This window comes from Loxodonta africana, chromosome 5 (genome assembly GCF_030014295.1).
Source record: "Loxodonta africana isolate mLoxAfr1 chromosome 5, mLoxAfr1.hap2, whole genome shotgun sequence".
NCBI lineage: Eukaryota > Metazoa > Chordata > Mammalia > Proboscidea > Elephantidae > Loxodonta > Loxodonta africana.
In genome coordinates, this window is record NC_087346.1 from 74,807,694 (window position 1) to 74,879,782 (window position 72,089).

At 37.8% G+C, this 72,089-nt stretch overlaps 1 protein-coding gene across 1 annotated transcript; it reads left to right on the forward strand.

The window, feature by feature from the left end:
* The first annotated feature begins 35,593 nt into the window (after positions 1–35,593).
* On the forward strand, positions 35,594–37,445 carry GK2 (glycerol kinase 2). Its single transcript, XM_003414129.3, has one exon. It carries the CDS (start codon positions 35,594–35,596, stop codon positions 37,253–37,255), a length of 1,662 nt encoding a protein of 553 aa, XP_003414177.1. The 3' UTR covers positions 37,256–37,445.
* The last annotated feature ends 34,644 nt before the right edge of the window (positions 37,446–72,089 follow it).

A 72,089-nucleotide genomic window follows, 5' to 3' on the forward strand; every position in this document is an offset into this window, starting at 1 on the left:
GGTAGTATAAGTCTTCTTTGTTATTTTTCAAAACATTTTAGCTATTCTTCCTAGTCTGCCTTAGTCTGGAAACTCTGCTGAAACCTGCCCACCATGGAAGACCCTGCCAGTATGTGACAAACCAGTGGCATAGCTTCCAGCATTATAGCAATATGCAAGCCACCACAGTATGAAAAAATGACAAATGGGTGGTGGGAAAAAAAAAAAAAAAAAATTTCCCATAACAAGGAATACAGAGGTAGGCCATTTCTGAAGTTAGTTAATTCAGTGCCTGCTGACTTAAACAAGGACCAGGAGTTTCCTCTTTTTCTCCTCTACCATTTGGATTTCACAGGCTAATGCTCTTCATCATCACAAGGTGGCTATAGAAGTTTTTAACACACACCCAGACATGACAACAAAATTACGCTTGATTCTGATTTGCCAGAACTGTGTCATACGGTCATGCTTAATCCACTCATTGGTAAAGAATGTGGGACAGCAGTAATTTATCTAACCAGTAGTGATTTACCCCCTAGGGCTAGAGATTGGGAAGTCTCCTCAAATGTTCATAGCCTCAAGACAGGAGAAGGATATCTGAACAAAATTAGGATTCTATCAACATAGAACAATAAATGTTAAATAGGGGAACATCGTGTCTGCTATACAATGTGCATTATTGTACATTGTCTTCTGCCTTTTCTCCTTGTGAGATGTAAGCTTCTTGAGGGCAGTAACTTAAAACTACAGCACAATAAAAACTACAGCACGATAGTCCATAAAAAAAAAAAAATAGTTAATGCTTAATGAGCACAAACTCCTGCATTAAACTCCACGTTCTGCCACTGATTAGCTGTATTTCCTTAGGCAAATTACCTAATTTATCTGTGTTCCAGTTTTCATATCTATAAAATGGGAATAATTAAACCCTTATAATTTTGTTTTGAGGATTAAATGAGATAATCCACATGCAGCTCTCTTAGAATACTGTCTCACAAAGAGTGAGTCCATTGTAAATGTTAGTGGTTATGGCTGCTAATATTTTTATTGTTAGCTGATTTGCCTAATTCTTCTCCCAGCTTATAGGTGTAGCAACATCTGAGACCATCCTGGGGATACTTATCTCAGAAGTCTTAAAAAGGTACATAGGTACAGCTTTTTAAAGAATTGCCAAAGGTATAGCTTAACAGTACAGTAGTAACAGCCTTAGATCTTTTTTCATTATGTCTAACTTTCTTAATGGTGACTAAATAACTCTTCAAAAGCTCTCTTTCAGTACCTCACACTGAAAAAGATGAGAGTTATTATTTGATTATTACAATTTATGGTTCCTTATTCTTTCATTTCTGAAATGAAATCATTTCTTCGATACATTAATTGCAACAGAGCTAGGCATTTTGCTAGAGGTCTAGCATTAGACCTGGCTGGATAATACATATTTTCTCCTGGAAGTCACATAGACTCATGGAGGTACCATTTAATTGGGGATTAAATAATAGTCATTCTAACAGAGTAAACACTAATGTCAAATGTAAAAACATTGGAAAGGAATGACGAACATCTGAAAAGGTGCCAAAACCAAAAATTCTGCCTTGAGTAAAAAAGAACCAGTGAATTTGTAAACACAGAAGTTGTCAACATTACTCCATACTGCTTTGTAAATTGTAAAACGCCTGTGATGAAGCTGTGCCAAAAGCAAGCATTTCAAAGTAACAGTTTACATTGTGTCTCTCCATGCATTGACTGTATTTACTGTATCTTGCAAGTAAGTATCCCAGAAATACCAGTGGGTTAGCTTCTCCCAGCTGTACATCTCCCTACGTGAACATGGCTTATATTTCTTGTCAAGGTACTTCAAGAAGCACAGTATAGAAAAATGACTAAGAGGATTCAGTAACAACACATCTGCTAATTGTGTTGAAAATGAGGAATTTCCAACAGGGTTCACATTTTTTCTAGAGAAAAAGAAGTAATTTGGAGTCTCTCATTCTCTTTCTCACTCATTCTGTGTGTGTGCATCTCTCTTTTTTTTTTAAGACAGAACTTCACACATTTACTTGTTTTATGGAAGCGTTATAGTTCCTTCTATCAGATTTATTTAATGTAGGTAATTGCAAATGAGATGAAAAGCTCATGTTGCACGTTTCCGTATGGGCTTTAATCTCTTAATGTTTAATCATTAATGTTCATGGTGGAAAGAAGACTGGAATGGGGTGTCTAAGGTCTGACTCTCAGTGCCATTCTGCAGAAAAAAACAAAAAACCAAACCCATTGCCGTCGAGTCGAGTCCGACTCATAGCAAACCTATATGACAGAATAGAACTGCTTCATACGGTTTCCAAGGAGCACCTGGTGGATTTGAACTACTGACCTTTTGGTTAGCAGCCAAACTCTTAACCACTACACCACCAGGGTTTCCATTCTGCAGAATGAACTTGGAAAAGTCACTAAGACTTCTCTAAGCCTTTGTTAATTCATTTTTGTGATGAGAATAATAATGCCTCTCCTGGTATGTTTATAGAGTTATCAGGAGTTTCAGCTACAAAGCACAGGTATGTGAAAAGTAAGAAATATAGACGCAGAAAATATTTTATTCCCAGCATCTGGAAGCATGTTTTGCACTTAGACCAAAGAGTGGGACATAGTGACCCCTCGATACTTGTCAAGTGAATGATTACCCTCGACTACATGATTCACTACTAATATTTGAGAAAAGAAGAGTGAAATTACCCCTGTGTTGCACTCTTTGATGATATATGCTTTGGCAAAGTCAGTGAAACAGTGGGACAATTATTCAAGTAATGCAGGCCTAAAAATGAATAATCCTTCTAAAAAAGGGACTTTCTCTCTTTGAATCAATTTTCTGAATGAATTTAGTTTGAAATCACTTGACCATCTACTTTTTCAGCAACTACCAGATCAATATAACTGAAACCCAGACAATGAGAAATTGTGTCAGACAAGTTCAGGCCAGAATTAAATCTCCTCCAATGGGCTGTCGAGTCAGTTAACAAGCAGGAGTGTGTAGGAAGGAGCAAGACTAGGATCGGTCATTCCAGTGTCAGACAGACAGAGATGAAAATGGGGCTATAAAACCCCATCAGGCCACAGATAGTGGGGAAAGAGGAATTTGGTTGAGAACCTTGAGCAAAAATTCCAAAAGGCAGTAAAAGGCAGATAGAGTATCTGCCGAGCAGGATTGGCATCCAGGGGTGGTTTAGTGATAGGCTCTGCTAGATGAAAGCACCCAAGCAGACAGTCTTATCCAGTTGGATAAAACTGGTAAGTGGTAACCAGACATTCTAACCAGGAAATAGAGCTCTTTCAAGAACTAGGATGACACAGGAGCGAGTGATTGAAGAAGTGGGAGTATGCAGCAAGTAAGCCATTCAATACAATACAAACCTTTAATTGAAATGTATATGAGAATATGTAATACAGTGAGACCTGTGAAAGCCAGAACTCAATGTGGCTGTCTTGTTTTTCTAGGTCTCACAAGTTTTCCGCCTTTGATAGGGTGCAGTCTTACTACTTTTCTATCATTCTTTTTAGAGGGAAATACTTGAATTTTCCTTCTCTGACAGGTTTCTGCCTTACACAGGTTCTGACTCTCGCAGGTTTTACCGTACAAAGAAAAGAGCCCTGATGGCTCAGTGGTTAAAGTGCCCAGCCGCTAAACAAGAGGTCATTGATTCGAATTCACCAGCCGTTCCTTGAGAGAAAGATGTGGCAATCTGCTTCTGTAAAGATTACATCCCTGGAAACCCTATGGAGCAGTTTTACTCTGAAGTGTCACTGTGGGTTAGAATAGACTCGACAGTACACAACAATAACAGTACAAAGAAGGGTGTGTTTCTTAATTTTCTTAATCTCTGAACAATGAGAAGACAAAAATTACATCACTTTCATAGATGCTATTTATAGATACTATACAAAAGAATTCCAAGTATTAATTTTTTATTCAATAAATGTTTGTTGTTCTTATTAGTTGTTATAGAGTCAATTCTGACTTGTGACGACCCCATGTGTACAGTGTAGAATTGCACTCCGTAAGTTTTTAAAGGGTGTGACCTTTCGAAAGCAGATTGCCATTCTTTTCTTCTGAGGTGCCTCTGGGTGGGTTTGAACATCCAATCTTTATCTCTCCAGTGTACAAAAATACTATGAGGGATACTACGCAAGACACAAAAATGATCCCTTCAGTCAGGGAGATGAAGATCCATTAGGAGAAATAAAGCACGCACCAAATGTTTGCAATGAAAGTTGGTGTATTATAAGAGCCATGTGAGTGATACAATAAAGCTTATAACTTATTGGTCAGGTTGGAGTTTCCCAGCCTTGTCTGACCATAAAATTCTCCTAGATTTTTGTTAAATTCTCAGGCACCATGCCAAACCACCGAATCAGAATCCCTGGAAGAGGAATCAGAAATCTGCATGTTACTCAGCTGCCAGAACCATAATAATTCTTCTGACTAGTCAAGTTTGGGAAACACCAGTGTAGTGGAAACATGAAACAACCTGGACTGTAGTCTTGATTCTGTCCCTGGCTGACCTGGTGACCCAGGGCACAGCCCTATCCCTAAGATTACAGGACCAAGGGCAAAAGTACAAATGGAGGTACATACATATGTCTAAATATTAAGAACCATAAATCAAATTAACAAATCGTTAAATAAAATAATTTATCCCACTCCACCCTGATAAATATACCACTATGACACCCTAGAAGTCTAGGTTCAAATTTAGAATTTTCACACTCCTCAGAGTCTGAGAGGCATGGAGAAAATTGGCCTGTGGACCCCAGCCCATAGCCCCTTCTCTTCTACCCCTAGTTCCTGTCCAAAATGTAGGTGGCCTTAAGTCACATTTATAAACCCCCGGTTCATGTCCAAGTTCAGTCCATGCCCATGAAAACAGCTGTCCCTTGGCCACACCTGGCATAGGAGCCCATATACTAGCTGTTCTCTTTACCCCGCAGAGGATAGAGACTGAGGAGGTCTGAGCAGGTCTTGAGAGTGAGCTCAGAGCAATATATGCAAAAAATTCCAGAGTCCCTAGAACAGAAGGGGAGATGACACAGGCTCCTTTTGGCCTGGTGGGCTCCCCACCACTGCAGAAGAGTACAGCCAGATGAGAGCCAGACTGGCGCCTTGGAGTGGGGCTGTAACAAGGGCAACCTGTTCTCCAGGTCTAAGACGGTATCATTATGGTCAGGAGGTTAATCAGTTTGACCCTTGGGTTCTTTACCTTAAAGTGGGGGCTAATAAAGCCTCTTCATAGGACGGTTTGTGAGCCTAACATGTATTTTTGAAAACACAATCTAAAGCAGTATTCATATATTAGTTGCTGTTGCTATCACGGTCTACGAACAGAGGAAAGAGGGAATATTTTTTGTTAGAGAGATGAGTAAAATTCTTCTACAGAAGTTGGCAAGTAATCTAGATTTGAAAAATGGGAAAGATACTAAGAACCCAAAATGTGAACTGAGCCTGGAATAGTTAAAATTTCAGGTCAAATGTGTGGCAGGCACAAGGGCATGGAGATGGGAAATTACTGTGCATTCCATAAACAGGGAGTGGTCCAGACTGCCTGTAGTGGAGAGTTTTTGCTCAGGGTAGTGAGATTTATGATGGGAATGGTAGACTGGACCCAGACTGGAGTGAAGGAGTGATAGCCTGTTGGTAGGGAGAGTACTGAACATCAATCTTAGAAATATTATCAAGACACGGCTGAATTAGAACAGCCTTTATATTTTCAGTTTCTGATTTAATACACACACACATACATAAAGTTACTTATTTTAAATACCACTATAAACATCCTTGGAAGTAGTGGTGTTTCAGTGGTAGAATTCTTGCCTTCCATGTCAGAGACCCGGGTTGGATTCCCAGCCGATGCACCTCATGCATAGCCACCTGTCTGTCTGCGGAGGTTTTCGTGCTGCTACGATGCAGACCAGCTTTCAGTAGATCTTCTGAAATAAGCTGGACTAATAAGAAAAGCCTGGTGATCTCCTTCTGAAAATCAGCCAAGAAAAACCCTATGGATCCCAGCAGTCAGATCCCCAGCCAGTCATGGGGATGGTACAGGACTGTGTAATTCTGTTATACAAGGAGTCTCTGTGAGTCAAGGCCAACCTGTTGGCAGCTAACAACAATAAACTTCCTTGACAGTTTGCAAAGAGGGATTTCCCAACAACGGGAACAATGACAAATGTGTTGCCATATATATATTCTTTATCTTTTTCTTTTCCTGCTTTGTGAAGATTTGGACCCTAGATTCAACTCTGTATACTAAATGTGTAAATTATTTCACAACTCTGAGCCTCAATTTCCTCTTCCATAAAATGGAGATATTCATGCCTACATTATATATGCCACGGAGGTTATTATTATTGATGTTTATTTTTTATTTGGGCACTTTTCTCCTTCTGTCACCTTCCTACCTCCTTATTGAAAATGGCATTTATATTTTGTTTTGTTTTGTATTTTTTCTGTTGTTTTTGTTTTCAAATTCTTGGAAAAAAATGCAGAGATGAAAGCATAATATTTTTGTAAAGATATGTGAATGAACACTGGGCAAGAGGTTGTGGACTAGGAGAAAATTTGTGAAGGCAAAGAAATTCCACCAGAGATATGATTGGTCAAACCGTGGGCCTGGAATTGGGTATTATGGGCCATATTTGCACGGAAGTTTTACTTGTAATGTGATTATAAATTGTAACTCTTAACTCTAATTGCTATAAAGTCAAAATACTTAGGTTAGTGCTTTGAATATCTCGCACAATTTGCAGTGTGGAGGGAATTGCTATCTCATACTAGCTCTTTGAACCCTCTTCCCTGCTATTCTGCAGTTATCAGTTTCTACTTTAGCCTGTTCTGTCTGATAAACTAGGTAACTCTGTCTGCCATGTGTCTCCTACTTGTCCAGCACCCTTGAGAGGCAAATGTGTGTCTTCTCCTGGCAAGTACTTGGCACTTTACATTATTAATAGTACTTACCTAATACTTTGGGAATGGATTAACTCTTGAATAATTCTCTCTACAAAAGGAAAGTAAAAAGGATATTAGGTGTTAACTATTTTCTAGACACTTTGTTATATGATACAATGGAAAGTATGATGGCTAAATCAGAGAGGCAGCGCAGAGAAGAAGGGAGCCAAATCTAAACTGGGGACGTGTACTGGGAGAGGTACCCCCTTGGCTGGTGCTAACTGGTGAAGAAGAACTTGCTTAAGTAGAGAGCTGAAGGAAAGGTGAGACAAGATGTTATAGACAGGGATGGTTAATGTTATGTGTCATTTTAGCTACGCCATGATTCTCAGTGGTTTGGCAGATATTATGTAACTATCCCCCATTTTGCGATCTGATGTGAGCAGCCAATCAGTTGGATGGGGAGTTTCTTTGGGGATGTGGCCTGCATCTAACATACATGGATGTTCTGGCAAAGTTCACTCTCTCTCGATCCTGTATCCGGCTAATTATCCTCTGACTTTTGGTTCTTGGGATATAAGCCAGCAGTCTCCCACCTGACCTGCAGATTTTGGATTTGCCAGCTCCCACAACCCTGTGAGCCAACAGCCTGCCATCTGACCTGTAGATTTTGGGTTTGACAGCCCCTTCAACCATGTGAGTCAGAAGAAGCCTCCAACCTGTTGCCTGACTCACAGATTTGGGACTTGCCAGCCTCCACAATTGAGCGAGCCATGTTTTCCGAATAAATCTCTCTCTCTCTGTTTCTGGCTATGTTCCTTTAGAGAGCCCAGCCTAAGACATCTGGTACTGGGAGTGGGGTTTATTAGGTACGTAACAGATTCAACTTGGGATCAAGATCAGGAAGCATGTAGGCAAAGTCTGGAAGGCTCCCCCGAAGTGGAGAGTGCATCTATTCCTTCTTTAGTGTAGGACAGCTCTGTCAGCTCCTCTTGGCTGTGCAAACAAGCAGGCCCATCTCTTTTGTTTGCAAGCCCTCTGAGGACACGCTCCTCTCAGCCCACTTGGGACAGGCTCCTCTCAGCTCCTTCAGGACAGGCTCCTCTCCACCGTGGCCTCTGCCTTGCTCAGGCAAATATGCAAAGTTCTTCAGCTTCACCAATAGTGCCCTGAGGCAGCACGCTCCACCAGGAAGCCTCCTGCCTGAAGATGCTCAGCTGTTTTGCTCCGTGGTCAGTGAGCCTAGGTTTACCAGTGCCCAGAGGCGTTCCACCACACCAGCAAGCGTCCTACCCAAAAGCACTCAGCTCTCTCAGTCCAAGGCTGCCTCTCTCCATAAGTCAGTAAACCCACTGTGCTGCCTCATGCCAGTCTCCTGGTTCTGCTGCTGCTGTTCCTCTGCCACTAGACTCTGCTATTCTTGGTACCACTTCTTGCTGATGCCATGCTGTCTCTTGCTGCCTTCAGTGTTACAGCTCTCTATGTCTCCTAGGTCTAGGAGGGTCTCGGTGCAGCAACCCTGTGTCCAAAGGACACACTCCACTGCTGGTTCTTCTTCTTGATGGTAGTGAGGGAAGGAGAAAGAAGTCTTGCACACCTTTTCCACCATGCAGGCTTTCTCTGAGATAATACACAGGACTAGATTGGATTTAGTTTTTTTTTTTGGTGGCACAATGGTTATGCACTTGACTGCTAACCAAAAGATTGGCGGTTTGAACCCACCAGCCCCTCTCAGAAGAAAGATGTATCAGTGTGCTGCCATAAAGATTACAGCCTTGGAAACCCTATGAGGCAGTTCTACTCTGTCATATCTGGTCACTTTGAGTCTAAATTGACTCTATGGCAATGGGTAGACTGGAGTCATGTGATTATATAGACTGGGGTGGAGTCTTAAAAGGAACTAGAGTACTTCCATTTCTTAATGACTGAAACAGAACAAAACAAAAACAAAAACAACCTATGGGATCTGACCAAGATGCCATCTAGTGGTAAGGAAAGACCTATTCAAGTAAAGTGAGTTTAACAGGAATTGATGGGAATAAATAAGGTTTTCTGTCTGCAACATTATGAGTCCAGCTTGTTCAATAAACTAGTTACACTTACATTATAGCAGAGGAGACATGAATATGGTTAAAAAAAATACAGCACAAAAGCAAAAATAAATAATGCTTCAGGAAGCGGCCAAAGTGAAGATATTCCTAGACTGAGAGTTGGGCGATGGGGTTGCAGTTATGATTCCTTCACTGACCACTGAAGCAGCAGTGTGGAATGTACACAAAGCAAACAGACCACATAGAAAAATGGGTCAAAATAGTGAAGATATTTGTGTCTCATACGAATGCTCACCAAATGGTGACCTCAGCAGAGGAGGATTTTAACAGTTGTTAGATAGGATAATGTGTTCTGTGGATACAGTCATCCTCTTTTCCCAGCCACTGCTGTCATTGACCAATGGGTTCATGAACAAAGTGGCCGTGGTGAGAGGGATGGAGGTTATGCATGTGCTCCTAGGGTTGATCAGCCAGCAACCTGGTGGCAGGTTGATTACATTAGACTACTTCCATCATGGAAAGGGCAGTGTCTTGTTCTTATTGGGACAGCCATTTTCTCTGTGTATGGATTTGACTCCTGTGCACACAATGCTTCTGCCAAAACTACTACCTGTGGACTCACAGAATGCCTTGTCCACCGTCACGGTATCCCACAGAGCATTGCCTCAGATCAAGGGATTTAATTCACAGCAAATGAAATGTAGCAGTGAGCCCATGTTCATGGAATTCACTGGTCTTACCATGTTCCCAATCATCCTAAAGCAGGTGGCTTGATAGAACAATGGAATGGCCTTCTAAAGACACAATTATGGCACCAGTTAGATGGCCATACCTTGCAGGATAGGAGCAACGTTTCTCAGGGGGTTGTATATGCTCTAAACCAGTATCCACCATGTGGTGCTCTTTCTCCCATTGCCAGGATTCATGGGTCCAGTAATTAAGGGGTGGAAGTGGGAGTGGCACCACTCACTATTACCTCTAATGACCCACCCACAAGATTTTTGCTTCCTGTACCCACGACCCTGTGTTCTGCAGGTCTGGAAACCTTAGTTCCAAAGGGAAGACTGTTCCCATCAGGAGACACAACACTGATTCCATTTAACTGGAAGTTAAGAATGCCACTCAGCCACTTTGGGCTTTTCATGCCTCTGGATCAACAGGGAAAGAAGGGAGTTACCATACTGGCTGGTGTAATTGATCCTGACTATCAAGGGGAAATCAGATTGATATTATATAATGGAGGTAAAGAAGAGTATGTCTGGAGTACAGGAGATTCCTTAGGGCATGTCTTAGTACTACCATGACCTGTAATTAAAGTTAATATAAAACTATAGCAACCCAATTCTGACGTGACTACTAATGGTCTAGACCCCTGAGGAATAAAGTTTTGTGTCACCTCACCAGGAAAAGAACTAAGACCAGCTGAGGTGTTTGCTGAGGGCAAAGGGATTACAGAATGGGGGGGGGGGCAGTGAGGGTGAAAGAAGGTAGTTCTAAATACCAGCTATGGGCATGTGACCAGTTGCAGAATCAAGGACAGTAACTGTTATGAGTATTTTTTCTTGATTTTTTATGCATGTCTCTACACAGACATGTATATATAGTAAATATTTTTGTTTTCTTTCCTCCCTTACTTCATTACTCATTATACAATATAAGATGTGAACAGGGCTAGTGCATTTTCAGTTGTACACATGTTAGTTGTATCATGTTAGGTATAAGTATGACTTTATAATTATCTTTATTTAGAGATTACATATGGTCTAAGGAGATGTGTACAGGGGTCAAGATGTCAAAGGGTAGAATATTATGGTTAATGTCATATATCAACTTGGCTAAGTCATGACTCTTAGTGGTTTGGCAGACATTATGTAATCATCCTTCATTTTGTGATCTGATGTGAGCAGCCAATCAGTGTGAGGGAGAGTTACCTTGGGGTGTGGCTTGCATTCAATATATATGGATGTTCTGGCAAAGCTCAATCTGTCTCTCTTGATTCTGAATCCAGCTCTCTTGCTATATATTTATATAAACACTTCACTTGTTTTGCTCCTCTAGAAAACCCAACCTAAGACATAGACCAAGGAGATAGCACGAGCAAAGCTAAAAACGAGAAAGAGCTTGATGACCTATATTTTTGAACCCACAGTTCAGTGTTGCAAGAATAAAAAATATGACTGTAGGGCAGCAGGAAATTAGGCTGGAGAGGAAGACAGTTCCCCCAGCTAAGAGGATGCTATATAGCATGTAAAGGAGCTTAGAGTTTAACATATAGTCAAGGAGTCTTCGAGGGGTCTAAGTAGAAAGGCAGCATAATCAGACAGACAGATAAAGCATAATCACATAGATAGAGCTGGCTATCGTGTGGAATTTGGATTTGAGGGTGACAAGACTGGAGATAGAGAGAATTTCAGTTGGAGGCTATTACTGTAGTGTAGTTTGGAGATGACAGGGGTTAAACCAGGATAGAGAAGAGTTCCAGTAAAAGTTCACTGGACTTGGAGTTTCACTGAGTTTGAGTCAATAATGACTCAGTTTTCAAGTTGAGTGATTATAGGCAAATGATCGTGTCAAAGAATAAAGAAGTGAGAGCAGGTTTATAAAGCAAATTATGAGTTTTTCTGAACAAATTGAACTTAAAATTAGGTAATACTGATATGAACGTACAGTTGACTCTATTATGTTCCAGCTTGGGAGAGGTCTCGGTTGTAGTTATAAGCGCATACAGATATCAGTTCAAATCTCAGGACTGAAGAAGACAGCAAACAACTGAAGAAGGCAGCGAGCAACAACAAGCTGTTGACATTGGGAGGTTTCAATAATACAGTGAGATATGTAAGGGTTTTTTTTTAGAATGATGGTATATAATTTGATATATTTTTATCAGACTTATTTAAGGAAGTTTTATTTTGAAATGAGGAAAACAACTCAAGCATTTAGAGAAAGTGGGAATAAAATTGCTTCTTTGCAAAGTCAATTTTAAATGAACATAACAAGTTATTTTCCAGCTTTACCACATTGCTATTTGAAACATATTGAAATGGAAACTGTTACCTGCTCTTACCAGATGTTCTGCACATATTCAGGATCACTTGATATGTATTAAGTCACTGTGGAAAAGCAACACTGGACCTCAAAGGTATTTCTCTTGCCAATTTTTTTAATTGAAAACAAATTTTGCCTATCATGATTATTACAGTTATTTTCAATTAACTTTCTTAAGGTTTAACAGTCCTTTCTAAAATGCATCTTCAAGACCTCATTTTTGGCAATGAATTCTTAGATATGACACCAAAAGCATGAACAACCAAAGGAAAACTAGATAAATTGGACATCATCAAAATTAAATACTATTGTGTATCAAAGTGTATTATCAAGAAAACAAAAAGGCAAACTACAGAATTGAAGGAAACATTTGCAAATCATTTATCTGCTAAGGGTCTAGTATCCAGAATATACGATAACTCTTAAAACTCAACAACAAAAAGAAAACCAACTCAAATAACAATAGGGCAAAGGACTTGAAGAGACATTTCTCCAACCATTTTGTTTTAAAGCTTATTTTGGGGTATTACTAGATGCTGCTAACCAAATTAAAAAACAAAACAAAACATTGCCATCGAGTTGATTCTGATTCATGATGACTTTATAGGACAGAGTAGAAATGCCCCATAGGGTTTCCAAGGAGCAGCTAATGGATTCGAACTGCCGACTTTTTGGTTAGCAGCCAAGCTCTTAATCACTGAGGCACCAGGGCTCCTAAAAAAAGAAAAAATGCTGCTAAAAAAAAACAAACTCGTTGCAGTCAAGTCGATTCTGACTCATAGCGACCCTATAGGACAGAGTAGAACTGCCCCACAGAGTTTCCAAGAAGCGCCTGGTGAATGTGAACTGCTGACCTTTTGGTTAGCAGCCATAGCACTTAACCACTACGCCACCAGGGTTTTTTAGATGCTGCTACTAAACTATAAATTGGAATCTCTAGTTTTCCTAGGAGCCCTGGTGGTGCAATGGTTAAGCACTCAGCTGCTAACTGAAAGAACCCACCAGGGGTTTTGCAGGGGAAAAGACCTGACAATCTGTGTCCGTAAAGATTACAACTTAGGAAACCCTATGGGGCAGTTCTACTCTGTCCTATAGAATCGCTATGACTCCACCACAGCACACAATAACAATATTGTTTTCCTGATTTGCTCATTCATCAGTAGAAAAGACTTGTAGAAATGCTGCATTAATTGACAGATGACACGGTAACACCAGTTGTTTTGTTAAATAGAAGAATTTCATTCCTAAGTTCGCTGAAGTGTTTTACTAACTTCATTTTATTATATCTTTGTGTCCTCTTTTTTATCTGTATATCCTCTCAGCAGCACTAGACATAGTAGATGGCTTTCTTTTTTTCCAAACCTGGTTAATATTGAAGTCCCCCAAGTTTTAGTCTTTGGGCCTTTTCTGTCCTCTACCTTTTATCATTCTCTAAAAGATCTCATTCAGTTCCATGATTTTGTACTCCACCCACAGCCTCTGACCATCCAAAAGTGCATCTCCATCTCATATCTCTCCTCTGAACTGCATGCATGTATACTTAGTTGCCTAGTTGTCATCTAACTGACATTTAAAATTAAACATACCCAGAATGGAGCTCCCCATACTGGCTTCACCTTTAATTTTCTCTACCTTCCTTGATGGCAACAACTTCTTCCTTCCATTTCCTCAGCCCCAAAATCTTGGAATCATCCTTGATTTCTCCTTTTCCCTCATATTTCACATCCAATACATCAATGTATCCTACTAGCTCTACCTTCAAAAAATATCCGGAATTTGGCCATGTCTTACCACCTTAGCCATTTCCATGCTGGTCTGGGTCACCATCATTCCTTACCTAGATTACTTCGGTAACCTCCTACCAAGACTCCCTGTTTCTAACCTTGCATTCACCCTCTAGAGGTTCTTCTCAAGACAGCAGCCGGGGTGATATGTTTTAAATCAGACTCAAACTCTCTGCTCAAACTTGCCCATGACTTGCCATCACCTTCACTTAGAGCACAAGTTGAAGTCCTTATGATCTAAGGGAGGTACTTTATCTGCCTCCTCCATTACGTCTCTAGGTTTTTCTCCTGCTTCTCTCCCCCTTGTTCACTCCTTTTAATCCCAACTGCCTCCTGATGTTCCTCAAACACTTTACACCCTACTTTTCCAAGGTGTGCACAGAGGTGCCCTGGGGCTCCAGAGCAAGCTCACAAAGGTGCCCTGGGTATTTTTAAATACTAAAGGAAAAATGGTGATAACCGACACTATCAGACACTTCATGAAGTACCACCTTGAAGTAGTTCACAGTTTCAATGTTAGCTTTTGCTATATTCCTTGGATGAGGTCATATCTTTGTGAAACCAGGTTTTGAGAATAAAAAGCCCATGCCACACGAAAATCAATGTGGGATAGGAATTGAGGGTGTCAGTGTCCATCTGATTCCAAATTTTGACAAGCTGTTCAGTCCCTAATAGGCACACACAATCCACTTGTAACTAATTGTGGTTATTTAAGAATGAAGTAAAAATATTAGTTTTCTTTCAATATGTGTGTATTGATTTTTAAATGGCTACTTAATGGAAGCAGCAGTCAAGAAATCAAATGATGTATTGCATTGCACAAATCTGCTGCAAAAGACCTCTTTGAAGTGCTAAAAAGATGTCACCTTGAGGACTAAGGTGCGCCTGACCCAAGCTGTAGTATTTTTCAGTCACCTCATACACATGTGAAAGCTGGACAACCAATAAGGAAGACTGAGGAAGAATTGATGCATTTGAATTACAATGTTGGCAAAGAATATTGAATATACCATGGACTGCCAGAATAATAAATCTGTCTTGGAAAAAGTACAGCCAAAATGCTCTTTAGAAGTGCTCATGGTGCGACTTCATCTCACATACTTTGGACATGTTATCAGGAAGGACCATCATGATTGGTAGAGTTTTAGCAAAAAAGAGGAACACCCTCAATGAGATGGATTGACACAGTGGCTGCAATAATGGGCTCAAACATAGCAATGACCGTGAGGATGGTGCAAGGCCAGGCAGTGTTTCATTCTGTTGTACATAGGGTTGCTATGAGTTGAATACTGACTCTACAGCACCTAAAAACTACAACATAATTATAGTTGTTGGGGCCAAGCTACTTAATAACGAACTGTTAGGTATTTCTTTTGGTCTAGGGACACCATGAAAAAATCACTGAGACACTGAAGGTACCATGAACTTGAAAAGTTTGGGAACATCTGCTCCAGACATTCTCCCACTTCAGGGCATTTACACCCTATTCACTGTACCTGGAAAATTCCTCTTACAGATAACCTGCATTGCTAACTTCATTACCTCCTTTAAGTCTGTGCTCAAATGTCACCTTCACAATGATACTGACTCTGACCACCCTATTTAAAATTGTGACCTACCTCCTTTTTTTTGTGTGTGTGTGTGTGTGTTTTAGGTGAAAGTTTACAGCATAAATTAGCTTCTCATTCAAAAATTTATACACAAATTGTTTTGTGACATTAGTTGCAATCCCTGCAATGTCTCAGCACTCTCCCTCTTTCCCTTTCCACCCTGGGTTCCCCATGACCATTCGTCCAGTTTTTCTCTCCCTTCCTGCCTTCTCATCTTTGCTTTTGGGCAGGTGTTGCCTATTAGGTCTCCTACATTTGATTGAACTACGAAGCACGTTCCTCAAGTGTTACTGTTTGTTTCGTAGGACTGTCTAATCTTTGGCTGAAAAGTGGACTCTGGGAGTGCCTTCGGTTCTAAGTAAGCAGGGTGTCTGGGGGCCATAATTTTGGGGGTTCCTCCAGTCTCTGTCAGACTGGGAAGTCTGGCCTTTTTTTGTGAATTTGAATTTTGTTCTATACTTTTTTCTGGCTCTGCCTGGGACCCTCTATTGTGATCTGTGCGAGAGCAGTCGGTGGTAGTAGCCAGGCATCATCTAGTTTTTCTGTGCTCAGCCTGGTGGAGGCTGTGGTTCATGCGGTCCATAGTCCTTTGAACTGATATTTTCCTTGCATCTTTGGTTTTCTTTGCTCCCAAATGTGATGGAACCAATAGGTGTATTGTAGATGGCTGTTCCAAAGCTTTTAAGACCCCAGACACTACTCACCAAAGTAGGATGTAGAACATTTTCTTTAAGGACTATGCCAATTGATCTAGATGTTCCCCAATACCATGGTCCCCAACCCTCAGCCCCAGTAACTCAGTCCCTCAAGGGGACTGTGTCCAGGAAGCTTTTATGACTTTGCCTTGGTCAAGTCGTATTGAATTTCCCTATATTGTGTGTTATCTTTCCTTTCACCAAAGTTGACACTTGTCTACTATCTAGTCAGTTTTTAATTTCCCCTACCCATCCCTCCCCTTCCTTGTAACCATCAAAGATTGTTTTTCTGTGTATGTGTGTGTAAACCTTTTCTTGAGATTTTATAATAGTGGTCTCATACAATGTTTGTCCTTTTGTGATTGACTCATTTCACTCAGCATAATGTCCTCCAGATTCATCCAACTTGTGAGATGCTTTGCAGAATCATCATTGTTCTTTATTGTTGCATAGAATTCTGTTGTGTGTATGTACCACAATTTGCTTATCCATTCATCTGTTGATGAGCACTTAAGTTGTTTCCAGCTTTTTGCTATTGTGAATAATGCTTCAATGAACACAGTGTGTATATGTCTATTGGTGTCATTGCTGTTGTTAAGTGCTGTCGAGTTAGTTCCAACTCATAGCAATCCTGTGCACAACAGAACGAAATACTGCCTGATCATGCACCATCCTTACAGTCATTGTTATGCTTGAGCCAATTGTTGCAGCCACTGTGTCAATCCATCTCGTTGAGGGTCTTCCTTTTTTCCACTGGCCATGTAAGTCTATTTGTGTGGCAGTGCTTATTTCTCTAAGACTTATTCCTAGGAGTGGAATTGCTGGATCATATGATATTTCTATTTCTAGCTTTTTTAAGGAGGCACCATATTGTTTTCCATATTGGTTGTACCATTTCACATTCCCACCAGGAGTGCTTAAGAGTTCCAATCTCCCCACAACCTCTCCAACATTTGTCATTTTCTTCCTTTTTTTAAAATTTTTTTCAGTAATATCAGGGTAAGGTAGTATGTCATTGTAGTTTTCATTTGCATTTCTCTAATGGGTAATGATCGAGAGCTTTTCCTCTTGTGTCTGTTAGCCACCTGAATGTCGTTTTTGGTGAAGTGTCTGTTCATATCCTTTACCAATTTTTTAAATTGGATTATTTGTCTTTTTTGTTACTGAGGTATTGAAGAATTCCAAACATTTTAGAGATTAGACCTTTGTCCAGTATGTCTAAGCCAAATTTTTTTTCCCAGTCTATAGGTTCTCTTTTTACTGTTTTGGTTCAGTCTTTTGATAAGCATAAGTGTTTAATTTTCATGAGCTCCCAGTTATTTAGTTTATCTCTGGTGTTCGTACATCATTAGTTATGGTTTGCATTCTATTTATGTCATGTATTAGGGCCCCTAGCATTGTCCCTAACTTTTCTTCCATGATTTTTCTCATTTTAGCTTTTTATGTAGGTCTTTGATCCATTTTGAGTTAGTTTTTGTGTATGGTGTGAGGTATGGGTCCTGTTTCATTTTTTTACAGATGGACATCCAGTTTTGCCAGTACCATTTGCTAAAAAGAATGTCTTTCCACATTTAATGGACTTTGGTCCTTTGTCAAAGATCAGCTGACCATAGGTGGGTGGATTTACATCTGGGTTTTCAATTCTGTTCCATTGGTATATGTGTCTGTCACTGTACCAGTACCAGGCTGTTTTGACTACTGTGGCCGTATAGTAGGTTCTGAGATTAGTTAGTGTGAGGCCTCATACTTTGTTCTTTTCCTTCAATAATGCTTTGCTTATCTGGGACCTCTTTCCTTTCAATATAAAGTTTATGATTAGTTTCTGCATCTCAGTAAAGAATGTTGTTGGTATCTGGATTCAGAATTGTGTTATATCTCTAGATCACTTTGAGTAGGACTGACATTTTCAGAATGTTGAGCCTTCCTATTCATGAACATAGTACATTTTTCCATTTATGTACGTCTCTTTTGGTTTCTTACAATAGTGTTTTGTAGTTTTCTTTCTATAGGTCTTTTATGTTCCTGGTTAGATTTATTCCTAAATATTTTATCATTTTAGGGGGTATTATAAATGGTATTGTCTTCCTGGTTTCCTTTTCAAAGTTCTTTTTGTCGGTGTATAGGAATCCAACTTATTTTTGTATGTTGATCTTATGTCTTGCTACTTTGCTGAATCTTTCTATTATTTCCAGCAGTTTTCTTGTGGAATCTTTGGGGTTCTGTATGTATAGGATCATATCACCTGCTAATAGGGGTTATACACCTACTCCTGATCTTACTTACCCAATTCTATTTTCCCCCCTTTATTACACATCACCTCAAACAAACTTAGATTTGTTTTATGTTTATTGTTATTCCCACTGGAATACAAGGGAGAATTTGCCTGTTTTTTTTTTTCTGATATGTCTCAAATTCCTAGGGCATACGTGGCCCATAGTCAGTACTCAATATATATTAGTGGAAGGAATAGATTTATTTTGAGATCTACAAAAGTAGCCATGCAAAATTAAAAAAAGAAAGAAAGAAAAGGCTATTGACTTAGGAGCTTAGAATACTCAAAGTTCAAAATACGAGATGATTTTTGGTATTTAGGTGGGACAAGCGGATATTTCCTTGAATCTCAGGCTAAGGATTCTCATTTACACAACCACTCAATTAAATTCATGTACATCTTCTTTTATTAAAGAACCAAAAAAGAAAGGAAAAAGAAATCCTTGTAATCTCTTAGCTTTGTTATTCAGAACAGTAAAAGATGACGGGAAAATTGGAGGAGAGGTAATACATACAATCATAAGAATTAAGTGGGAAAAATGCAAATATTTTAAGAATTTTCTTAAGTATAATTATTCATTGGATTTATTTATTTAAATAATTATTCAAATAATTTACTTATAACTTACTTATTTAAATAATTTACTTACTACTCGTCAATGATGTGCAAGCTGCTGTATTAAAAACTGTGTGAAATATTAAGATCCCAGCCCCTGTCCTTGAAAAAGTGCATAATGGTGTATATAAACTGTTGCTAATATAGATGGGAAAGTTGTTAGTGCTTTGAGGCTAATATAGACAGACTGTAATGGGGATTAAGAAGAAAGAGGAGGAAAGAATAACTTGGGACACTTCAAGGAGAGTCTAAGCAAGCCTTTAAACAAGACTTAGAATTTAGAAATGCACAGATTGTGGGGTAGGAGGGGGAATGGATCTTCTAGGCAAACAAGAAGAGAAACATTTTAAAAGTAATTAAAAGGCTAAAATAAGTCTAGTTTGATCATTAACTTTAAATATAAATATGTAAATTTGTCTTCATTTATTTGATGGACCAATTTTGAATCACTTTATAATAAATACTCTCTCTCTCTTTCTTTTTTTTTCATCATACTTGTGCCAGTCTCAGGGTTGCTTGCCCTCAAATCCACTTTTTGCCCTTCTTCTGCTCCATAATGCAGGTAGGCTGAACCCAGCAAGCTGCAATTCTCAGGCTCTTGTATCAGCTGGCTTCTGTCTAGGTTTGGCCATTAGGAGGTACTAGAAGAACGGAAGTAAGGAAGGGAGAAACCAGGGTATTGTCTCTTCCCTGTCTGCATTGAGCACCATGTCTGACAACAGCTGGCTCTCCTTTGTTGCTTTAATGTTTCCAGGTCCTCTACACAGCCAGCGTGGTTCTAGCTCCTACCAGGTGATCCCAGCCCTGTCTCTGGAAGTACAACCTCCTCCTTCGTCCCTCCTTACTAGCTTTGTTAGGAGTTTTCTAATCCTTGGGTAGCTGCACCATCTCATTTTGATTTTCAACTCTTCTATCACCCATGAAATCAATTTCTTGCATTAAGTTCCCTCTGTTGTAAATAATTGAGATGGTTTCCATTATCCTGTTAAGATCCTGATCTTGAATGATTCAGTAATTGTTATTTTAATTTCTTAACAGATATTCTATTTCCCAAACTTTCAGTTGTAATTTCTTTCTCATTGAATTCTTCATCTCCCTCAGTTTTTGAAGTTCAATTTGTAAACACAACCCTCTTGAGGATCAACCCTTTGTAAAGTGTAAAGGCAGATTACTTGATGGATCTATTGGTATGTATAATGTTATGAATTGAATTGTGTCCACCCAAAATATGTGTTGGAATCCTAATTCTTATACGTGTGGATGAAGGAGCCCTGGTGGTACAAATGGCATCAAACCCACCCAGTGGCTCCACGGGAGAAAGATCTGGTGATCTGCTTCCATAAAGATCACAGTTAAGAAAACCCTATGGAGCAGTTCTATGCTGTCACATTGGGTCACCATGAGTTGAAATTGACTCTACAGCACCTAACAATAAAAACATGCATGTGGAAGTAATCGCATCTGGGAATAGCATTTTGTTATATTAATGAGGCCATATTAGTGTTAAAAAAAAAATTGCCATCTAGTTGCTTGTGACTCACAGCGACCCTATAGGACAGAATAGAATTGCCCCATAGGGTTTCCAAGGAGCAGATAGTAAGCTTGAACTGCTGACTTTTTGGTTAGCAGGTGAGCTCTTAACCACTGTGCCACCACGGCTCCCATATCAGTGTAGGGTGTGTCTTAAACCAATCACTCTGAGACATTAAAGAAGCTAATTAGGCACAGAAAGAAACAAGCATGAATGGGGGATAAAAGATGCCACATGAAGATCTTCAAGGATCTCTAAGAGGAAAGATTTTCGCCCAGAGCCTTCCACTTGAGTTGGCACCTTGAATTTGGACTTCTGACCTTTTAGACTGTGAGTAAATTTTTGCTTATTAAAACCAACCACTTATGGTGTTTCCGTTACAGCAGATGCTAAGACATACGTGCATTCAAGAAACATGCTGTCTTACTTAGCCATGAACCCATATTCCATATTTGATTTCTTATCATTTGTAACATGTGGATCATTTTCAGCTTAATTCACATAGTAGGTCCATGTATCTCTTTTATTCCCACCATAAAACTGCATAAGAAGATGCAAAACCAGACTACAGGGCTTACACTACAAACCCACAGGGTGCTTAACCAAAAACCAAACCCATTGCTGTCAAGTCGATTCTGATTCATGGCAACCCCATGTGTTACAGAATAGAACTCAACTCCATAGGGTTTTTTTTGACTGTGATCTTTATGGAAGCAGATTGCTAGGCCTTTTATTCACAGAGCTGTTGGGTAGGTTCAAACTGCCCACCTTTTGGTCAGCACCCAGAGCAAACCGTTTGCACCACCCAGGGACCTGGAGGGTGCCTAATGGCATATGTAATCAGCCTTGAACTAGGATAATCAACTAAGGAATAATAGTTTTCACACAGAGATAAGCATTCTCCTCTTCTTTCCATACTCATCATGAAGCTCCTACGGATTTTATAAGCAGTTTTCTTGGCTTGATGGTGTCTTTGGGTAGCACAAATAGTTAAGCACTCATGGCAATTCAAAGCCAACCAGAGGCACTTCAGAAGAAAGGCCTGGTGATCTGCTTCCAAAAGATGGCTATTGAAAACCCTATTGTGAGAAGTTCTCCTCCAGGACACATGCGGTTGCCATGAGTAAGAACTGACTCAACAGCAACTCTTTTTTTTTCTTCTCTTTTAAAAACTGTATGCCTTGGTGATGCTAAAGAAAAGAGTGCCATTATTTATCTAATTTTTCAGTTTTTCTAAAGTATATTTTCTATATCCTAATTTAATCATAATTACATATATGTGTGTGTGTGTTTGTATACGTATATATAATTGTGGATAATCAGCTTAAACACACACAAGAGAGGTGTAATGGAAAGAAGAAAAAAAATTAATGGTGGTTAGCTCTCCATAGTTCTTGTTCTATGGATAAAAAGCCACCTTGGAAGAAAGGATCACTAAGATAAAAGAGGGGCAAGAAAAATAAAAGAAAGCAGTCGCCCTCCAGCTATACTAAGTCTCAGCCATTTGCTTCTTCTAATACGTATTACAATTTGGTATTAGTTCATCCTTATTTACTCATTGTCTGAGTTACCCACTAACCCCCAGGGCAGAGATTTTGTCTGTCTAGTTTACAATTGTATTACAGACACTAGCCTAGCAGCTATTAAATAGTTGATAATCAGTTGTTATTTCTTGAAGAATGAAGGAAAAAAGGAGGAGAAAAAGCAAACTATAGAATATTATTCTTACGTGAAAGGCACTCCTGAGACGATAAAATGCATAAAAACAATCTTCTCCCCTCAAGTACCTTACATTCTAATCAGAGAAAAATGAATATTAGATGTTAAAAAAGAATTGTAGTGCCAAATGGAGAAACTGTGTTGTATCTTAGAAGTTCAGAGGAAGAAGAGCAAAGGGTATTGATAGAATTATTGAAGTTACGTGGAAATAGCCAACAAAAAGAGAAAAGAAAAATAATAGGATTCTTTGTCAGCATCAACCTCTGAATGTTTTCCATACTGCAAAACCATCGGAGTTTCTCTAATACGCTATTTCATGTCAAAGCCTGGCTGTCACATGAGAGAGTTACTCTTTGAACTCTCTCTGTGAAACCAGGGGTCAGCAGGAAGTCTACCAGGCACTTCAACGATGACCACCTGCAAGACCCTGTAGGATAATATCACTGAATTCCTGGCCTCTGTGGGTCTATTAGCCCATCTGATGAAAAAAAGGAATCTCAGGGCACCTGGTGCTCTGAAGTGTGTTACTCCTGTCCCCTCAGGCTGACTAGAGTGCCCATCTGCCTTAGTTTTGAACAACTGCAAAGAAGCCCAGCATGCTGGGAATGAAATACCTACTGGGTAAGTCAGGCTGTCAATTCCAAAAATGCTTGTCAGTTTATACAACTGCCTCTAAGGGTCTGAGGTAATTTTTATGCATAGTGGTAAAATATTCAACCTAAGTCCAAACTTTTGGCAACTTCCTATAGAGAATACTTCGGAATCATTTGATACGATGCTTTCATAACTAGAATCTACCATTTTAGATTATTATCATAGACACTTCCATTCCTCGTTTCTGCTTTTTGGTATATTTTCAGTTTATAAAACAATAGGGAAATAAGTGGATCTCTTAGTATTGGAATTATTATTAACAGTTTTCAGTAAATATTCAAATACTAAATATACAATGAGTTAAGCACTTATACCTCTGTGTGAGGTATGTGACTCTATCAATATAACAGTTCTAATACTAAATCTCACCCCCCCCCCAGTCTGTCAGTTTGTTGTACTGTGGGAACTTGTGTGTTGTTATGATGCTGGAAGCTATGCTACCGGTATTCAAATACCAGCAGGGTCACCCATGGTGGACAGGTTTCAGCTGAGCTTCCAGATTAAGACAGACTAGGAATAAGGACCCAGTGGTCTACTTCTGAAAAGAATTAGCCAGTGAAAACCTTATGAATAGCAGTAGAACACTGTCTGATGTGCCAGAAGATGAGCCCCCCAGGTTGGAACAATCAAAATACAAGTAGGGAAGAGCTGCCTTGTCAAAATAGAGTCAATCTTTATGACATGGATGGAGTCAAGCTTCCAGGACCTTCATTTGCTGATGTTGTATGACTCAAAATGAGAAGAAACAGCTGCAAACATCCATTAATAATTGGAACCTGGAATGTACGAAGTATGAAAATTGGAAATTCTCAAAAATGAAATAGAATGCATAAAGATCAATATCCTAGGCTTTAATGAGCTGAAATGGACTGGCATTGGTCATTTTTATTTGGACAGTCTCATGGTCTACTATGCTAGGGGTGACAACTTGAAGAGGGATGGCATTACATTCATCGTCAAAAAGAACATTTCAAGATCTATCCTGAAGTACAACACTGACAGTTATAGGACAATATCCATATGCCTACAAGGAAGACCAGTTAATGTGACTATTATTCAAATTTATGCACCAACCACCAAGGCCAAAGATGAAAAAATTGACGATTTTAACCAACTCCTGCAGTCTGAAATTGTTTGAACATGCAATTAGGAGGCACTGATAATTACTGGTGATTGGAATGAGAAAGTTGGAAATGAAGAATGAACAGTATTTAGAAAATATGGCAGTGGTGAGAGAAACGATGCCAGAGATGACATGATAGAATTTGCAAGACCAAGGAATTCTTCACTGCAAATACCTTTTTTCACCAACATGAACAGTGACTATACACATGGACCTCTCCAGATGGAATATACAGCAACCAAATAGTCTACATCTGTAGAAAGAGATGATGGAAAAGCTCAGTATCATCAGTTAGAACAAGGCCAGGGGCCAACTTCCGATCAGACCACCAATTACTCATATGCAAGTTCAAGCTGAAACTGAAGAAGATTAGAACAAGGCCACAAGAGCCAAAGTATGACCTTGAATATATCCCACCTGAATTCAGAGACCATCTCAAGAATAGATTTGACATGTTGAACACTAATGACTGAAGACCATACAAGTTGTGAAATGACATCAAGGCCATCATACATGAAGAAAGCAAGAGGTCATTAAAAAGACAGGAGAGAAAGGAAAGACCTAAATGGATGTCAGAAGAAACTCTGAAGCTTGCTCTTGAATGTAGAGTAGCTAAAGCAAAAGGAAAAAATGATGAAGTAAAAGAGCTGAACAGAAGATTTCAAAGGGCGGCTCGAGAAGATAAAGTATTATGATGACATGCACAAAGATCTGGAGATAGAAAACCAAAAGGGAAGAACACACTCAGCATTTCTCAAGCTGAAAGAACTGAAGAAAAAATTCAAGCCTCAAGTTGTAATGCTGAAGGATTCTAGGGGAAAAATGTTAAACAATGCAGGAAGCACCAAAAGAAGTTGGAAGGAATATACAGAGTCACTATACCAAAAAGAACTGGTTGATGTTTAACCATTTCAGGAGATAACATATGATCAGGAACTGATGGCACTGAAGGAAGAAGTCCAAGCTGCCCTGAAGACATTGGCATAAAACAAGGCTCTGGAAATTGACAGAATACCAATTGAGATGTTTCAACACGTGGATGCTGCACTGCAAGTGCTAACGCATCTATGCCAAGAAATTTGGAAGACAGTTACCTGGCCAACCGAATGGAAGAGATCCATATTTATGCCTATTTCCATGAAAGGCAATCCAACCGAACGCGGATATTATTGAACAATGTCATTAATATCACATGCAAGTAAAATTTTGTTGAAGATCATTCAAAAGCAGTTTCAGCAGTGTATCAACAGGGAACTGCCAGAAATTCAAGCCGGATTTAGAAGAGGATGTGGAACCAGGGATATCATTGCTGATGTCAGATTGATCCTGGCTGAAAGCAGAGAATAGCAGAAGGATGTTTACCTGTGTTTTATTAACTATGCTAAGACATTTTACTGTGGATCACAAGGAATCATGGATAATATTGCAGAGAATGGGAATTCCAGAACGCTTAATTGTGCTCATGAGGAATCTGTAAATGGATCAAGAGATAGTCCTTCAAACAGAACAAGGGATACCGCATGGTTTACAGTCAGGAAGGGTATGCATCTGGATTGTATCCTTTTACCTTACCTATTCAATCTGTGGAAACCCTGGTGGCGTAGTGGTTAAGTGCTACAGCTGCTAACCAAGAGGTTGGCAGTTCAAATCCACCAGGCTCTCCTTGGAAATTCTATCGGGCAGTTCTACTCTGTCCTATAGGGTCGCTATGAGTCGGAATTGACTCGATGGCAGTGGGTTTTTGGTTTATTCAATCTGTGTGTTAAGCAAATAATCTGAGACGATGGACTATATGAAGAAGAACGGGGCATCAGGATTGGAGGAAGACTCATTAACAACTGGCATTATGCAGATGACACAGCACTGCTTGCTTAAAGTGAAGAGGACTTGAAGCACTTAAAGATCAAAGACCACATTATACCTCAACATAAAGAAGACAAAAATCCTCACAACTGGACCGATAAGCAACATCAAGATAAAAGGAGAAAAGATTGAGGTGGCCAAGGATTTCATTTTACTTGGATCCACAATTGACAACCATGGAAGCATCAGTCAAGAAATCAAAAGACATATCACATTGGACAAATTAGCTGCAAAAGACCTCTTTAAAATATTGAAAAGCAAAGATGTCACCTTGAGGATTAAGGTGCACCTGACCAAAGTCATGGTGTTTTCAATCACATCATAAGAAAGTGAAAGCTGGACAAAGAATAAGGAAGACCAAAGAAGAATTGGTGCCTTTGAATTGTGTTGTTGGTGATGAATATTGAATATACCATGGACTGCCAATAGAACGAACAAATCTGTCTTGGAAGAAGTACAACCAGAATGCTTCTTAGAAGCAAGGGTGGTGAGACTATGTCTCACATACTTTGGACATATTATCAGGAGGGACCAGTCCCTGAAGAAGGACATCATGCTTGGTAAAGTAGAGGGTCATCAAAAAAGAGGAAGACCCTCAATGAGATGGATTGACACAGTGGCTGCAACAATAGGCTCCAGCATGGCAGCAATTATGAGTATGGCGTAGGACCAGACAGAGTTTTTTTCTGTTGTGCATAGGGTTGCTATGAATCAGAACTGACTCGATGGCACCTAGCAACAACAACAATAATAAATTTGGGGGGAGACAGCAAGCATTTCATCATTTCAACTCATTAGTAATCACTCGTCAAATTTATTTCATTCTATATATATAACAATAATGACATGTATATATATACATACATGTTGTTATTGTTAGCTGCTGTTGAGTCAGCTCCCAACTCGTGGTTACCCCATCCACAACGGAATGAAATGCTCCCCAGACCTGCACCATCCCCATGATCAAGTGAAGATCAGACAAGTGTGATCCATATGGTTTTCACTGATTTTCAGAATTAGATTGCCAGACTTTTCTTCCTAGCCCATCTTAGTCTGGAAACTGTACTGAAGCTCGTTCAGCATCATAGCTACACACAAGCCTCCACTCACAGACAGGTGGTAGCTGTGCATGGCGTCATTGGCCAGGAATTGAACCCAGGTCTCTCTCATAGTAGGTGAGAATTCTATCACTGAACCAATGCCTCATTATATCAATATCTACCTGTCTGTCTACCTATCTACCCACCTATCTATCGACTAACAGACTGACTGACCGATCTATCATCTATCTTATCTATCTTTCTATGTATCTATGTATCTATCTATGTATCTATCTACCTATCTATCTACCTACCTACCTACCTATCATCCATCTATCTATCTATCTATCTATCTATCTATCTATCTATCTATCTATCATCTATCTATCTATCTATCTATCTATCTATCTATCTATCTATCTATCTATCTATCTATCTATCTATCTATCTATCTATCTCTATCTACCTACCTACCTATCTATGTTAGTTACCTAGTACTACTGTAACAAAAAAATACCACAAGTGGGTGCCTTTAAAGAATAGAAATTTATTTTCTCACAGTTCTGGAGGTTAAATGTCCAAATCAAGGTCTCAGCTGTGTCAGTTTCTTCTGCGGGCTTCTGTCCTAGTGTCTGGTGTCTGCCAGCAATCCGTAGCATTCCCCTGCTTGTAGACAGTTCCTCATATGATATTTATCTTCCCCATTGTGTCTCTGTATCTGTTCTCTTTTTTATGACACCATTCAGGTGGCATTAGGTTTAGGACCCAACCTACTCTGGTATGGCTTCATTAACATTACGATTACAAGACACTTATCTCCAAACAAGGTCATATACACAGGTATGGAGGGGGTGGGGGGCTAGAACTTCAATAGAACTTTTTGGGGGATACAGTTCAATCTATAACAATATATATCTTATAGGATCTCTTATAAGGAAGAGATATGAAGAGATATATAGTTTCTGCTTGATAATAAAAAACATTTCTGTGCCAGTTTTCATCTCTGCAAAATTCGACTTACTTCTTTCCTCCAAGCTGAACAAAAAAATTGGTAAAATGAAGGACAACTCCAGTCTACGAAAGATAATTTATCTAGGTATGCGTCAGAAAATTTCTAGGGCTACCAAGAAATGTTTAAGAAAATTTCTCTTTTGGTGAAATCTAGTTATCTGAAACAAGTTAGCACATATTTCAAAATATTCAAGATAAAGAGGAAAAATGCCCAGGATCAGCTAAAAATGTATTAAGTACATTATTCAACTGTTCGGCAATATATTTTCAGGCTACTGTAAAACGCATGAAAGAATCTTACAAGAGCTGTGGGCTATTTTGATGTCCCTCCTAGGAAGTCCTTTAAAGGGACAATTCTAATTGATCCTAAGTCAGGGTCAGTTAAGTCAGGACTATATGGTAGTGTTCAGTCTTAGTAAGAGAATGTCATATATGCAGCAGAAGAAAAGATCACCACCACCCCACCCCAATAAAAGAAAGCTCTCTCCAAATGCCATCACAACCTGTCCAATTGTTGCCTGACTAAAAGCTGGCAGCCTTGATTCATGCTTCACCTTTCAGGGTCACTGAGGTTTTCTGAGTAAACACTACAAAAATAACTGCTTCTCCATTTTTCTTCCATTAACTTAAAATAAAAATCAAATTTCATTGGAAAAAATGACAGTTTTTTTTTTTTAGTCTTTCAATTTTAAAAGTGGGAACTTTCTCTAGAGATTATCTAAAGATTACCCCTGAGAAAAGGACCAGAGACATAGCATAGCTTGATAACCATCATAAAGCTACTGAGAGTCAGGGCTGGAACTGAAATCCTGATTCTTATTCAATATTCTTTTCATACTATGTATAGATATTTTAAACATTATCTATATATCGCTGCTCTCTAGAATATGCAGTAAAGACTCAATGTAGACCAACAACCATAAACAGGGAATAATTAATTAATGGTCATGTTATTAATTCAGATTCTATTATGTGATAACTACAATTTTGTAGAATAGTGAGACTGAGATCTTGATATTAATAATAACAACGTGTGTTTGAGTTACAAATTGACAGTGATAGCAATGACAATAAGAAACTAAACAGCACACTGTTACAGCACAATGTGTGTAAGCGTGGCTCTAACAATGACTCAGTGACAAAAACTCCAGTTTTCCCAAGTTCGGTTTGACCTCCACCCTCTGTATTTTGTTGACATATGCAAACAATAAATGCACACACACACCACTCCCTCCCCCCCCCCAAAAAAAAAGGTGCTAAAAAACCTTCCCATCACATTATTTCAACAAGTTTGGTGGCTTATAAAGTATGTACAAATACCTCACAAAAAATCCACTGGGAAAATACCTCATAGTAGGACTTCACTGACTAAAAGTGGACTCATTTGCCCCTCAGACATTGCAGGATAACACCACAGACACTGATTCTCCTCTGGGGCAGAGCTCTGTCACCCCCACCCTTTTCACGGAGGAGTCTACGTGTTCTGGGTGCTGTGCAAGAAACTTTGTCAAAACAACCTTTTTCTTCATACATCTCTCTTTCTCCATCCAGGTAAGAAGCTATAGAGTAATCAGGTGGATAACAAGTAGACAGAATCAAAGAAGCCATTCATTTCATCTGCATGAGAGCTGCTTTGTTCACTTAGTAACAATAAACCAGAGCCAGGCTCTAAAATGAAACACTCGCCTCCCCCCATGCCCATCATACACACAGACAGACACTCACACACCAAGGAGAGGTTTAATGTCTGTATTTTTTTTTTCTCCAAAAAAATATGGGGGTGGGCAAGAAAGAGCATCTTTCACATTCTGCATTTTCAGAGTAAGTATCCAACGCAACTTGCCATGATAACTAAATTTATTATTAACTGTGTATTTCATGATGTTAGTGACAATATGTTAATGTGATTTTTCACGTCCTCCTGCAGTGAACAGATGGCTCCTTTTACTTTACTTTCCACATCAAGTGTGATTATTTCTTGGTGCCAAAAGCCACCTGCCGCTCCTCGGTCTCCAGTCTAATTTTTTATGTTGGTAAAACACAGCAGGACTTGTTATCAGTTGGATGGCATCTTAATAAAAGGAGACATGCCAACATATTGACATCATGTTCAAGGGGAAATTTCAGCCCCTTCAAACCCTTAACCCCCCTCCCCCACCCTGAATCAAAAAGTGAGGGAGGAAAAGAAAAAAAAAAATAAATGCAAAGATCCCACCAGTTTCAAGATGTTCGATTACAATTGTTGGGCCTAGAGCCAAGATGCTGACTTGCCTTCCCTTTGTTCCTAAACCCAGGCACCTCACTCAGGGCTCTGATCGTTCATCCTGTGTAATGATAATTAGCTGTAACATATTCCAAAGTCAAATGTAAGCAGGAATACATTAACATTGAGATCAGTGTCAGGGCAATTTTCACTGGGAAAATGACAAAGAACATACACACACACAATCAAAAATTTCAAGATTCAAACATTCATAAAATCACTTGCACACCCATGAGTTTTAAACTCATTGGCTTGTCCATCACGAGCGCTTACCTAGGACTCCAAGGGCTCCTCATGTGGATGCAGTGACTCCCACAGCCCAGGCCTAACAGAAAACATGAGTAATAAACCACGGTAGCTTGCTTTAATTTTTCTCTTCTTCATTAGAACAAAGAGGGATAGAACGTTAGGTGATTTGTGGTCCAAGAAGAGGTCTTCCAGGCGATTGGATGGCATGGCTCTCAACAGCTGGTCCAGCACATTTGGGAACAGCATGTAGAAAAATGTGTCAGTGTTTTGAAGATTACCAACTGTGATGATGCATTGGTTATGACACAATCTTTAAAAGTCCAATTTCCTAACCATAAACTATATAGTTGAATGCCCTTACATCAATCCACACACTCTCAAGTTCAAGACCAAGGTAAGTCCAACTTTGCTGAAATCTAAACTTTCATAACTGATTCTCATTCTTTAGAGATTAAAAAGAATAGCATTCTTGCATGCCTAACATTTCTTGTTGAAAGGCAAGGAGTTAAACATGCAGCTGGATTCCTAAGATTTACAAGGTTTATCAAAGGAAAAGAAAATGCCTACAATAAAAGTGCAAATATCTTAATAAAAATTATTCATAATTAATGGTTTTCTTGAAATGAACAATTATAACTAGATTATTCTACCACAAAATCTTTCAGGTGATGTAAACTTGGAAGTGATTTTTTAAATATATTTTAACTGTCCTTCCAAACAAAGGAATCTATATGAAACAGATCTCTATTAACTGTTCTGCAGCTTGACCAACTTTTTCTTTATATTTCGATTTTCCAACATTTTATTATGAAAATTTGCAAACATACAGAGAAATTGAAAGAATTTTACCTCCAACACCAGTGTACTTATGACATAGACTCTACAGTAAACACTGTGTTATAGTAGTTTTTATCACGTATCTTTCCATCTATCCATCCCTCTACCTATTTATCCATCCATCTTATTATATTATATTGTAAAATGAATAATCAATATCCCATCCAGAAAGTAAAATTAAAATTTTATTGACTTTCTGATAATCAGCTAATAAAGTGAGAACCATCTACAGTGGTGCTCATTAATTCATTCAATAAATACTTCTTGAGTTCCTCATTTGGGCTAGGCACTATTCTAGGTGCTGGAGATACAAGATTGAATAAAATGGCCAAGGTCTCTGCCTTCATTAAACTTACAATTTTGGTGGGCTTCACAGGGGATAAAATAACAAGTAAATGACTGGTTCATTAAAAAAGGATATGCACAGAAAGGTATGTCAGAGCTATAGAAAATTTAATTGGGCCTAGTCTCAACTTCTACCACCTGTCTGTTTGCCGTACTATAGTGGTTTGCCTATTGCTATAATGCTGGAAGCTATACCACCAGTACTTAAAATACCAACAGGGTTACCCATGCTGAACAGATTTCAGCAGAACTTCCAGACTAAGACACACTAGGAAGAAAAGCCTGGCACTATACTTGAGAAAATTAGCCAATCAAAACCTTTATGGATCACAACAGAGCATTGTCCAACTCACTTGCTTTGGACATGTCACAAGTGATTGATTGCTAGAGGAGGACATTACGTTTGGTGAAGTAGAGGGCCAATGAGACTATGGAAGCTCTCAGTAAGTTGGACGGGCACAGTAGCCACAATGATGGTCTTGAATTTGCTGGTAATTGTGAGGATGATGCAGGACTAGATGTTTCATTCTGTTGTACGTAAGGTTATCAAGAGTCAGAGCTGACTCAACAGCAGTTAACAAGTTCTTAACTTAGGGGCTGTAATAAGGGCAGGAAGAATGTCTTATGCAACACTATATTATTGCCTATAATAGCGCCTGTATATAGCAACATCTCAAAACATATTTGTCAAATTGCTGAATGAATGAATAAATCTTAAACTTTACAGCGTGAACATCATTTTAAAGGTTTTAGATTAAGAAATATCTGCGCTCTAGAAGAGCAGCCTGAAAGGCAAATAAATAATAATTCTGCAAAAAAAAAAAAAAAAAGTTGCAAAGAAAATGTTATGATTGTTTTATTACTCTGAATAGTATGCCCACCATTCAAGTATGTACATTTATACAGAATAAAGTACAAATTTAATAGCAGTTTCCTTGTAAAGCTGAACATCTTCACAAATAAGGTAGCACCAACAATTATTTCAGAAGTACTTAAATTAGAATATAGGAAAGGTATTTTAGACTGGTGATTCAAGAATATTTTGTTGAAATTAAAAAAAATTGAGGAGTTAGTGTAAGTTATTTAGTTTAAAAACAAACAAAAAATATTGTTGGCCTTGGTTAAATCTGTCAATAGGTTGTGGTTACTCTAAGAAAGCTAAAATCAACTGGGTTAACTTTTCATTTTAATCTAAATTGAGATATTAATTACCTGATTGTTTAGTGGCTACAATTTATTATCAGTGAGACTAATATGTAAACCAGTTCTTTACAAACAGAATTGAGGACTTCATAAGCAATGTTCTTACATTAAAGGCAAAATGCCTAGAGTATTTCCAGCCTGAAAAACTAATGTGATTGGAAACATTTGTGTACATTAGCAGGGGTGGGGTGGGGTGTATAAAGAAGAAACTTCAAGTCAAATCTTTTTAGTGTGTAGATTAATCTATACATATGTTTCCTACTGCCAAGTACTTGGACAGAAAAAAAAATTATTTTAAAAGCAATCTATTCCATGCAGATTCAGCCACAGTAAGGTAAATTGGCACACTGGTAACTGTTGCTTTTAAATTTTTGCCTTAAAAAGCACTGATAAAATTTTAAACATTGAACAAAGATATGGGCAGAAAAATTCTTGTGCCATTCCCTGATTTCTATTCTCTACTATTCAAATTAAGTTTGTTACTTTTACTTCTCTGGGTTCATAATTTTCTCTCAAGAATTTACTTAAATGGAAAATGGTCCAGCTAAGATAATAAAATAATATTACAGTTGATTTTAATGTTATTTTCTATCTTGTTCTATACAAGATAAAAAGTATAAATGGACTTCATTCTTGAGCTAACTCAGAAGTGAAATCAAATCTACAGCCTAATGCAGAAAACTGATATTCACTGAAATTATATTCAATACATTTTAAATAGTGAGTAAATAAACCTTTACCCACCAAATTTACAGTTAATCTGAAAATTTAAGTTTTTATTCAATGGACTTCCACTCCAGCCAAGATGGAGTAACAAGGATTGCATTTATAGTTCCATCTGAAAGAACAAAAAAGTGGACTAAATATGTGAAATTACAGTGTGCAAGAAGCTAGATGGCAGGCAATGGAGAGGGATCCCTAAGAGATATGAAATAAGCAGCATGAGTACTATAATTGTCCCAGATTACTGCCGTGGGAGAGTTTTGAGGGCACAGAACAGAGAGGGGGAACCCAGGTGTACGCAGTAGAAACCATGTGGTGAGGAGATGGAGCTAAGCATTACAGAGACCAATGTGGCCAGAGTGTGTAGGATATAGTACCAGAAAGGAGAGGTCTGCACAGAGAGACAATTCCAGAAGTCTTCAGAGGATGCCCCCTTCAATATTTAGCTGAATAGTGATCAGTACGTACATGTGAGGAAATTACCTGAGGCTACCGGAAGATCCACATGAAAAGATTACGGTAACAATGCCCATTGACTGTTTCCAACAGCCAGACTCGAAAGCCTCATTTTTCATGGGCCATTGGGTAGAGTATACAGAAGGGTCTCATCACAGTAAAGAGGAATAATTAGTCCTAGACTGAGAGCTGCCTTGGTCCCATCCAACAAATCTACAAAAAAAAAAAAATGACCCAAAAGAATCAAACTGTTCCCAAGTAACTTAACTGCATTCCAGAACAAAACTCAAGATTTATAGGAATACAAAATAACCAGCACCCAACCAGGTAAATTTTACAATGTCTGGCATCAAATCAGACGTGCAAAGAAGAAGAGAAATTTATAATGAGGAGATAAATCAACCAAAGCTGAATCAGAACTGACACAGATGTTAGAATTAGGAGAAAAAAAATTAAAAGGCATTCTAATTGTATTCCATATGTTCAAAAAGTTTCATAGATATTTTAAAAACCAAAATTGAACTTCTAGGGATGAAAGCTACAATGTGTGAGATAAGAAACTCACTGGATGAAATTAATGGCATATCAGACATTGAAGAGAAAAAGATTAGTGAACTTTAAGGTCCAGCAGTAGAAACTATCCAAAATGGAACATAGAAAGAAAAGAGAATTAAAACAATAAACAGGGCATTTGTGAGCTAGGAGACAACTTCAGGGAACCTAATACATGTGTAATTGGAGTCCCTGAGGGAGACGAGGCAAAGGGGGAGAGAAAGAAAAAGAGAAATAAAACATACTTGAAGAAATAATGACCGCAAGTTATCCGAATTTGATGAAACCGATAAGCCCCCAAATCTAAATAACTCAGTAAACCCCAAGCACATGAAATCAGAAAAAAAAAAAAAAAACTACACCAAAGTGGTAAGTGATAAAACTAACCAAAACCATTAATTGAGAAATACCTTAAAGGCATCCAGAAAGGGGGGGGGGGCAGGGGGAAACACATGTAAAAAATAAGAATGACTGCAAAGTTCACACCTGAAACAATGTGACCAGACAGTGGAGCAACAGCTTTAAAATACTGAAATTTTTTTTTAAATGAAAAGTAACTGTCCACTAGAATTCTATAACCAGAGTAAACACTCTTAAATATTAAGATGAAATACTTTTCAGACATTCAAAAGCTGGAAGAATTCATCTCCTGCCGACCTGCATTACAAGAAATGTTAAAGGAAATCCTAACAAGCAAAAAGAAAATTATGTCAGATAGAAATATGGATAGACACAAAGCACTGAATAGCACCAGAAACAGTAACTACATGGCTAAATACATGTTTTGTTTTTGTTTTTTTTTTTTTAAGTCTTCTTAAATAATTGAGCGGCTGGGATGAGACCTGGGCCGGAAGGACTGAGGGAGAAAGTGCGCGGCAGCTACCAGGCAAAGCTGCCTCGTGCTGCTTCGCACAGACGCCGCCGCCACTGCGAATGCGGCTCACGCTCACGCTCCTGACGCTGCGGGCCTCTTCCCTCCCCGTCCCAACCGCGCTGTCACCTGGGAAACCGACCAAGCACTGCCGGACACATCGGTTTCATGGCAGCCCCGAAGAAAGCAGTTGAAGGGCCGTTAGTGGGGGCGGTGGTCCAAGGCACTGACTGCAGTCGCTTTCTGGTTTTCAATTCAAAAACAGCGGAACTACTTACTTATTATCAAGTTGAATTAACACCAGAGTTTCCAAAAGAAGGATGGGTGGAACAAGACCCCAAAGAAATTCTGCAGTCCGTGTATGAGTGTATAGAGAGAACGTGTGAGAAACTTGATAAGCTTAATATTGATGTATCTAACATAAAAGCTATTGGTGTCACCAATCAGAGGGAGACCACTATAGTCTGGGACAAGTTAACTGGAGAGCCTCTCTGCAATGCTGTGGTGTGGCTTGACCTAAGAACCCAGGCTACCGTTGAGAATCTCAGTAAAAAAATACCAGGAAATAATAACTTTGTCAAGTCCAAGACAGGCCTTCCACTTAGCACTTATTTCAGTGCAGTGAAACTTCGTTGGATGCTTGACAATGTAAGAAAAGTTCAAAAGGCTGTTGAAGATGGTAGAGCTCTTTTTGGTACAATTGATTCATGGCTTATCTGGAGTTTAACAGGAGGAGCTAGTGGAGGTGTCCATTGTACAGATGTAACAAATGCAAGTAGGACTATGCTTTTCAACATTCATTCTTTGGAATGGGATAAAGAGCTCTGTGACTTTTTTGATATTCCAATGGATATTCTTCCAAAAGTCGGGAGTTCTTCTGAGATCTATGGCCAAATGAAAACTGGGTCCTTGGAAGGTGTGCCAATATCTGGATGCTTGGGGGACCAATCTGCTGCATTAGTAGGACAAATGTGCTTTCAGGAAGGACAAGCCAAAAACACTTATGGAACAGGTTGTTTCTTATTATGTAATACAGGTCGCAACTGCATGTTTTCTGAACATGGCCTTCTAACCACAGTGGCTTACAAACTAGGCAGAGACAAGCCAGTAATTTATGCATTGGAAGGTTCTGTTGCTATAGCTGGTGCTGCTGTTCGCTGGCTGAAAGACAATCTTGGAATTCTAGAGACCCCAGAAGAAATCGAAATACTTGCTAAAGAAGCAGGTACTTCTTATGGCTGTTACTTCATTCCAGCGTTTTCAGGGTTATATGCACCTTATTGGGAGCCCAGTGCCAGAGGGATCATCTGTGGTCTTACTCAGTTCACCAATAAATGTCATATTGCTTTTGCTGCATTAGAAGCTATTTGTTTCCAAACCCGAGAGATTTTGGATGCCATGATTCATGACTCTGGAATTTCATTCAGTCATTTGCAGGTAGATGGAAGAATGACTAACAACAAAGTTCTGATGCAACTGCAAGCAGACATTCTACATATTCCAGTAGTAAAGCCCCGTATTGCTGAAACAACTGCACTGGGAGCTGCCATGGCAGCAGGAGCTGCAGAAGGAGTGGGCGTTTGGAGTCTAGAACCTGACGGTTTGTCAGCCATTGTGATGGAACGGTTCGAACCACAAATCAAGGCCACAGAAAGTGAAACTCGTTATGCTACATGGAAGAGAGCTGTGATGAAATCAATGGGTTGGGTTACAACTCAGACTCCTGAAAGTCGTGACCCTAGTATCTTCTCTAGTCTGCCCTTGGGCATTTTTATAGTGAGTAGCATGATAATGTTAATTGGAGCAAGATACATCTCAGGTATCCCATAAAATACCAACTCATGGATTCCCAGGATACAAGCTTTTTAGCATAAGGAGAGAAACCAGCAATTCTGTGTCTTCATGTGATGACACTATCATAGCCTATGATTTTGCCTATAAACCACTTGCCGCATGACCCATAAGAACCCTCTAAGTAGATCTGTAATTTGAAATAAAGAAAACAGCAGAAAATGCTATAAAAACATACAGTGTGTTTTTTAACCTCAACAGTTAAAGTTGGCCATCACCTTGGGCCTGACCTCTGCCATTGCCATAACATCCTGCCCTATTCCTTCTAAAATGTAGAAAGAATTCAGATTCTATACATGGAATCTTTCATCACACATAACTTAAGGACCAGGATTTGTTTTTGTGCTACACACACACTTGATTAAGAAGTTATTTCCATTGCTGTTGAGTCGAATCCAACTCATAGCAACCTTATATGACAGAGTAGAGCTGCCCCAGTGGGGTTTCCAAGGAGCGCCTGATGAATTCAAACTGCCAGACTTTTGATTAGCAGGTGAACTCTTAACCACTACACCACCAGAGTTTCCAAAAGGTCTGAAGAATTTCAATTTTGGCAGATACTTTTCAGGAAAATATCTAAGCTATGAGAGTACTAAGTTTTCATTGTTATAATTTAGTAAGTGTTAACATTAAGCAGTCAATGAATATATGATAGTCTTAATATGTAGAAAAAAGGACTTTTGATGTTTATTTTAAAAATTTCATTTTAGCAGGTTAGTAATAGCCTCTTTTTTATTATTATTTATTACTAGCCTGCTAAAATGAAGAACTCTTTTTAATAACTCTCAAAAGTCCTTTTTTCCACATATTAAGAAGACTGCAACATATTCACCAACTGCTTAATGTTAACATTTACTACATTATTACAGTGAAAAGTTAGGTGTTTATTATACTCTCATAGCTTAGCTATTTTCCTGATAAGTGTCTGCCAAAATTGAAATGTCTTCAGACATTATACATGGTCTCATCAATTACACTAAATGCTGTGTAGGTCTATTAGGGAAGGACATATTTTCCTTTTTTCATCTTTCCATCTCTCCATTTTTGTGTATACAATTGTGCCACATAACATCCATTTGGGCAATGTCCAACTGCATATACATCCATAGTCCCATGAGATTTTAACAGAGTTCAGAAATCCCAATCGGAGAACAGGATGTAGTAGATGTAACCAGATGTAGCAAACACAACAGATTCCTACACACAACGTGTGTATCTCATGACTTTTGTAAATAAAGTGATTGCACTGCCAGGCATATAATGGCACAGTACATATATAACCTATAACATATATGTCTTGATAGTCATAATAAACACCTGTTACTGGCTTATGTATGTACTGTACTGTACTTTCTATCATTATTTTAATGTGAACTTTCCCTACATACAAATAAAAAGTTTATAACAGCGTGTGCTTCAACTTGTAGGCAACAGCATCCAATCTCGTGTATTGTGCATCTCTTAAGTATTGTAGCGTTATCTGTTTAATTTTCTTTTGAAAATATTACCGTGAAGTGCATCACAGCTCCCAAATGCAGCAAAACCAGTGCTAGTGATAGCAGCAGCAAGAGGCAAAGGAGAAGTGTTGATTTGGAAGTGAAACAAAAGGTATACCATACAGCTTTGTTAAGTATATAATACAGCATTTATGCAATACCTGAATCACATAACATTCTATTTCACGGAACGTATGGTGGATATTAAGCAATGCATGACTGTATACATATTTTGGCTTCATGTACATAGCATACAAGAAGTCCTGGTGGCACACTGGTTAAATACCTGGCTGCTAACTGAAGGGCCAGGGGTTCAAACCCACCAGCTACTCCACGGGAGAAAGATGTACCAGTCTGTTTCCATAAAGATTTACAGCCTTGAAAACCCTATGGCACAGTTCTACTCTGTCCTTCAGAGTTGGAATCAACTCAGTGGCAATGGACTTGGTTTTTTGGGTATAACATACATGCCTTTATACTTCATACAGAGTAGTCTACTCATAAATTAAGAGCACAATGTAGTCAGTAGCTTATAACAGAGATGGTCTTGAGTAGATCACTACATATAGAAATATTTTAGGATAAGCAGCTGTTTACATTTTGGGGCAATGAATATACATATTCTTTACCAGTAGGAACTTTTTCTTAAAGAGGCAGTTTAAGAAAAATTTAAGCATCTTTAATTTTGATATAAAAAATGTACTCTATTATGACTTCAACTATGTCTCTTATACCTCACCTTTTACATTACCGTAACTGTATATATGCTGGGAAAAAAGAGAGAAAACCTGTAGAATACTGCAGTCAACATTGTTTTCAAACAAAAAAAAGAAAAGTAATTGACTATTCAAAAATAATAACAATGTAGTATGAGATTTAAGCATATGTAAAAGAAAGCTATGACAATAGCAAAAAGGTTGGAAGAGGAGAAATGGAAGTGTAATACTGTAAGGTTCATATACTATGTGGGAAATGGTATAACATCACTTGAAGGTAGACGGATAAATTGAAGATGCGTATTATAAACCCTAAAACAGCTTCTAAAATAACAAAAATAATTATGATGAAGCAGATAAGAATTATTAAAAATAATCAAAAGAAGGCAGAAAAGAGATGGAAAAAAGGAACAAAGAACAGATGGGAACTTAGAAAACAATCACAAAATAATTTATTTAAATTTAACCATATCATTAAGATTAAATTAAATGATTTAAATGCCCCAATTAAAAAGCAGGTATTATCAGATGAGATAAAAAAGCAAGATTCAAATACTTACTACCTTTGAGAAACATATTACAAAAATAAATAATAAAATTAAAAGAATGGAAAAAGATACAGTATGCTGACATTAATAAAAAGAAAGATGGAGCAGTTATATTAATATCAGAACGTTAATTTCAAGGCAAAGAATATTGTCAATGACAAAGGTCATTTTGTAATGATAAAGGGGTCAATTCATCAAGGAAACATAACAATCCTAAACATTTATGCACCTAATAACAAAGCAAAGTCTGATAGAAATGAAAGAAAAAGTAGACAAATCTATAGTCAGAGATTTCAACATGACTTCTTCTACATTTGATAGGGTAAGTAGATGAAAATTTAGTCAGATATAGAAAATTTGAACAATATCAAACAACTCGACCTAATTGACTTTTATAGAATATGCCCTCAATAATAGAAGAATACATTCTTTTAAGTGCACATGAAACATTTACCAAGATAGACCATATTCAGGCCATAAACCAAGCTTCATTAAATTTAAAAGGATTCCAAAACCCACTGCCATCGAGTCGATTCCAACTCATAGCAACCCTATAGGGCATAGTAGAACTGCCCCACAGAGTTTCCAAGAAGGGGCTGGCAGATTTGAACTGCTGACCTTTTGGTTAGCAGCCGCAGCACTTAACCACTATGTCACCAGGATTCAAGTCATACAAAAGATGTTCTCTAATCTAACCACAATGAAATTATGAATCAATTTGAAAAATCCCCAAATATTTGGAAACTTAATTAAAAACTTTTAAAAAATATACCAGTTAAAAAGGAAAAAAAAGATGGCTACAACCGATGACTGCCCTGACAGGGAACACAACAGAGAACCCCTGAGGGAGCAGGAGAGCAGTGGGATGCAGACTGCAAATTCTCATAAGACCAGACTTAATGGTCTGACTGAGACTAGAAGGACCCTGGTGGTCATGGCCCCCAGACCTTCTGTTGGCCCAGGACAGGAACCATTCCCAAAGCCAACTCTTCAGACATGGATTGGAATGGACAATGGGTTGGAGAGGGATGCTGGTGAGGAGTGAGCTTCTTGGATCAGGTGGACGCTTGAGACTATGTTGGCATCTCCTGCCTGGAGGGGAGATGAGAGGGTGGAGGGGGTTAGAAGTTAGTGAAATGGACACAAAAAGAGAGAGCAGAGGGAGACAGTAGGCTGTCTCATTAGGGGGAGAGTAATTGGGAGTGTTTTTAGCAAGGTGTATATGAGTTTTTTTGTGAGAGACTGACTTGATTTGTAAATTTGCACTTAAAGCACAATAAAAATTATTTAAAAAATTATTTTGAATGGAATGAAAAGGAAAACAGAACATATGGAAATTTATGACTTATTGCTAAGGCAGTATTTGGGAAGAAATGTATAGCACTAAAGACCTATATTAGAAGAGAGAAAAGGTCCCAAATCAGTGACGTCATCTTCCACCTTAAGAAACTTGAGTTAGAAGAATAAGTTAAACCTAAAGTAAGCAGAAGAAAGTAAGGATGGGAGCAGTAATAAATAATATAGAAGACAGAAAAACAATAGCAAAATTTATGCAAATTAAAGTTAGTTCTATTAAAGTAACAATAAAATTGATAAACCTTTAGCAATACAGATCAGGAAAAAAAAAGAGAGAAGACACAATTTATCAGTATTAGGAATGAGAGTGACATCTTTACAGATTCCAAAGATTTTAAAAAGATTATCAAAAAGCCAAACCTGTTGCTGTAGAGTCAATTCCAACTCATGGCAACCCTATAGGAAAGAGTAGAATTGCCCCCACACAATTTCCAGGGTGGTAATCTTTACAAATTACCAGGTCTTTTATCCCACAGAGCAGCTGGTGAGATGAACTGCGACCTCTCTCTTAGCAGCCAGCGGTTAACCAGGGCCCTGTTTAAAAGGATAGTAATAGAATATTATGAAAACACTATTCCAAGAAATTTGACCAAATAAACCAAAACCCATTGCCATCAAGTCATTTCCAACTCAAAGCCACTGTACAGGACAGAGTAGAACTGTCCCATAGAGTTTCCAAGGAGCGCCTGGTGAATTTGAACTGCCGACCTTTTGGTTAGCAGGCGTAGCACTTAACCACCATGCCAAAAGAAATTTGACAGCTTAGATAAAATGGACAAATTCTTTAGAAAACACAAACTACCAAAACTTACTCAAGAAAAAATAGGTAATCTGAATAGTCCTATATCAAAGAAATTGGGTGTGTAGATAAAATCTTTTCACAAAGAAAACGCTAAGCCCAGATAGCTTCTACCAAACATGTAAGGGAGAAATAATACCCATTCTACACAAAATCTTCTAGAAAACTGAAAAGGAAAGAATGCTTCCAAACTTATTCTATGAGACCAGGATTACAGCATTACCCTGATACCAACCCCAGAGACATTACAAGAAAAACAATTGCAGGCCAATATCCTTCATAAGCATAGATGCAAAAATTCTAAACAAAAATTTAGAAAAATTAATGATATATAAAAAGGATAAGCATCATGACTAAGTTTATCCCAGAATGCCAAGTTGCTATAACAAATCAGTGTAATTAGAAAAATCAGTGTATTCCACCATATTAACTAAAAAAAAATATATATATATGTATTAAATATAACTTCACACTGATTAGAATGGTTAAAATTAAAAGACTGACCATATAAAGTATTGGTGAGAATGTGGAAGAACTGTATCTCTCATACACTGCCGGTGGTAATGTAAACTGGAACCATCATTTTGGAAAACAGTTTGACAGTTTCTTTAAAAAATTAAGCTTACATCTATCATGTTATCTTAGTATTTACCCCAAAAGAATGGGAACTTAAGTCTGTATATGACTTGTACGTATTCATTGTGCTTTGTTTGTTATAGCCAAAAAATGGACACAACTCAAATATCCATCAATGGATGAATGAATAAACAAACAGTGGTATATCCTTACAATGAAATACTATTCGGCATTAAAAAGAAATGAAATACTGATACACACTACAACACAGATGAATTTCAAAATTATTAATCTGGGTAAAATAAACCAGACCAAAAAAAAAAGCATATATGCATAGTGTATAAAATTCCATTCATATAAAATTCTAGAAAATGTAAACTATTGTATAGTGACAGAAAGCAGATCAGTGGTTGCCTGGGAACTGGAAGTGGGAGGAGGATGAGGAGCAGGCAGGGAGGACCAGGAGGGAGGACTCAAAAGGGCACAAAGAAAATTTGGGGAGTAATGAATATATTTATCGTACATTAATTGCGGGGATAGTTTCAAGGGGTGAATACATACATCAAAATCAACCAAATTGAATGCTTTAAATATGTAGAGTTTATTGTATGTCAATTATACTTCAATAAAACTTGTTAACAATAGAGAGAAACGTTATCGTCAAATTCTGAAGGGATATAACAAAAGTTTGCTCAAGTAGGTCAATCTTTCCTCTTTTCTATTATGCATGCTGGAGTATCCTCACTGAATTTACAGTCTGCTAGGACGGGGTGTGCCAGTTGCTATCTCTAGCAGGTCTATGGGCTTTATATGAAGTCGTTTGTGTGATTAGGCTGGAGAAACACATGATAATGTCTAGTCTCATTTAAAACAAATTAATTTCCCATTTCATTTATCTGGTCATAATTCTCAGCCTGGGACACATTGCAAATGACTTTATATAGAGTCACAAACAAAGATATCCTAAGAAAACCAAGCTAAAAGCCCTGAAACAGCTTCTCATTCTCATGTCTTCCATACACACTCCTGTGATGACCAGCTTTCCACTTTTTTATATCTTTGCCTTTATAAGTCTCATTTTCATAATTTGGCTAATACGATATTGGTAAATTACAGTACTTTGCCCCAAAGCTATAAAGAGCTTCTGTATATTCTATTATGAAATTAGCTAATTAATAATTTCTCTATACTGCCACTAAGCAGAACTACATGGTAAATTATAATGATGGGATCTCACTGCACGCATGTCATGAAACAGCAAGTCATCCTTTAATGTCAGGCATGTGTGTGAGTTTTAGTCTGAGCTGGAACACTAACCAAAAAAATAAAAAACATCTAGTTCTGATACTATTTTCCAGGGATCCATTTTGTGAATTAAAAAAAGTGGTGGCTGGTGTGGGGTGGAGGGAGGAAGAGACAAAGAGAATGAGAGAACAAAGAAGGCCAGGAAGGGAAAGGAATGTTAGAGGTATACAAAGAGAAACATTAACTGATGAAATTAATTTCAGGGCAAGATGTACTATTAATTTAATTGAAGACACCCTAAGTGGTATTCACATAGAAGCAGCACTAACCGGGTAAATTATTTCTAGCTTAGCTCTAGGAAGGCCAAACAAATACATTGGACTTAGAGAGGTAAACATCTCCCCCTCCTCAGCTGACACAGAGTCCTGAATTATTATCTCTTGGTGCCTGATTTCAGGCTCTTATGTTATCATTTCGATATTAATACCCATAATCCCCCAGGAAAGCTATTGTTTCATTCACAGTAAACCCTTGTTCCCAGCGCAGGAGCCTAAATGTTGCATTAAACAATCCCCCATTTAGGTGGAACATTATGCAGCTCTTCTATGACTGTTAGATATGGAAATTTGCTTTGGTGTCTTTTGTTTTTAATCATGTGAACTAATAAGATCCCCTAGAGTAATCTTCTAGCAAAATCTAGAGTAAATAAAATATCATCTCACTCAGTCACCTACTCTAGCTGTCCATTGAAATGACAGCTGTATTGTCTATTCTGATTGTTTCAATCAAAACAAAGTGAATAAACTTAATATTTAAATATCTCCCAGGGTTTCCATCAACAACCTTTACAGCCTGATTTATTTGAGCCTTGGAGAAATTGCACGTGATCCTGGTCCTCTGTGCGTTTAGCATACGCTACAGTTCATTATCAAATCAGCTTTCAAAAAAGATTGATTTTAGAAAAAGAAAAGAAGAACTTGGCCTTTGGTGGGAAAAAAAAAAAGTAGAAGACGGTAATACTATGTTCATCATCTTATCTTAAACTACTCCTCAATGAAATTTGAGGAGCCCTGGTGGTGCAGTGGTTAAAGCTCTCAGCTGCCAACTGAAAGGTAGGCAGGTCACTATGAGTCAGAATTGACTCGAAGGCAGTGGGTTTCTCTGAAATTCATTTCATTGTAAACAACCCACAAATCTTATATTCAGTTATCAGCATATGTTTTTTAACTCTGACAGGAAATCCAAGTTTGGAAAACATTTACAAACCCATAAATAGGAAGGAGACACTAGATGTTTATGCCAGTAGCTTTGAAAGAGACCTGGGAGAAAAAAAAAAAAAAAAACCAGGACAAAAATGTTCTAGTGACTGCAGACAAGCATAACTCTGAATTGCCTCACTTTTTCTGAGAACTGAAGTAGGCAACCTGCTAGTTGCACCTCACTGTTTCCTGGTGGTGCAGTGGTTAAAGTGCTCGGCTGCCAACTGAAAGTCAGACATTTGAACCTACCAGATGCCCACAGCGGAAAAGTGTGGCAGTCTGCTTCCATAAAGGTTTACAGCCTTGGAAACCCCGTGGCGCAGTTCTACACTGTCCTATGGGGTCACTGTGAGTCGGAATTTACTCGACGGCAATGGGTTTGGTTTTGTTTGTTTGTTTGTTTCCCTATCTATACGGCCTCAGCAATATGACCAGAGCAGTGGACGAGTGGACATCCTGGAGCAGGAGGCATTTGATTAAGGTCCCTCTCTTTTTCTCTCTCTGGTTGTAAGATAAATCTGTCAGCCCTCAAGTGTATTCACTGAATCAACCAATTGATCACTCCTTCCGAAATCTATTTCAAATCAGCCATAAAACATTGGTTTGGAGGTTCAGTGGTAGAATTCACACCTCACATGCAGGAGACCAGGGCTTGATTCCCGTCCAATGCATCTCATGTGCAGCCACCACCCATCTGCCGGTGGGGGCTTGCATGTTGCTACGATGCAGAACAGCTTTCAGTAGAGCTTCCACATTGAGACAGACTAGGAAGAAAGGCCTAGTGATCTACTTCTGAAAATCAGCCAGTGCAAACCCTATAGATCACAAAAGTCCAACCAGCAACCAATAATGGGAATGACCTAAGACTAGATGGTGCTTCCTTCCATTGGGGCCAACCTGACAGCAGTCAACAACAACATCTACAGTTAGTTTAGTTTCACGATAGAGAACATTGAAGAAAAAAACAAGAAAATCCTTTTCCTAATCCAAAATATGTATACCTTTAGAATTTGAAGATGAGTCGCCCAGGGAATATAATTTTGGGGGAGTATAATTAATCTCATAGAATTTAGTGTTCTCTAAAAACAATGTTATCACAAAAACTCCAAGAAATACTTTAATAGTGTCAGAAAAGTCTGGAGTTGGAAAGAGCTTTAGAGACCATCTAGTCCAATACCATCGAATGCAAAGTAGTAAGTGAAAAATCTAAATCTCTTACTAGATATCATAAAAATCCAACCTTTTAGATTCCAATGTTCTTTAAGTTTCAACCAACTGGTAGCACTTTACTTGAACTTTGTCTATCCCAAAAGATTCTACTATGACTTTTTTACAGGATGAAAGTAAACGTAGTAATACCTGTTTATTAGTGGGACTTCTTACAAGACTTAGAGTTATGGCATGGCCAATGAATAATGTGGTATACACACACATACTCATGTACAATTTTCATGACCAACTAAGCCAGACATACTCTGGATGGTTCTAAATTACAATGAAATTATTCTCTATTTTTCAATGATTTTTTTTATTCCCCCCAAAATAATGTTTACAGACTCCTTTGGGAACCATCTTCTTAGCCACAAAATACGCCAAAAATTTGGTGGTGAACTTGTAGATGTACCATTCTTATCTAGGTTCAGTGTTTGTCACTTACCCTCATATGACTGATATAATTTCAGACTTACCTAGTTCATGCCTTCATTTTAGGGAGACATGCAAATTTCTTCTTCCCCACTCTTCCTCTTCCTCCTCCTTTGTCTCTTCTTCTTCCTTCTCTTTGTCTTTTCTTCTTTTTCCTGAAACAAATTCATTGAGTTAGATCATATGGTATTTACTACCCGTATTCACAAACATCAAAAGGACAGCAATCTGTTTAATATCCCGCAGATGAACATGTGCTAAAAAGTGGCATTGGCAATTGGGCACTTGCTGCCCACTGGGCACCAAGCAGCGATGTGCTAAAGAACTGGCTTTTTGTTCTGTAGAGAAGAATGACATTCATTACAATTGTATCAAAAACAAATTTTTTATGTACCAAATGTTTGCCTTGATAAGTGCTTGGACCATCATTTGTCTGTCTTTCATTCATTCTCTCACAGCCTCTACCCTTCAGCTCTATCACTGTCCAATATTTTGCCTGTCTGTATGCATGTTTCTTTCTCATTTGTTTCTATCAGTTCACTACAGTTCTACCTTCTCACACCAGCTCTGATGTGTATTATGAGAATCATGAAATGCCTACAAATAAGAGGCACATGGACAAAAGACTTATAATTCTTTTACAAAATATTTCTATTGTATATTATGGTGTTTCATTTTGTCACGTAATTGACAATGTCACTGGAGAATTGGAGGCATTTAATTTTTGTTCCAGATGTCAGAGACTATTATAAGAAGATAATCTAAGACTTAGATGGATAAAACTTTAAGTTTGAAACACATGCTTAATGAATTTTAGCTAGAAACGTCAACAGTTGCCATCAAGTTCATTTTGACTCATAGTAACTCATGGATGTCAGAGTAGAACTGTGCTCCATAGAGTTTTCAATGGCTGATTTTTTGGAAGTAGTTCACCAGGTCTTTCTTCCAAGGTGCCTCTGGGTGGACTCAAACCTCCAAACTTTTTGTTAGCTGTGAACATGTTAACCACTTACATCATCCAAGTACTTCAGCTAGATCATATATGTCAACGCCTTTATTTTAAATATTTAGAAAATGAACTCAGAAGAAGTAACAGCCCAAGCTCTCATAGCTGAGAATGCCAGGATTAGAATCCAAGGGAACTTTCTTTCATACCATTATGCCAACTTTTCTTTGCAAGATTTTGATTTTAAGAATAAAAATGGTGCTTGTTTTTTTTCTATGATTTCATTTAGAGACATTTAGAAATGCAATGTTAATTAAATAGAATCCCCCACCCCCACCCCCACATGCACCATTCAAAACTATTTTAAGTCCTGGGGAAAGAAGTGACTTAGGAGAACTTAATTTAAAATGTCTCTTCTGCTTCTTTCCCCACATGCGCACTCTTTTAGTTCAGGCCATCCTCATTGCCTTTGCCTGATACTTAACTACAGTAACCTTACTTATTATCCTGTACCCAGTTTTTCTACACGACTGCCATGGTTCTCCCTCCCTTCCCCTTCCTCTCTTTCACTTTCTTTAGTCTCTCTCTCTCTGATTTTAACATAACTTATTGGTTTTCTTTAAATGCCCCAGGTCCAGCTTGGGAAGCTCCCCTCACCCCATTCCTCCTGGCCTCCTTTATCCCTTGTCAGAGCCTTGTTGGTCACTAGGAGGCACAAAAGGGAAAGGAAGACCCCATCTCCATTCCCTCCTCTTCTCAAAGCCTTTTTGGTTGTTCTTAAGCATCTTCTTCCTCCAGTTGCTGCTTATCAGTAGAGAGAGCTTGTAGACTCTGTCTGTTCTTTTGATGTTTCTCCCAAATTCTTCACACTTGAGTATCTGGATGGTCAAGACAACAAACAGAGCTTTCAGGGAGCCAAGATCCTCAGGGTTTGCGCATCAGCTACCCAGGGCTAGCTTTCAACTATATTTTCCATTTGGCATCTCCAGAATCTAATCCCAACATTTCAATCCTCTCTGTTTCTGGGATGTTTTAGTGGTCTTAGAGCAGCTTTGATGGAGGAGAGTCATCCTCCTAGCTGGTGTGTTGACTGACAGGATTCCAACTAGAGCCTGAGTCTAACTTGAACTCGATGCCCTCTGCCTTGCACTCTACATGGTGGTTTCTGAGCCCTCCAGATACATGTTGGGGTGGCAGTGAACAACAGGGTTGTGTGGGCACTGCCCTGTTGGCTCAGGGAGGACCCTGCCACAGTCCTCTTTTGAAAACAGAAATCTGATCATTTTACCATACTGCTTTAAAGTTTGTGCTAACTTTACCATTTCCTAGATAAACTAATTAGCATGGTATTTAACATCCCTTCTAGCCTACCTTCAACCTATTCTTCTGGTCTTCTAATAAAATATCTAAATGCCTGATCATCTTCCACTGGAACTCAGGTCCCTGACTTAGAATTCTGTGATCTTTTTATCTGCCGTATAACTAGCTCTTCTTTGAAAATGTCAAGTTAAAGAGAATCTATGTACATTTTCTATGCAGCCAAAATTAGAAACATAAAACAAGACTTAGTTCTTGGTACTTTCTTTTTCACAGGGTTAATGAGAAATTATCATTCATTTATCTTAAAAAAAAAAATAGATTCTATCTTCATTATTTAGGGATGAACAAGTGGGATTCTTGGAGAAATTTAAAGGTCTTAGAAATCTGATCATTAATATACCTGTTTTGGAAATCAATTATTGCATTATTATTTCTCAAAAATCTTTTACGTTACAAGTGGTTTCAGTTTTTAATATTACTACTTCTCTGTGTTATTTTCATCAATTCTTTTTGCTTAACCTGACTAGGTTATTTTAATAACTCTAAATCACAGAAGACTCAGAATGATTAATTAATCAAATTTCTTTATTTTAACAAAAACAGTCCTTGTATCCAATCCCTAATGCCTACCACGTGTATCGGATGAAAAAAATATATAGCTATCTTTTAGTCAAAATCACAATTTGTGTTTTGTCTTTTTCTGTTTTAGTTTGATGCCTAATTTAGTATAATCAATTCTATGTGAGTTTCCTTCTCTAGTCCTTAGTAACACACTGATCATCACAGAAGTTTCATAGCAATAGTAATAGTCTCTCATAAAAATAAAATTCCCAGCCTTATTTTGGTCAAATAACTCAGTGAATCAATCCATAATGTTAATTAGGTTCCTCCCACACTAGTCACCACGGTGAATATAAAAATGGAAACTACATGGTACCTGCCTTCCAAGACTTTACAATGGTAATACAGGTAGTAAGTCAAACATAAATGACCATGATGTAAGGCAGTATTTGAAAAGTATTATATAGCGAGTATATAATTAATTAATCAGCTAATTAATGTATAAATGAGAAGGTTGTTTTGTATTAAATGATACAGGAGAGAAAAGACACTTTATCTAGAATTAAAATGAAAAGTTTTATAATGGCAGTGGTTGCGAACCAGATTGTTAAGAAAGACAGGATACCAATGCCTACAGATGGAGAGATGAAAATAAACTTAATTGTGGGAAATGATATAAGTAATAACATTGGAGGCAAGTTCTAGAATTTATAACCTTATCAGTTTAAACAAAGCAGATACTGTTGAAGAGAAATGGGAAATAGAAGTTGGAGCCAGATTTTGAAGATCCTTGAATGCCAGGTTCAGAACATTGGTCTTTTTTGCTGTAGGCAATAGGGCTTCTTGGAAGGTTTATACTGAAGTGTGTTACATGAAGAAAACCCCACATCTGTGCCTCTGTGCTGGCTTCTATTACTGAGAGAGAACAATAACAGTAAAAGCATAAACTCTGGAACTAGACTGCTGGCTTCAGATCTGGGCTCTGCCATTTACTGTGTGACATTTGATAAGTTACTTAACCTATCTGGGCTTCAATTTCAACTCTAAAATGAAGACAATTATGATGATGATATGTTGATATAGTACCCTCACAGGATTACTGTGAGAGTAAATACGTTAATGAATATAAAATGCTTAGATTAGTTCCTAGAACTTGGTAAGCTCCTTGTAAGAGTTTACTATTATTATTGATGTTATTACTACTCCAAACAGAATATAAAGAAAGAATAAAAGCTGGGTGAGTCTCTGGTTTCTAAAAAAAAAAAAAATCTCAGAGGAGTTCCTAAAGAAAATTACAGTCGTACGCCACTATAAGTTTAATTATGTGTATTGTAAGCACAGACTTATAAACTAAGCCATTAATTGACAACCTTGATGATAGTTCTGTTTACCCTTTTGTGATCAGAACATGTGGAAAGTATAACTGAAAAGAGTGGAAAGAGAAGTTAATATAATCTACTTATTTCTAGGCCGTGGAAACACAGTAAAAAAAAAAAAAAAAAAAGCTTTACCTTTCTGTGGTTATCAGCCACACAGGGGTGACATAAGTGACTTCTAGTACCACATCATAGATCACACCTCTTATGTAACAAAGAACTACAAATAACCATTATGCTGACAACTTCTAAATAGATTATTACCGCCTCTTCAAATCCACATATGGAGCCCTGGTGGTGCACTGGTTAAGAGCTCAGCTGCCAACCAAAAGGTCAGCAGTTCAAATCTACTAGCCACTCCTTGGAAACTCTATGGAGTAGTTCTACTCTGTCCTATAAGGTTGCTGTGAGTCGGAATTGACTCGATAGTGATGAGTTTTGGTTTAAATCCATATACACCTCCTGTCTTTATACAAAGTCCTTATTCCTCAAATCACAAGGTTCAGGACATTTTGCTTTCAAGAGGATATTTCCCTTTAGTGTCTGTCAGTTTGTCTTACTGTGGGGGCTTGCATGTTGCTGCGATGCTGGAAGCTATGCCACTGGTATTCAGATACCAGCAGGGGCACCCATGGAAGACAGGTTTCAGCTGAGCTTCCAGACTAAGACAGACTAGGAAGAAGGACCCAGCAGTCTACTTCTGAAAAGAATTAGCCAGTGAAAACCTTATGAATAGCGGCAGGACATTGTCTGATGCTGCAACAATGGGCTCAAGCATACCAATGATTATAAGGATGGTGCAGGACCGGGCTGTGTTTCATTCTGTGGAACGTAGGGTTGCTACGAGTCAGAACCGACTCAGGAGCACCTAATGGTAACAAACAACGACATCAACAACAGCAACAACAGGCTATTTAATAATTCCCCACAACAGAAAATCCCTGATGGAGCAGGAGAACGTAGGAAGCAGGCCTCATATTCTCATAAAAAGACCAGACTTAATGGTCTGACTGAGACTAGAAGGACCCCAGAGATCATGGTCCCCAGACCTTCTGTTAGCCCAAGACTGGAACCATTCCCAAAGCCAACTCTTCAGACAGGGATTGGACTGGACTATAAGACAGAAAATGATACTGGTGAGGAGGGAGTTTCTTGGCTCAAGTAGACACATGAGAGTATGTGGACAGCTCCTGTCTGGAGGTGAGACAAGAAGGCAGAGGGGGACAGGAGCTGGCTGGGTGGACACAGGGGATACAGGGTGGAGAGGACGGGTGTGCTGTCTCATTAGGGGAAGAGCAACTAGGAGTATATAGCAAGCTGTATATAAATTTTTGTATGAGAGGCTGACCTGATTTGTAAATTTTCACTGAAAGCACAATAAAAAAAATAAAATATGAAATTTTTTAAAAAGAAAAAAAATGGAAAAAAAAAAAAGAAAGTAGGAAAAGAATATTTAATTTTCAGTTTTTTTTCTCATCATTTGTTGGCTATGGGGACTTGGATAATCACTAAGCTTTTGTGCCTTGAGGTACACATTTAATAATAGCAGCTTTAAAAAAAAAAGAAAAAAAATTTTTTTTCTTTTTTTTTTGGTTTGGGTTTTTTATCATTTGTTTACATGTTGTATGTATATGATTACATGAGTTATAGTTGTCACAACAATCTTATGAGACGGATGATAATAGACCTGTTTTATAAGTGAGATGCGGAGAGGTACAGAACATGGGTAAGGTCAAACCAGTGAGGTACTGTAAGTACGGGATTTAAATGCAGGTCCGTTGATCTGAAGTCAGGTTTATTCCATCGCACCACAAGTAGATGAGGAGCTCTGTAACACATTAGTCATGTGGACAATGAAGAGCTGCTGGGGGAGGTGACAAAAAGTTATCGAACTTTAATAAGTCATTAATAAAATTTTTTGCAAAAATACAAAAAAAACCCAAAAAAGATAATGCCCAAGAAACATGATAATGTTTACTGCCCTGAAAACTTCTGAAGCCAGTAATCTGTAATCCAAATGAAATTGTTTTACCACCTCTATACTATATTAATGCAGTGGTTTAATTGAATTGGTATAAAATATGACTAGATTGTGAATAATCAGAGCACAAAGAACAAGAAATATTAAATGATCCACGGCAGAATACTCTTTAAAATGTCTCAAAAGAAATCCTAGAACATAAGGTTTGCTATACTAGTTCAATTATCCCTGTCTTCTTTTCTAGGAAAACATATCCCAATAATAAGGAACTTGCTTTTTAGGTGCTGAAATATACTGTGTAAAGTATGCCTTTAAATATGGCATATTATCCATAAAGCAATAGTTCCAATTTCAGTATTCTTTGCTATTAAATCTGAAATAATATATATTTTAGTTTTCCAGAATCTTTAGGAGCCTGATGAGAGATTTTTCATCACAGAGAGCTTTAAGCCCTTCTCCCTGATCCTTGTCTGTTCCTTTTCTCATGTCCCCTGAAAAAATGGGCAAGACCCCAAGTGTGGCTCTGAAATTGTTGCTCTGAAAAGATATCCATCTGTTCCTTTCATTGTCTTCCTAGTCATATCTGACTGAGTTTGGAATGTCCAAACACATTTCTGTTACTGTCAATGCTACAGAGCCAAGAACTCTTTGGACAATTGAACTGCATTACAAGCTATTGCCTTAAAAAAAAAGTGTCCTCAAAAGAATTACCCACGCCTGGATCCAGAACTTTTATTAGTAGGTATAGTGTGGAATACTCAGGAGAAACAAAATGCATTTATATTAGACCTGCTATTAAAAGACTACCTTAAAGATAAATACTGGGTGACAAAATACAGAACTAGTCAAATGTGCAATGAATGTAGCATTTTAAACTTGACTTTTCCTAATGTGCTTGTATTTCAGAGATTATTTTTCATACATGCTTTAAACAGTTTATATCTCTTATCTTTTACTTGATATAAATATGTAAGATTTAACAGATTATATAAATTATATGAAATGTGCAATTCTTGTTTATTCTTTTCTAGGTTTTAATTACAGTGCTAATTTAAAAAATTACAATAAAAAAAGTTGTTGAACTAGAGGGTTGGTCATAGCGGCCCTATAAACGAAACCGACTTCAAGGCAATAGGTTTTTGGGTAGATGGTTATTATATAGAAATATTTTTAATGGATGAAAAGGGACAAGAATTTCATCGTTTTCATTCCTGGAGATCTTCTGGATCAATCTTGAATTATAACTGGCTGCTGAGTTGCTACCTCTTAAAGCAGAAATATTTATAATAGTAAATACATTTTTGGATAAGTACTTGCATTTTTACAAATAGCAAATTCTATAGGTTTTCCAATAAATACAAATATCTATGGAACAGGAGACTTGAGATTGTGTTACTATATCACTAGATTCATTAATCCAATTGTTATTTTTTGAGTGTTCAGTATGCTATAGGTATCGTACCAGCTAGACAGTAGAAAAACAAAGATGAATAAGATACTCTGCCTTTGAAGAATTCAGTTTTGTGGAATAGACAAACAAATGTGAAAAAGTGATAGGCCATTGAGGCTGAATGAACCCCTGAAATTACTGCCCCGAGATAATCTTTAAACCTTAAACCAAAAATATCCCCTGAAGTCTTCTTAAAACCAAACAACATTTTAGCTTAACTAGTAAAGAATGTCTGCTTTGAGCACTGTGCTCTTTTAAGATCTACCTATATGAGAGCAAATTGACAACAGCAACTCAAAAGACTAGACAAGAAACTTAGGGGGGCAGTGATAGGTTAGTGGGGGAGCAACAACTCAGAAAACTCAAAGAACTCGAAGAATGTCATTCATGTCACTGAATTGTACATGTAGAAGTTGTTGAATTGGTGTATGTTCTGCTGTGTATATTTGCAACAACGACAAAAATAAAAAACACTAGATTTAAAAAAAAAAAACCACTAGATTTTTAAAAAACTGATAGTTATTTCCTCTGGAATACATCAGGGTAGGAACAAAACCAAATACAATACAATAACAAATGTTATTTCTTGGAAATGTCTTAGGAAAATCCATGTCCCCAAGCTCTTAGCCTCTGGTCATTGTGGACTGTCCCAGCTTTTACACTGAGGCACTGCCTTAGAGCAAAAGAAATGATGGGTGTTCTATTCATAAGAATGCCATTTGCTTTGCTCGCTGTTCTTTGTACAGTCTTGCCTATGCTCCTTCCTCTATAAGCAAGCAGCCTCTGCTCCAATGGGAATAGAACGACCACAAGGTTTCTTTTCCTCTCCTCATCTGAAGAACATTTAAAAAAACATCAATGCCCAAAGCCCTATCCCCAGGACTTAATTGGTAAGGATTTTTTTTTTTTCTTAATTATGAAAGCGATTCTAACCTGCCTGTCAGGGTTGAGAAATGCTGCCTTAAGGGACTTCCCGCTATGATAAATCTCTTGACGCAAGTAATCCGTGCAGCCTGCATTCAATCATGGACTCTTGGATGTCGAGTTGAATGGACTTTTGGGTCTTCGCCATTGCGTTTCCTGTTTTTGAACTCTGATACTGCCTCTCCACAGGGCAGGAAACAAACTGAGGTAAGAAGCCCAAACTTCCCATGTACTTACTAAAATGAAGGTAATTATTCCTACCTCTCTCTAATTTCTAGTACTCCATAGGAGAAGCCCATCCCGAGTAGATTTAGGCAATTGCTCAATTATGTCAGCAAAAAAATCCAGGTTAGCCATTGATCTTGGAATTTTATCACATCCAACTGAAAAGAATTTTGACTAATATAACCTCCTCCCCAGGCTAAATTGTGTGCTACCTGCTCCAGGTTCCCATAAAATTTTGTATACTTCTTTAGGAGTAATTACCAAAATACATCTTAGTTATGTGTTTATTTTCAGCTAGGCCATAAACTTTTTTAAGGTAGGACCTGTCTTGTTTCTTCTTCTTTTTTCTTTTTTGTTGCAATCTAGCAATGTTTGCCAGAGAATAGGTATTCAATTAAATAAGTAAATAAATAAAACATGATGGATAACTAAAAAATGATTATTTTCCTAGCCATACTTGCAGTTTTAAAATTCTTTCCTCAACAGAAATAATATCCAGAATTCTAAAATGGTTCCAAAAATGCACTGTTTTACTTAAAAATTAAGAAAATAATATTAATATTGTTGAACATATTAACAGCGGATCTTACACGCTGCTTAGCTCACTCAATCCACTCTGCCTTTTATTACGTTCTAGAACCTTATGCCTGTAGGAAAGTTGGCAGTTTTTTAAATCAAGCATGAGGCATAGTAAAAAATCTCAGACTAGAATTCTAAGGCACCAACTTTTATTCACTGTTCCACTGTTTTGTTTTTAAAAATTGTACCTATCACCAAATAAGTCTTATGTTAGCCTTTCTCAGTGTAAAGCTAAAGAGTCAATGAAATTACTCAAAGTTTGACCAAACGTAGAACAGAATAAAGCTGGTTATATGGTTTATTGGGGTTTTTTGTCTGTATTTATTTTTGTCTAAATTTCCTCAATTCAAGATAAAACATATTTCCTTAGTGGAATACTTTGTGATTATATTAAATTACCAGTGAGTATAAAAGCATCCTATTTGGGAAAAGTCAGTATTACGTGATAAAGCTGGAGCTATTGAACATTAGGAGGGCTCTTTTCTGCAATTTAAAATTCAAAAGTGTAAACTCTGCCAATAAATAAACTATGAAAAAAATCTTTGTGTGCCCCACTGTGACATTACTCCCCTGAGGAAATTACAACAAACTCTCAGAATGCCAGGTACGTTCACGTGTGGTGTGGACAATAATTTGAATAAATAGATAAACTCTGAGAATAACACAAAATACTCTTACCTTTGCTTTGTTTGCCTAGAAAATTCTAATGTAACGAGTATTAGCCAATTTTAGGGTTATCTAGAGCCAGCATTTAGCACCTACATCTTAAATTTATCCTGGATTTACACTTTAGACTCTTTTGAGAAAGTTAGACTGAAAACAAATGTATTATGGTAAAGACTTAAATCTCAAGGAGAGTAAAATACTCATATACCAGCGTAGCCAATATTTGTGTTACTGATTATTTTATTAAAATTGATAGAAAAGGTAATATTTTAGTGTATTTTTTATGTAGTTTTATCCCTTTCCTTTTTTTTCTTAAACAGTGGAATGTATTACTTTTATAGTAAGGTGACAATTTAGTAAAAAAAAATTGACAGAATTAATAAAGTATCACAAACTTTGGGAAGGAAGAAGGCCAATAAAGATACTAGAACAAACGCAATAGTTTTCTTCCAAAACATGATCCTCTTGCAGAGTTTTCTATCTCAGTGAATGGTGTCACCAGCCAGTCCTAGAATCTAGAAAACTAGAGTCCTCTTTGACACCTCTCTCTCCCTCACCACACCTTGGTAAGACTTCTGTTATTCTTTCTCAATTTAAAGACTAACATAAGACTTACCATACCTCTAGATCAATTCATGTTATCACGAAGTCCTGCCAATCTTAAATCCTATATATACCTTGAATTCATTCACATTTCTCCAGTTCTACTACCAGTATCCTCATTCCAGGTACTGCTGTTTATCACTGGGTATTTACTTTAATAGCATCATAACTGTTGTCCTCTCACCCTTCCAGGCCCTCTGCATACTACCCTGCAGCTTAGAGCCAGATTGATGGGATTTTTAAATACAATTTCTCCTTTTCTTAAGATAAATACCAAAAATATTAACATGGCTTTTAAGGCACAATGTACTCTGGTCCCTCCTCATCTCTCACCTAGACCTCCCTCAGTCTCTGTGTTCCAGACACATGCTCTTTCTTTAATTTCTGGAACATGACCTTTGCCCATAGTGTTTAATTATCTGTTTGAACCTATATATACCACAGTACCTGGTACAGACTAGTGGGTAATAAATTTTTGGTGAATGTGCAGGATGGGTGAATGAATGAATGAAGTTTAATGTTGCAGGATAACGTATTACCGAATGGATATTTAGTACTAGGAGTCCTGCTCTGCCATGCAAAAGACATATTTTAAGCTGTTTGTTTTTTTTCTTTCTTTCTTTCAAGAAATAAGCCACAAGTCAACACCAATATGTAATATGTAAAGAACTCATACTACACCTCAAAGCAATAGTCCTTCAATTTCCACGGTGAGGAAAATTCACCTGCATTGTCATTAGAAATAAAAAAAAAAAGCCTACTTTATTTGTCATATGTATTAAAAAAATTTTTTTTATTAATGAAAATATGGTTCACTTATAGTTTTAATCCATAAATATATTCAAATTGAGGATATTAAATAAAAAACTCATATACAGAAAATCTCACATTTTGACTGAGAAAAGCACAGGTGCATTTGAGAGTAAAAATAACTTCAATAACAATTACTTTGAAAGAATACAATTTTAAGATAAATGTGTGGTTCAGGCTGTTTTCTGAATGGGATGCTGAATTGATTCTGAATTGGGAGATTTAATTTATTTAATCTGGTCACTGTATCCTGTGATTCAGTAGATGGAAACTGGATTGTGTAGATGAAAGGGAATTAGAGGAAGGTTAAGAATCTACTATGAATTAAACAATGTATTAAGGATTTAATATATGTTATCTCTCTTAATCCTGACAATGACCTGGAGGGTTAGTTACCTACTGTAATCTCCATTTATTGTTAGAGAACAGTCTGGAGGTTACACAACTATTAAGGGGCAGAAATAGTATTTGTGTGACTCTAAAAGTACCTCTTGATTTCCTGTGATTAGTCACAGAATTCTCCTTCTCATTGTTTCTCCTCCTCAATAACCACCTTGTTGTTGTCAGTTGCTGTAGAGTTGGCTCTGACTCATGGCAGCCTTATGTATAACAGAAGGAAACATTGCTTGGTCCTGTGCCACCTTCCAGCCCTGTATTAGACAATGTTCTTATAACCCCCATAGGCCATTCTCATTTTCTGGGATCATTTCCCAACACAACATTTCAAATTACTGCCTTCTCCTCACTCTTATTATGGACTTTATTTTAGTATTGTCCTGATGGACTCGTTATTTCATTTCTACCATTCCCTGAATGAGACGATTCATTGAAGATCAATTATTGACTTAAAAGTCTTTTTGCTTCTTGAAATTTTTCATTCATCTGAATAGTAAATGTTGAAATTTGAGGATTATGATTTGATAAAAATATTTGCTATGACAATACTCCTATACATCTTCAGTGAGTTGTCTCCTTAACAATGTTTAATATAATCTCCCTCCAAAGACTGTATGTTAAAGGCACATTTCTGAGCTAATCACCAAGTTTCCTATATTATAATCTAGACTTCAAAAAATAAATTTTAAATTCTAAAGGAAATTCATTAAAAACCAAAAGTTCATAATAAAAAAAATTTGGGTAAAGAGTAAAAATTTCTAGTGTCTTCTGTACACTATTATCTTAGTTATCTAGTGCTGCTATAATAGAGATAACACAAGTGGATTACTTTAATGAAGAGAAATCTATTTTCTCACAGCTTAGGAGGCTAGAAGTCCAAGTTCGGGGTGCCAGCCCTAGGGGAGCCTTTCTCTCTCTGTGGGTTCTGTGGGAAAGTGCTTGTTATCAATCTTCCCTTGGTCTAGGAACTTCTCAGTGCAGGGACCTCGAGTCCAAAGGACATGCTCTACTCTCAGCACTGCTTTGTTAGTGGTATGAGGTCCCCTCTCTCTCTGCTTGCTTTTCTCTTTTGTATCTCAAAAGAGGTTGACTCAAGATACGACTTAATCTTACAGATTGAGTCCTGCCACATTTACATAACTGCCTCTATTCCTGCCTCATTAACATCATAGAGGTAGTATTTGCAACACACAGGAAAATCACATCAGATGACAAAATGGTGGACAATCATACAATACTGGGAGTCATGGCCTAGCCAAGTTGACACACATTTTGAAGGGACGGAATTCAATCCCTAACAAGCCTAGATTGCCAGATATACAGATCTTGGTTTAATGTTATTAGCCCAAAGAGATTATTGGTTAATTATGTTACTTTTCATATGAATAATCTCAAACTTTAGAGTCAGTCTACTTTGAGTTAACCGATTCCTTTATTTAAGATGGAGGCTCCAGTTTTATATTGCCAGGAACTTGCTATGCATTGCCCCACTAGCTGTCCTTCTTTCTGTCATTTACGCAAGAAAGGAAAAAAAAAAAGTATTATTATTTTTTCATGAAATTTTCAGTTCAAAAATGACTTCAATGTTTTTGAAAAACTGACACATGCCATTACTGAAAACATAAACAAACCATCAATTTTTAGTGAGCATTAATTCCATGTCTGTTAATAGGCAGTGATAGAATTAATTTTATTTAAACATGGAATCATGCTATACATACTATAAAACCAAAACCCAAACCCAGTGCCATTGAGTCGATTCCGACTCATAGTGACCCTATAGGACAGAGTAGAACTGCCCCGTAGAGTTTCCAAGGAGCACCTGGCAGATTCGAACTGCCGACCCTTTGGTTAACAGCTGTAGCACTTAACCACTAAGCCACCAGGGTTTCCATACATACTATAAGTGTATGAAATTAATTTTATTTGAATTTCAGTGGAAAACAAAATGAAACTGAAGAGACTGATGAAACTCACAACTCCAAAATAAAGCATTTCAGTTTCCTAGAAATATCATACAATCCAGCAATTCCACTCCTACTAATATATCCTAGAGAAATAAGAGCTGTCATATGAATAGATATATAGACACAAATGTTCATTATAGCATTTTTCACAATAGCAAAAAAATGGAAACAACCTAAGTGCCCATCAATAGATGAATGGCTAAACAAATTATGGTACATACACTCAATGGAATACTATGCAACAATAAAGAACAATGATGAATCCTCAAAACATCTCACAACATGGATGAATCTGTAGGACATTATGCTAAGTGAAATAAGTCAATTGGAAAAGGACAAATGTTACAGGACACCACTATTATAAAAAGGAAAGGTTTACACACAGAAACAAACAATCTTTGATGGTTATGAGGGAAGGAAGAGGTGGGGAGGGGAAATCACTAACTAGATAATAGACAAGTACCAACTCTGGTGAAGGGGAAGACAATACACAATATAGAAGTCAGCACAACTTGACTAGGTCAAAGTTATAGAGGCTTCCTAGACACATTGAAATACCTTGAGGGACTGAGTTACTGGCCGAAGGCTTGGGATCATGGTCTTGGGGGACATCTAGGTCAACTGGCATAACATTGTTCATAGAAAAATTGGTCTACAACCTACTTTGGTGAGTAGTGTCCAGGATCTTAAAGCTTTCAAGTGATTGTCTTTGTTGTTGTCATTAGGTGCTGTTGAGTCAGTTCTGACTCAAAGTAACCTTATGTACAACAGAATGAAACACTGCCTGGTACTATGTCATTCTCACAATCGTTGCTATGTTTGAGCCCATGTTGCAGCCACTGTGCAATCCCTCTAGTTGAGGATATTCCTCTTTTTCACTGACCCTCTATATTTTACCAAGCATGATGTCCTTTTACATGATGTCCTTTTACCCTCTATATTTTACCAAGCATGATGTCCTTCTGATAACATGTCCAAGTATGTGAGACAAAGTCTCACTATCCACACTTCCAAGGAGCACTCTAGCTGTACTTCTTCTAAGACAGACTTGTTCATTCTTCTGGCAGTCAGTGGTATATTCATTATTCTTCACCAACATCATAATTCAAAGGCATCAATTCTTCGATCTTTCTTACTCATTTTCCAACTTTCACGTGTACATGAGGTAATTGAAAATATCATGGCTCGGGTATCTTTGCTTCTCAAAACTTTACAGAGGTCTTTTGCAGCAGATTTGCCCAATGCATTATGTCATTTGATTTCTTGACTGCTGCTTCCATGGGTGTTGATTGTGAATCCAAGTAAAATGAAATCCTTGACAACTTCAATATTTGCTCTGTTTACCATGATGTTGCTTATTGGTCCAGTTGTGAGGAATATTTGTTTTCTTTATGTTGAGGTGTAATCCATACTGAAGGCTATAGTCTTTGATTTTCATCAGTAAGTGCTTCAAGTCCTTTTCACTTTCAGCAAGTGAGGTTGTATTATCTGCATATGGCAGGTTGTTAATGAGTCTTCCACCAATTCTGACACCACGTTCTTCTTCACAGTGTCTGGGATCTTAAAAGCTTGCAAGCAGCCATCTAAGATTCATAGGTTGGTTCCAACCTGTCCAGAGCAAAGGAGAACAACAACAACAAAAACCTAAGATACAAGGAAAATATTAGTACAAAGGACTAATGGATCACATGAACCACAGCCTCCACTAGCTTGAGCCCAGAACTAGATTTTGCCTGGCTTTCACCACAACTGCTCTAATAGGGATCACAATAGAGGGTCCTAGACAGAGCAGGAGAAAAATGTGGTACAAAACTCAAATTCACAAAAAAAAGACCAGACTTACTGGTCTGACAGAGACTGGAGGAACCCTTGAGACTATGGCCACTGGACACTCTTCTAACTCAGAACTGAAGCCACTCCCAAAGTTCACCTTTCAGCCAAAGATTAGATAGACCTATAAAACAAATAACACACTTGAGAAACATGCTTCTTAGTTCAGTCAAGTATACCAGACCAAACAGGCAACACCTACCCAAAAGCAAAGATGAGAAAGCAATAAAGGACAGGAAAACTGGACAAATGAACTGGGGGATCCTAGGGTAGAAAGGGGGAGAGTGCTGACACATTGTAGGGATTGCAACCAATGTCACAAAACAATTTGTGAATAAATTTTTGGGTGAGAAACTAATTTATGCTGTAAACTTTCACCTAAAGCACAATTTTTTTAAAAATCCAAAACATTTTCCTAAAGAATATTATGTATAAGGTCAGAGCTGTTTTGTTTTTTAACTACAGGATTCAACTTTAGACAGTATCTCTTTACTCTGTGCTATGAGAGATATTTGCTTTTCACCTCCTAGAATCTCATCCCAACTGTTTTTGTAAGTGTATTAGGTTTACATTGCCATAGTTCATAACTTATACATAATTCCTGCAATTGTATTTAAATAGGTACAAATTTTCTATCAGCTCTTTGAACAGAGTCTCTATTCCTAAAATCTTTATTTTCATCCATCTTTTGGTTGAATGAATTATGGCATCAGAAATACATCCTTTTTTTTTCAGCTTTAATAATGGGCTTGTTATTGTAAGCTTTTGCATACTTGAAAATATCTGTCCATTGCCTTTAAACTTGAAGGGCAATTTGCCTAGTTATAACATTCTAGGGTTATGCTTTCTTTTTCTTAAAACTTTTAGATCTTGTGTCTGTCTCTGGCATTGAATGGGGCTTCTGTGAAGTATCAAACCAATCATGTTTATTCTCCTTGTCTGTAATTTGCTCTCTCTGCCAGGATGATGTGGTGGGATGGATCAGCTTTGTGTAGCCTTTCTTGACATGGTCTTGTAACTCACACACAAGTGATTGGGTGGGCCTGTGCAAATAAGGTACCTGTGGCCCACCAGGAGGATTGGTCAGTTTTGTCATCCTGCTAGGCTTAAAATGAGCCATCCTAGGGAGGCTCACCACCACCAAGAAAGAAGAGCCAGGAGCAGATGTGTTCTTTGTACCTGGGATCCCTGCACTCAGAAGCTCCTGGAACCAGGAGACTGAGACTGAGAGATAAGTAGATAGATAGATAGACACACACAGAAAGAGAACTATAACACTGAAGACTTTGAGTAGCGGTGGCAGAGAAACAGCTGCAGCAGAACTAGGAGATGGGGTAGGACACGGCCTGGCCCACAGAGTGAAAAAACTGAGTGCCTTTGGGTAGGAGGCTGGCGCAGTAGGGTGCCTCCAGGCACTTGGTGAGGCTAAGTTTGCCCACCCACAGAGCTGGAGCTGAGAGACTTAAGGCCAAGGCTTACCAGCGGAGTGGGGTGCCTCAGGACCCTTATTGGCAGAGCTACAATAGTTTTGTAATGCTTGCCAGAGCAGGGCAGAGGCCGAGCAGCTAGAAAAGGGCATATATGTGGGCACAGCTGAAAACAGGCTGATGAAAGAGCTGTATCTTGGGTGTTCCTGAACCTGAATTGTAACCTGTTTACTTTCCTAATAAACACCATAATCATGAGTATTGCCTGTGAGTTCTGTGTGGCTGTTAAAATGAATTATCAAACTCAGCAGCGAAGTAGAGAGTGCTGTGGGAGGGATGGCTGGTGTCAGAATTGGTGAGGATGGCAGAGGGAGGAGGCATGTTTGACCTCTGCCTTATAGGAATCAGCCTTGGGCTGTTGATCTTGATCCTCCTTCCCCCTTGTGAAGTTAGAGGAGGTCAGATGCCGCCACCATTCCATTTTTACAGATGCCCTCATGATTTTTTTTCTTTCTTCTCTCACTAACTTCACCAAGATATAATTTTGTGTTAAATGTTAAATATTTGTTTTTACCACATGGTCCTTCAATATGCGAATTTAGTTCTTTCTTTAGTTCATGAATTATTTGTATTTATTTCTCTTGTTCTCATGGAGCTATGCATTAGTTGAATTCCTGTTGATTTTTATTTCTGTTATCACTCTAAGGTCATTTTCATATTCTTGTGCTTTTCAATTTTATTTTAAGTGATCTTTTTTCAAGCCTAATCATAGTTTCTGTCCCTGACATTGTTTTATTTGTATTTATTCTAAATTTTGGTGTTTCTAATATAGTTTTTGTGTCTAATATAGCTTTCATGTCTCAATTCTGTTTTGAGTGATTTCTTTAAGCCTATCCATTCTCTGTGTCCCTGACTTTCTTTAATTCACATTTATTCTAGTTTTTGGTGTTTCTAACATAGCTCTCATGTCTCTAATCATATTTATTTTTGTCTTACATTATTGTTTTGAATTCTGCCCTGATGGCTTTTAATCTTCTTTTGTGGCTTTATAGTCTCCCTTATAACATTGTGTCTCTTCTTTCATATCTCTCTGTCTTTATTTCAGTGTGTGTATGTATGTGTGTATACCTTGTATATGCCTATATTTTATTACCTGTAATTTTTTTGAGTGTGGATTATTATTTGTCATAATAATTTCAGTTGTGTCTGTTTGGGTAACTACTTGCCTGATGTGTTTCTTATACTTACTGAGCATTTGCTCTTTGAAAACAATTCTAACTCCTTTACAATAATTATCTCATTTAAGTTCTTCATTTGTTTTGCATCCATGCCTTTACTCCTTTTTTTTTTTTCCATACTCCTTTCTGATTATTATTCATCTTTGAAGGAATGAGATGATTTACCTACTGGAGATTATAAAGCAATGTGCCAAGAAGGGGTTGTAGAGTGATTTGGAGTTATCAACAGTTTCTATTAGGGCTTGACGCCTCCAACATTTCTGCCCAAAATGTGTTATTTTCTTCCACCCTTGGAACATGTTTCCTCAGTATTCTTGCAGTCGATGTTGCTATTGAAATGCACTTTAAATCCATTGCAATCTGACCCTTATTATTTCTTCTCCCCCCTTCATTTTACTTTTGTCAGTGGCAAACTCACCGCTCACTGCACTTTTCTTAACCAAGCTCAATGTTAGACCAGGGGTTGCAACTCAAATGTCTGCAAGGAACAGATAGGTGAACATAACAAGGATACCATCTATGAAAGGACAATTTTTAACATGAAAAAAAAAACCAGTCTAATGCATTGTTTCTTACAACCTTGTTCAAACTCCACTAAAAACAAGAGTTATAAACAAAAAGAAAAACGATGCACACACAAAATGAATAAATAAATCAAAAGGATGAAGAATAGAGACAATGCACTGATCTCAATGAAATAAAGAGACTACCACAACATCAAACCACAAACTGTAAAGTACACCTGCCAAATGCTGACGGATCTGCAGGATACTGAGGCAGCTCACAGAGAACCAACACATCCTGCTTCTGATGGCTTCAAGCAACACACTTTTTTTTCCCCTCAAAGTAAGTGACCCCATCCCGAAAGTCATATCCAATAATATACGTATATAATTCTTGTTATGTACCATCCAGTCGATTCTGACTCACAGTGGCCCCAAACAACAGAGTAGAACTGCCCCTGTCTTAGGCTAGGTTCTCTAGAGGAGCAAAACCAGTGACGAAGCATATATATATATATATACACACACACATATACATATACATTTTTTATACATATACATATACATTTTTTATACATATACATATACATTTTTTATACATATACATATACATTTTTTATACATATACATATACATATACATATACATATACATATACATATACATATACATATACATATACATATACATATACATATACATATACATATACGTGTGTATGTGTGTGTAGATACAGAAAAAAAGACAGAGATTTATTTCAAGGAAATGGCTCACACAGTTGTGGAGGTTGGCAAGTCCTAAAGCCATGGGTCAGGCATCATGCTGGAGGCTTCTCCTGATTCACTTGGTTGCAAGGGGTGACAAACCTAAAATTGGCAGGTCAGACGGCAGGCTGCTGGCTCACATCCCAAATATGTCAGAGGATGATGAGTCAGATGCAGGAACCAGAGAGGGTGAGCTTTGCTGAAATATCCATATATATTGGATGCAGGCCACACCCCCAAGGAAACTCCTTTTTCAACTAATTGGGTACTCACATCAGATCACAAAATGGAGGATGATTACATAATATCTGCCAAACCACTGAGAATCATGGCCTAGCCAAGTCAACACGTAACCTTAGCCATCACAGCCCCATAGGGTTTCCTAGTCTGTAATCTCTACAGGAGCAGATTGTCAGGTCTTTTCTCCCATGGAGCTGCTGGTGGGTTCAAATGGCTGAACTTTCTGTTAGCAGCCCAGCTCTTAACCATTGCACCACCAGGGCTCACTCCCTCTCTCCCCATCTCTCTGTCTGTCTGTCTCTTTCTATATATATACAGAGAGAGTGCAAAAGTCCCTGGGTTACACAAATGATTAAGCACTTGGCTATTAACCCAAAGGTCGATGGTTTAAATTCACCCAGAGGTGCCTCAGAAGAAAGGCTTGGCAATCTACTTTCATGTCTGAAAGATCACAGCGATTGAAAACCTTATTAAAACCTTTCACAGTTTCACTCTGAAACTCAGAGGATTGCCATGAGTCTGAATCAACTCTATAGCAACTGCTGTTGAGTTATATATACGTTGTGTGCCATCGTGTCAATTCCAATTCACAGCAACACAATATGACAGAATAGAACTGCCCCATATGTTTCCTGTGCTGTTAACTTTGGGGGAGCAAATTGCCAGGTCTTTTCTCCCACAGAGCCACTGGTAGGTTCAAAGGGCTGGCCTCTCAGCAACCCAGCAGCCCAGTGCTTAACTATTATGCCACCAGGACTCTGTCTCTCTCTCTAAATATAACCATTATTATTATCATCATCATCATCATCATCATTATTCAGTGCTGACTATTCCTATTGCTATGGTTTAAATAGTCACACTCATATCTTTGAATGGACATTTCTTTCTCTTTGAGGGTAGGAAGGGTGAGCAATACCATACACTATTAACTCTGCCTATCTTTATAGAGGGGAACACTGATGGCACAGTGGTTGAGAAATCAGCTGCTCACCAAAAGATTGGAAGTTCGAATCCACCAGCCACTCCTTGGAAACCCTATGGGGCCATTCTGCTCTATCCCGTAGGGTAGCTATGAGTCAGAATCAACTCAGTGGCAATGGGTTTGGTTTTTCTTTTTTTTTTTTTTTTGGTTATCCTTATGAAGTTTGACTAACTGTTGTTTCCTAGTGTAGAGTTGTCAAGTTATAAGTCTCAGAACTGTTTCTAATATGTCAGCATTCCAAGGTATATGAAGAATTTTTCTGCACAAATTGCATAGAAACATAATTTTTCCTTTCTATTTTACATGAAATGTTACTAATTCAAGGTGTCAACACTGATTTCTAATGTTGACCGGAAACTGTGGATGGCAGTTACTAAGTTTTTAATTATCTTTTAAAGGGCATGACACCTGAATTACTTGCTGAGAAATGCAATTTCTTTTATATATAGCATTTTTTTTAAATGGCACCCATTGTCTCTACAGCATATCTTATTATAATACAGAAAAGTTTAAAGACATTGTAAATATCCATCAATATCGCGGTATTCAAGTGTCATTATCCATTAAAAATAATGTTTTGAAGCATTTAATAAAATTTAAAATGTTCAGGAAGTAATTGTAAGAGAGAAAAAGGGTACAAAATCATAGTTATTATTTCAACTTTAGAAAAAACATAATATACACATAAAATAATCTGACAGGAAATATTTTAGCCTATTGATTGTGATTATCTCTAGGTCATGAAATTATGGACGATCTTTAATTTTCTTCTTCATGTTTTCACTGAATCCTTGAAATTGTCTCTATTAGACATGGGTTTTCTAATAAGGGCAAACAAAATTTTAAAACAAGTAATGTAAGAAAAAAAAAAATCGCCGTAGAGTTGATTCTGACTCAAAGCATCTCTACAGGAAGAACTGTCTCATGGGATTTCTAAGACTGTAATCTTTACCAAAGCAGACTGCCACATCTTTCTCCCACGGAGTGGCTGGTAGGTTCGAACCACCAACTTTCAGTTAGCAGCTGAACTCTTAACCACTGTGCCACCAGGATTCCTTACAAAAAAAAAAGTAACATATGGAGGAAAAAATAGAAAATAGCCTTTGATAACAAAAAGTTTTGGAATTACTACTTTAATGTTGCAATGGAAATTGACAAGGTAAAAACAGACATAAAGTGATTATTCCATTTCTTCCAAGATGACTCCCATCCTCTCTTTAAACCCACCACTGATCTGACTCCTGGGTTACCTGACCAGCCTGGAATATTCAATCTCAATGTGAAAGGAGAGATGTGGCATGTCTGCTTTGATTCTAAAAATACAAAATGAAAAATGAATAGAAATTAATTAAAACAACCAAAGAAATCATAATTTCTAACAAGTAAGCATTTTTCTCCCCTAGTGCTTTTTATCTTTCAGCCTATTGAATAAAATCCACTCAAGTAAACTTGGGCTTCTATATTCTCTATCAATTATGCTACAAGTGCTAACAGCTAATACCTACAATAATAATAAGCACCATAACCAAACCAAACCAAACCAAACCCAGTGCCATCGAGTCGGTTCTGACCCATAGCGACCCTATAGGACAGAGTGGAACTGCCCCATAGAGCTTCCAAGGAGCACCTGGCAGATTCGAACTGCTGACCCTTTGGTTAGCACCCGTAGCACTTAACCGCTACGCCACCAGGGTTTCCCATAATAAGCACAGTTTGTCTAAAACAATTTGAAATGAAAATCATGTTATAGCATTCAGTTTTAATAAAATAACTAGAAATTGATAAATACAGTATATATCGTCTCAAGTGGTAACCAAGGACATTTAAAAACCAAACCCAAACTTGTTACCTTCTCATCATTCCGACCCATAACGACCCTAAAGCACAGAATAGAACTGCCCCAAAGGGTTTCCAGTGAGCTACTGGTGGATTAGAACTGCTGACCTTTTGGTTAGCTGCCCTGTCACTTGGCCATTGCGCCATCAGGGCTCCAAGAGCATTTAGTAAAGGTATTATTTAGTTGGAAGTGTCATAGAATGCCGATAAATATAGATTTTATATTCAAATAGCCTCCCAGTTTAATAAGATTGTTATCGAATTTCCAGGTTTTAGGTGAAGATGAGTTGCATTTGCAGTTTCTTCAGCCTAAATTCAAATTATAAGTATTATCAATCCTCACGATTCAGTGAACAGATAAAATTGTAGCTGTGGCCAGGGAGAAAAGTTGGCCCCCTGGTAAGTGCTGTTTATTACTGCGCCTAATGTAAGTTGGAACCCTGGTTAAAGTAAGTTGTTGCAGTGGTTAAGAGCTCAGCTGCTAACTTAAAAGGGGCAGTTCTACCCTGTTCTACAGGGTCACTATGAGTTAGAATCGAATTGACCACAATGGGTGTTTTTTTTTTGTAAGTCAGCATTTGCTACAGTTCCAGAAAGCTCTTAGAGAAGAGAAACATTTGATTAGGTATCTGAAGGAAATTCTTTAAATACCTAGTTATTTTGGAAACAGCATCTAAACTATACTTATAGTAGATAATATACCCTTTAATAATAGTTGCTTTATTGATAGGCTTGCTTTAAAAAAATATTTTGAAGCATTTCACTGTTACAGCTATGTATATGTATATTTATGTGTGTATATATGTGTATGGGTGTGTATATGTAGACACACACACGCACACATACATGTATACATATCAGCATGAATTTTTCTCCAGGGAAAGCTTTTACCTTTACCTTATAGCATTCTGGTATGTTTCCAAGTCTCATATTCTCAGTCAGAAACAAAGGTGAGGTCAGTAAGGGAACCTCAACCCATTGAGCATTAGGGTCTTTGTCAGTTATCACCAACAGCAGGGTTTATGACAAATGAGGAGCCAGGCTTCCAGCTGAATTTCAGTTTAGTTATTTTTGTTTTAATGTATGTGTGAATCAATTAATCCTGTCATAGAAGGGCATCGTAAACTGTGTGCCAGAGTTAATGAGTCAGACATTAGCACATCATTACACCAGCTGGCACAATGTAGCATGTGTTGTTTGTCATAATATACACTACCATGCTTAACAACCATTAATTGTTTACACGAGCAGTCATATTTTTCTGCAAAGAACCTTCAGCGACTGCTTAATATTTTGAAGGCTTTTTTAATTGAAGAACTATTACAATAAAAAGATATTGTCACTAACATTTAGAAGACGGAGAATGTCTTGAGAACCTTTTAAAAAAAAAAATTCCCATGCTGCAGAATCAAATAAATCATTAAAGTCATTTGCATGACTGATTCAACTACCATGAGCGATGACTCCCTAAGTGAAAGGAAAGATACTGTCTTAAGAAAAAGTTGGCGAGATGGAATTCCCTTCTAGTACATTTTTTGAGGATCAGTGAGGCCTGTATCCGAGGTACATGTATTACTACTAGTACTTCTTAAGAGAAAATACAATCATGGGTTTATAATTTTTTTTAATCATTATAAAAACCTTGGCTGTTGTGGTTTTCTTGGCTGATGAAAGGCAGCATGTGGCCTTCACAGCTCAGAGTTATAGTTTACTAGCTTTCCATGGATTGGCTCCAGTTGATTTCTGCACGTTTTCATTGATCATGTGGTTTTTCCCAGCCAAACACAGACACCATGAGTAAAGGCAAGGTTTGCAAAAGAATCAGAAGCATAAATCAGGTAAACTTGTCCCCTCTAACTCATAGCCTATTTTCTCAGGGGAGTTTGGGTCATAGATTAACAATGCCTTATTAGTTGAAGGGATTTAATAGAAACATGAATGTAATAAAAACATGAACAATTTTATATGGGCTGGGCAGTGTTTCATTCTGTTGTACATAGGGTTGCTATGAGTCACAATAGACTCGATGGCACCTAACAACAAGCATGTAAGAAATCAAGCTGAATAAAGTAATGAATGCAGATAGGAAATACATTGAATAAAAATAATTTTAAAAATCTTACAAGATATATGAAAGCAATCTGCAAAGTGCTTACACAGCAAACTACTATAATCATTACTACAACTGTACTCCAGTTGTTCTTTTTTAGAACAATTGTTGTTATGTGGAAAAAAAAAAGTTTTTTTTTTTTAGGAAAAATAGGCCACAGAGACTTCCTCTACCTTTGGGAAGGGTTATTCCTGTGTTTGTACATATTGTACTCAGAAGAGATGTTTTGAATATTTTACTCTTCACGCAGTTATCCCTAGAAATATGCATCATATAATACTTAATATTTTCATTTTTATAAGTGCAAGCACACACACATATCTTTGCATTTTGATGTGGTGAAGATTCAGCTTTTTTGCTGTCTTCTCTAGTATTCTTTTTAATCTTCACCTGCCCATGTTCTTTACTGACACAGCAGATGTGCTTAACATGAAGAAACA

What these genes read in the sequence shown, in the direction of transcription:
- GK2 (XM_003414129.3), top strand. Translation starts at nt 35,594, where the DNA reads ATGGCAGCCCCGAAGAAAGCAGTTGAAGGGCCGTTAGTGGGGGCGGTG.